Here is a 67889-nt window from a genome sequence, read left to right on the forward strand (position 1 = left end):
AGATATTTTGCCAAAGGTAAGTCTGTACCTAAGACAAAAGACTAGAGTTGATCTTTTTTTTTTTTTGCGACAGATAAGATAAGGGAAGTTGGAGGAAAACTGGGTCTATGTGGGACAGTATAAATATGGGGCATCTATTGCTCTTAAGCTATCTGAGTACCTTCAATATTGAATGTTGACCTGCTATAAGTCTATTCATTGTAAAACAACTGTCTGATACCTCGAGTTTATGGCAGAAATTACCACTACTTAGAGTATTTATGCAGTATAGCAAGTTGATATATGTGCTTCAGTGGTTTAACCCGCTTCGACTGCGGTTGCTAGTCAAGAGATCAAGGTTCTGGTTGACAGTTGGGAAGATGAGGATTATGAAAAGTCCCTTGCAAAATAAGAGGGAAAAGTTTTTCAACTTGATCTTACAGAATCAGACGCACTTTAAAAAGCTGTTGGCCCCTGGAATTGCCAAGAACAGCTCTAGCAGCATTTTAAGCTTAGTCTTCTTCACGCAACGACTCGACATAGACGCTTTTGTCTAGAACCATAAGTGGCGTCAAAACGGACTCTTTATTGTCGAAAAATTCAGCCTTAACCAAAGGTTCGAAAACACGTGGATGGGATTCTAGTTCCGCCGTAAACTAGCCTTTCTTCACCAACTTTACGCGTTGGTGGGATCTGACAGCTAGTATAAGGCGGTCAATGTGTTATGTACATGATGCTATTGGAATAGCGTCAAGACATCTCTGTTGGAAACTGCAGATCTGGGTGAAAGTCTAAACTTTGTTTCAAAAGCTCCGGGCTGCACGAGTAAGGGTCGCCAGGAATGTATTGAAGGCCTGCCCATAAACCGTTGACACCGGCATCCCCATGGTAGGTCCGAATATCTTAAACCTACTATACTTGGACTAGGTAACCAGGAACAAACATCCAGGAACCCGGTCTAGGCGTTGAGGCTTGAAAGTGTTAGCTGAACGACAATAGTGAATGTACGAAAGGCTTATCTTTGGCGTTCTCAGAGTAGATCTGAATATCTTAAACCTACTTAGACTAGACGACTGGGAATAAGCACCTGGGAACCTAATTTGGATGTTATGGCTTGAAATTGTTAGCTGAATGATAATAGTGAATGTATGAAAGACTTACCTTCGGCATTCTCAGAGTAGATCCGAATATCTTAAGTCGAGACTAGACAACCAGGAACAAACATCCAGCAACCTGGTAAGGCGTCGTGGCGTGAAGATGTTAGCTGAACGACAATAGCGAGCTTGGCATTGCTGTATATCCATCTTGGCTACTGTCCAGCCCCAGTCTTAGAGACCAACGTGGTGCTATGTGGCTTGCCTGATCAAGACCAGTCAGTGCATCTGAGCTGATGGTGAAGTCTAGATTCAGTTCTATTCCGACAGATTGGTCTGGTTCCTGCATTTGATCGGCTCAGCTATACTCCAGTTTGGTCGACTTGGCCCATGGCACTGGCATTCGGAGAAAACAACGTCTAAACACATTGTGTATTGTGCTCTCAACTTCTTTGCCAAGCTTCGTCAGGGAAAGGTCGGGCATGGGAAGCATCTATCAATATAATCTTGGCAAAGATTCTTGACTCGTTCGAACAGCAAAGGGGAGCTTCAATGGGGAGAAAATCCATTTAAACCCATGACATCCCCGTCAGTATCTTTCATTATCTTCAAGTGTTTAAACCAAACAGTCCTCGACATGACTTCTAATCATCCCCTCTCTTTACTAGCCACCTTGGCATTGCTACTGACACTTGTCAGTGCCGTCGCTCCTATCGTCGATCTTTCCTACAGCAAGTATATGGGAAAGGATCTCGGGAATGGCGTCACTCAGTGGCTCGGTATGAGGTACGCAGCACCGCCTGTTGGTGCTTTGAGATTCATGCCTCCTCAAGATCCCCCCAGGTCTCGTAAAGTAAAGGACGCAAGCAAAGTGAGTAGATTCTATTCCTGTCATAGAAACCTATAGTTAACAATATCTCAGTTCAGACTCAAGTGTCTTGGTTCAGGGGTATCAGCTCGTTCAATCGATAAGACACAATCGGAAGACTGCCTGTTTGTCAACGTCTGGGCGCCCACAAATGCCGCCAGAAAGGCTAGGCTGCCTGTCTATGTCTTTATCCAGGGAGGCGGCTTCAACATCAACTCAAAGGCCACCACTAATGGCACTGCGCTTATCCAAGCTTCCGGTATGAACATGATCGTTGTAACTCTCAACTATCGAGTATCAATCTTTGGCTTCTTGTCACATGGCGACAAAATGCAGCCCAATAACGGCCTTCTTGACCAGAGAAAGGTATTGCAATGGGTTCAGAAGTACATCTCAAGATTCGGGGGTAACCCTAAGCACGTCGTCCTGGGCGGTAACTCCGCAGGGGCTACGAGTGTGGCCTTCCATCTGACTGCCTATGGAGGCAGAGATGACAAGCTATTCCATGCAGCCTCAGCCGAGTCAATCTCTTCTATGCCTGTGGTGACTCTGGAACAGGCTGCCTACAGGGCCGAAGGCGTCATGTCCCAACTCGGTTGCACTGAGGGGGACGTAATGGCATGTATGCGGAAGAAGACATCCTTCGAGCTATCCTCAGCCCCCAAGAGAGTTCCAGCTCCGGGCAGCACCAAAATGACATCGGCTATGTGGATGCCTGTTGTTGATGGAGATCTGGTCAGAAACCCTCTATGGGACTCTTTCAGTAAAGGCAACTTTGTCAGAGTGCCCACCATCATTGGTGCAACGACGAATGAGACTATCGGTTTATCCATCACCTCGTCTTCTCAAGCACAGACTGATAGCTTCTTGCAAGCCGAGTATCCTATGATGAACTCAGCTCACACGGATAGTATCAGCGCCTTGTATTCCAACGGGACAAACAAGTGCTCGACTGCTGCTTGTTTCAAAGAACAGTTGAGAGATTCCTACGGCCACATGCGATTCATGTGCCCTGGTGTCTCTTTTACTAGCGCAATGTCCTACTGGATGCCCAATAAAACATGGAGTTACTGGTACAACGTACAGGATAGTCCAGGTGGAGGCGTGGGCCATTGTATCGAGCTGCATGCCATATGGGGACCAGGTCAAGCGAGCACTGCAGCACCAAAAAGCTACTTAGCTGGAGGTGCCAACGCGAACGTCACCAACGTCATGCAGGGATATTGGGCGAGTTTCATTCGCTCCTATGATCCCAATAAGTATCGCTATGCAAACACTTCGGTTTGGCAGGCTTACTCAAAGACTCGAAGGCAACGCCTGGTAGTCGACACAGGAGCCAGAACCAGCTTGCAGAACATGACCCAGACTATGCAGAACCGATGTGATTACTTTGATTCAATTGCAAGCTTAGTGCAGCAATAGAGATAGTCTATAGTAGGATTGAAGGGAAAATTATTCAGATATCGTTCACATTCTCATGTGTTCCAAATCCAATCTCACCTAGAAATAGTGTGTGATTTCTTATAGCTCATTCTCGTATTATACAGTATTAAAATAGCTAGTAATCTTCTCGCCTTTTCTCTTTTTGTTATCCTGTTTGCTTTTCTTCTTATTACTTACTGCACTCACCCTGTTCTGTGCTTTCTTTGTGTCATCATTACTGTCGTTCCCTTCTGTATCGAATCCTTCAGGGACTTTGCGCTTTGCTGCAGGTGATTCATGGGACTGGTCTGGCTCCTTCTTGATCTCAAGAACCGGCTTTTCATGGTTCTGTTCTTCTTTTAGAATGCCTCTATATTGCTCCTCTTGTTCCCTTGTCGTAGATGGCTTTTGACCTCCCGCAATGTTGAAGAAGTTCTTGATGTTTGATTTGTTCTCCTTGCTGTCTAAGGGAACGACAAAAGAAGGAGAGTTATTGCCCACCTTTCCCACATCCTTACTAACAGGATATACCTCTAAGGCTCCCTCGAAGGGCCTCAAGAGCGACTGTAGCTGGTCAGACCACTCGTCTTGAGACGGGTTGAGCCAGCTTGTGATGTCAGGTGACTGTGGCTCCAGTATAACGGGCATGCGAGCGTGAAGGAACTTCAACTGCGGGTTCGAGTCCGTAGTGATGATTGTGTACGTGTACAACTTCTCCTCTGAACCTGCCGTTCGTTAGCGTTGGCGTAGTTTTGCAGATTTCTAATCAATGTATTACCTTCGTACTGTACACAGTCCCAAAGGCCAGCAAAGCACATCAGCCGGCCATCCTTCCGCTTCACATAATGCGGGAGTTTTTCTTTGCCACTCTTGAGCCATTCGTAGAACCCCTGCGCGACAACTATACACCTTTTGCGAGCTTTCATGCTGGCCCATAGGCCTCCCGGTGAGCTGAGTGAGTCGTCTCGGCAATTGATCGTCTTGAGCATCGAGCCATAGTCGGGATTTCGCTTGGTCCATGATGGGATAAGGCCCCATTTCATTGACTGCAATTTGTACGCAGTAGAGTCGCCGGATTTTACAGAAGTCATGGTCGAAGTTTCCTGAGATTCACGGTCACCATGTTGAGGCCCAGCACCTCGATCTGGAGTATCGGCACGATAGACCACGCCATGGTAACCAGGGGCAAAATTGTAGCTGCTTCGAGGGGCGCCATCTCCAGCATCTTCCGGAGCATCATCAACCTCCAGGCCGTCGTCCTGGAGCATTTGGCGAATTTCAGACGGCCGCTATACGTTGAATTAGCCAGCATACCGCAGGCACAACAAATGCGCACTCACCAATGCTAGCGCGTATCTTCCACACATACTTCACAAGTAAGAATTATTTTAGTTGGTGTAAGAATTGGCCTTTCGATTTGCGACATCGTTCACCCATTAAAGCATCAACCAAAAACGATGACGTATGACAAAGAACGGAAGAATGATGGACGGGATTGCTTTGCTATAATTAAACACGTGATCATGTCAACTGAGTAAAGGGTAAAGATAAAGACACTTGTGGTATCGCTATTTTGACATTAATTCCGAGTTCTATCTTGATCCATACTCCCAGACAGTTCAGGACTTGTTTTATACCTTCCGACGAGACTTTTGCTTCAGCGCGGTCTCCTTTTTCCAGGCATCCTCAAACAGCGTAGGCTTCTGCTTCACATCGCTGTCCCGAATCCCTAAGCGGCGAACAACCTGGAACGCTCCAGTGCCGACTGACATGGTCTGGCCCATAATGATACACTCACTGACACCCTCGATCTGGTCTGTCTTCATGCCAGCTGCAGCTTCAAAGAGATGATCTGGAGTCTTTTCGAACGAAGCGAGCTGCAGTACGCTGTCGCGCATCTTGGACAAACCGAAACGCGTGATGCCGAGAACTTCGCCCTTGTAGGTCATGACATCGGCAAGAAGTTGCATGTGACGGGGATCAATGTTCATATCCTTCATGACTTCGCCAATCTCGACGGCGATAGTGGTTCTCGCAGCTTCGATACCAAGCACGTCTCGGCATTCCATAACGTTGTTTGTGCTCGCCTTAGTTCCGATGACACCCTCTGTAGTCATACATTCTCGAAGTCCGTAACCCTCAACAAGGACTTCATGCGTTCCGTTCTCTGCAGTCTGGATAATTGCACGAGTAGTTTCGGAATAACCGGATATAGGCACATTAGGCAGCGCCCGACGAAGAAAATTGGCTCTGAGTAGCATGTCTCCGCTTTCAGCAGCTTTGCTTCGGGCAATTGTCTTCTTCACTGCTGGGTCGCTGACGTCGCGAATTCGTACAACAATTCGGTCTCCGTCAATTGACAGATCATCTCTCTGCACCTTGAGCTTCCGCTGTTTGCAAATGGCCTCGGCAATATCATAGGGACCGATGCCGAGATGCATGTCCGAAAGGGCAGTTGGGTCAATTTGTAAAACAACGTTTCCTTCTGTCGTGCGCCATTCGTCCTCAACAAAACGCAAGATATCGGAGATGTACGTTTTCTCGATCCGCCCCTTGACCACTCTCGCGGCTTCAATCTGCTCGTTGTTCTCCAAAGGACATGTAATGACCGGCGTACTAATAGTTTTGGATGCATTGATGATCTCCTTGATTCTGGGAACACCGCCTGTGATACTCATACCAGCAACACCGGCGAAATGGAAAGTCTTAAGCGTCATTTGAGTACCTGGTTCGCCGATAGATTGAGCGCCAACTGCTCCGACAGCGTGTCCGGGTTCAACGTGAGCCTTCTTGTATTTTTCCAAGCACAATTTAATGAATAGTTGAAGAGTTGATAGGGTGACTTTGGCGGTTCGGTCGGCATGATCTTGGGCGGTGGGTTTAATCATTTTATCGCCCTCGAAACCAGCGAGCTTTCTTACTCTTTCCAATTTGGATGCCAGAGCTTCAACGTGACTCTCGATGGCTCTGAGAAATCCTCTCGCGCCCTCATGCTCATCAATGCCATAATCACTGGTATCTTCGTAGTCCAGTACCGTGCCATCAACCAACGCCTTTCGGACATAACGTCGTCGTTCGGGTTCCAGTTTCGAGTCGCAGAAAGATCTGATTTCGTCTGGTGTCATAGAAGTCTCGCTGTTGTCGACCGTTAGGCTTTGTGCATGAGTCCAGGTTCGTTCGAAATGGACTGGTGCCGCTGAGCCTTCCATATCAACAGGGTCGAGTTTATCCGCGCCAAACTGGAACTGGACAATACCGCCTCCCGATGTTCGGACCGTGTCATCGTATTGGGTCGACAAATCTTCTAGTGACTTCATGAGTCGCCGAGACATATAACCGGTTTCAGCCGTCTTGACAGCAGTATCGACTAGACCTTCACGACCTGACATGGCGTGAAATATGAATTCCGTCGGTGAAAGACCACTGTAGAAACTGTTCTTGACGAAACCTTTAGAAGGAGGCTGCCGAGCATTCTTGTGGAAATGAGGAAGCGTTCGATCCTGGAACCCGTCCGCCACACGAGCACCACCGATAATTTGTTGTCCAACAAGCGCTACCATCTGGGCGACGTTGAGCTCTGATCCCTTCGATCCAGACTTAGCCATGACAAGCGGGGCGTTGTTGCGGCTCAAGGTCTCGACACAGTAAGATCCTGCCTGTTGTCTAACTTTACTTAGAATACCAGACATGAAGTTCTCCAGTGACTCCTCTTGATTGCAGCCGGCCGCCTTCTCAAGCTTTCCTGCCTTGAAAGTTTCAATCAAGTCATCACACTGCTTGTAAGCGGCAGCGGCAAGCCTTTCTTTCTCCTGGATGAGCGATTGAGGAGGGAACACATCTCCGATGCCGATAGAGAACCCATGATTTGTGAGTTGTCGCGCACAAAGTTTAGCCAGCCTGTTCATGGCCGTCACAGCCTCATCTGGTCCGAAATCACGTAGAATGATATAGAAGATCGAATCTTTTTTACCATCTCCCACGGTGGACTTATCCATGCGACCACACATTACCTCTGAGTTACGAACCACTAGCCAGCCATCGTTAGGGTCCATATCAGGGCATTGACCAGGCCGGGCCTTGTATGTTCTACATTTGGCATCCAGGTTCACCTTGACTGGTGAGTCCTTATTGGGTCGCATCAACATACTGAACAGCTGTTTTCCTGTCCAAAGCGATTGTGGAGCAATGATAGCAGGGGGTGGTAAGTCTAGGTGCGTCTTGCCATCCATCATGTGCATGCAAAGATAAGTGAATGTCTTTCTGTCAAAGAATCGGTCCTTGCCGCTCAGCAGATATGCTGCAGTGATGAAATCTTGCGTGGCGGCAATGACAGGTTCACCGTTCTTGGGAGTTGCGAGGTTGTGTTTGATGCCCATCAAGTTGATGGCCTCAGCACGAGCTTCCTCGGTTTGTGGAACATGAAGGTTCATTTCGTCTCCGTCAAAATCAGCATTGTAGGGACCACAGACACATTCGTTTAGCCTGAAGGTTCTCCAAGGTCGGACTTTAGCAAGATGGCTCATGATACTCAGTTTGTGCAGGGACGGCTGGCGATTGAAAAGAACGATATCGTTATCCTCGAGATGTCGCTCAACGATATCCCCAAACTTGAGGTCCCTGGCTATATACTCTCTGTTGCCGAACTTCAGAGACTGTAGATAGCCACCTTCGTCTGACTTGATGACACGCTGAGCTCCTGGCCAGACGTCAGGTCCATTTTTGACACATTGACGCAGCTTTTCGATGTTCTGCCGCTGTACCCTTTCAGGGTAGGTCAAATTCTTCGCAACTAACTCCGGCACAGCGACCTGATCGATACCAAGGTTGGGATCTGGTGAGATGACTGTCCTTCCAGAAAAGTCGACACGCTTGCCGGAGAGGTTGCCACGGAAGCGACCCTGCTTGCCTTTCAGACGCTGACAGAAACCCCTTGTAGTTTTGCCAAACCCGGGTTGCTGAAGCCCAGGAACGTCACTGTTGACATACATAGCAATTTGAGTCTGTAGATATTCCCATTGCTCCATGATGGTCTGGACTGGTGAGCCTTTTTGTAAGGCGGATCGAATCATTCCGCTGACCCAAACAATATCAGCTAATTTTGTGGTGATGTCGTCCTCGTTGCTGGCATTATCTTGGGCGACAGATGGTCTGATACAAACAGGGGGGGCAGGAAGGAACTGCCAGATAAACATCTCGGGTCGTCCCTCGGCAGGATCAAGCCCCAAAAGTTCACAATCTGTAGGGCTAATCATCTTAAAGAGATTGAGGACTCTGAGTGGATTCAGATCCTCCATGGCCTTACGAAGATGCTTGTCGAGCTCGGGATTCTCGCGTTTCGCGTCATTGAAAGACTTGTCAAACTTGATCTTACTCTCCGGAGGAGTTTTCTTGGCAGAAGTCGACTTGTTGTAAGCAACAAACTTGTCGTGAGCCAGCTTGAGAACGCCGATCTTTCGAATTTGGCCATTGAGAGATCCACAATAAGGACATGTCTTGATTTTTCGGCATTGTTCGTTTATCCTTTTGCATATTTGCGTTCGTCGCAGATTGTCGAGGAATGGCCGTCTTAGTTCTTTAAGAAACTGCTGTCTTTCTGGTTCCTCGAGCAAAACTCGGCCGCAGTCCTGAGTCGGAGTTAGATATTTGGGGTCTGAGATTGGAAATTTCAGTTATGGCCATACCTTGCAGATTTCTTGAAGAATCGACATGATGAAACGAAGATAACCAACGTGGAACGCAGGCAACGGCAGGCGAACATGGCCAAAATGCCCGTTACAGTCTTTGAGAGATTCTAAACAGGTCGAACATCTTCCCTGTTTACTGGAAGTGCCCTAAGAAGATGTGAGCTTATTGACGAGATATTTGTGCCCAGGGTGAGTCACTCACCAGTCGAGAGTCAAGAGGACCATGGCGGTATGGAGCGCGGTTGTTCTCGATATCATATAGTAGGCGATCGGAAACCTCAAGGACAGCTTGATTGGCAATGTCTTGGTTGGACCTGTACGAAGGCAGTCAGTATTTTTGCGACAATATGACATGATCGAAGGACTGACTGGATACCAAACTTGATGCCTTTGAACCGCTTTGGCAGCTTATCCACAAGCTGCTGCTTGACGGGACTATCCGCAGAACCAGATATGGCCATTATGAAGACTCAAGTGATGATGTTCGATGCGAAATGGTTGCAGGCTTAAGCGCTGGTACGTCGGTAGGAAATAGGAAGTCGGAAGTAGGAAGGCGCAAGCTGGTGGGTGGTAGTTGCTGTAGTAGTCTTGACTTGACGATGGAAGGTGCGGGCGACAAGGATCGTGGAATTCGAAATGACGATCACAACAAGCTTGGTTTAAAAGCTGCTTGCAGTTGTGGAGTTTCGCATGCGACGTACATGACCAGAAGCTCGAGGTCGCGACGCAGACTGCGGATGGTTTATCAAATTGAATGGATGTAGAACGAAGGACGTGGGTTTGGTCGCAAAATTTCCATCGCCTGCGAAGAGGGACTCTGCGCTCTTAGTCTTAGTGTCTCGTGCCCCACCACGCTGCCGACACGCGGGGCCAACTATCGGAAGGTACTACCTAGGTATAGTAGGCACATATAACAAAAAGTTCACGATGATTCATTCGGTGAGATTCACCATTTATACTTTCAAACGGCAGGCTGTATCTTGCGGTTTCGTACCTACCTTATGGAAACAAGCGATGGGCGATTAACATTTAGAATCCTACACTGTCTGTTCAAGTTAAATAATAAATAATAGCTTGGTAACAGTTGTGTTATAAGCCACCAATCGTCAACTATAAAAGATTAGACTATGCGACAGTTTAGATTGATTACTTCGGTGCCAGTTATTAATGACATGCGCATTGAGGCTTTGTTACAAGTTCGTCGACAAAAGTAGTATACGATATTTCAATTGCACAACTTATAGTTTCACTCGATTCAGAAATCGTTGAATTTCTCAATCGGCATTTCTATATCTATTTATATTCTATTTGTGTTGACTCTTTCTTTGATGAGACCTCAGCATTGCTTCTGTTGCTAGATCGGTTCGACAACAGTTGCGACAGAACAAAATGGTTCACGTCTTCATCGGCCCAGTACGCCATATGTGAGGCGATGGTATTAATCGGGTTGAAGTCAAGGACACTTCTGTAATCGCTGTTAGCGCCCGGAATTTTCATTAAAATGAACCTTGAAAGTGTACTCACTCTTGGATACTATAGTCAACTCTGCCGTTACGATTGAGAGCTCGAACTTTGGCCTCCTCGTTGCGCATCTTGCGCGCCTTCTTGTCTTCATCTGCTGTTGTCGTCGATGTCTCTTCGTCCTTCGTCGATCGTGTGCGGTTTTTCTGGAAATTGGAATACAAAGTCTCGATCTCTTCATCGATTAGGGTAGGGTTACGGTCTCCTGCCTCCGGGTCCAGCCCAGCGTTGCCAGTTGCAGAATCTGCGAGCTTTTTCATTCGTGCATCAGTAGCCTCTAGCTTTTCAGCAGCACTGGAAACCTCCCGGTTTGCCGTCCCCTTGGTCCCCGTGGTTTCAGTGCCGGCGACCTCTGCTTGGCTTGCGTTAGCTGTGAGCCGTGCCACCTCCTCATTGCTCAACCCGAGCGAACGATTGAGTAAATTACTGGCGATGCCGGCACTTAGGCTTGACCATAATCCACTGACGCTCTGGCCGACTTTGGCCCCGATTCCTGTTAATCCCTGAGGTGCAACATTGCCAAAGATTCCTCTCTTCGTGTAAGGTAGCAGCTGGGGCTTCAGTGTCGACATGGACGGTGATATCAACGGCTCTAGTCGATAGCTAATCGGGTCTGACGGGTGAAAAATGTTGAAGAGCTGTTGAACTTTCGGCGACGCAACTGACGTAGGATGTCCAGTTATTGAGGATATTTGCTCTGTACCTGAAGGAAGCTGAGCTGTGCGCAGAATGTCGTCTGGAGTAGTGGCTCCTGAGGCGCTCTTGATGTTCCCTGCTGGTTTGCGGTGTCTGGCTGCTATCGTCCTAAGGCATATCAGCATTGTGAGGTCTTTTCTTATACGGAGTTCGGTAAGACATACTGCCCCTTGAGCATCTGAAAGAGGCCAATTGGTGAACCTATGCAGAAGAAGTCCTCGACCTTGAATTCTAGACTGAGATCGGGGTCTTTACCGGGCGTCTCAGAAATATCCTGAGCTGGCCATAACCTTAGTAAGGGTCTTGACTCCGGAGCCTGGTCCCGTTTCTGTTGACAAAGCAGGTCAAAAAGAATAGCAGAACCCAAAGAATGGCCCATCAGGTGCACTTTCCCCTTGAACTCTGGGTTCCGTTTTCTGAACAGTTTGAATATTCTGTTGCATTCATCGAGAACGATCTTCGAGATCTGAGCTCTATATGAACTCTGATATAGCAAAACATCCAGGGCAAGGTCTGAAATCAGAGAACGGGCGAAAGCCACACCTTCAACGGTGATATCCTCCAGGGATGGGTCTGCCAAATCGCACAAGTCAGTGGCATCTTTGCCATAGAGTATAGGAGCATGCACTTACACTCGTCCTCATCACCGTCGAGGTCTCCAAGGTCACGTTCGCCTTTCTTCTCACGCTTCTGAGGGAAATCGAGCAAGTGTCGCCAGCAGACAGGAAGCACCTGTACTCTAGAGTTCCCTGGTCCTGCTCCCAGCTCCGAATTCAACGCCTTCAGGTCTGCTGAGTTGGCATAGACAGATTTGATTGTCTTGCGGAGAACGTTCACATCGTGAACAAAGTTAACACTCTCCATCCTGCATCTGTTAGCGGTGAATGTTGGGCTGCTATGGTCCGAAGCTTACCGCAAGCTGAGGAGCTGGCCTATACCATGCGTGACAAGCACTAAATGCTCGATTTCACGTCCTTGGGTCTCGCCGACTTGCGCGTTGTAGTCATCTTGAATCTCTTGTTCTTCTCGTCGCCGTATTTCTTCTTCCTTTTCAGCCTTGGTCTTAGCTTCACCCTCGAGAAGGGAAGACAGCTGTCGCTGAAGAGTTGATTGTCGAGGGTCTTGGCTAGGGCTACTGTTCGTGGCTTCTTGAACCGGCTCTTCATGTGAAGCTCGGGTCGAAGGCGGGGCGGATCTTCGCTTCAACAACTTTTGTTGTTTCTCGTCTAGCGACAACGCATCTTCACCAACGCCAGACTTGTTTTCGTCATTTTTTTCTTTCTCGACATCTTTCTCTTTGTTTTTGGAAGGCTCTGAGTAACCGCGAACCAGTTTGACTCCGCTCATATAACTCCCACCTGAAAATCTTTGATACATAGAGGAAGCCACCCACGATAGCATACCTTCTGTATTCAGGTAAGCCGTGGTCGTATCGTGGTAAGTTGCCATGCTGTTCATATGTGTCCCAAACAAGCGATACGACTGAGGCTGATTTTGACCGCGAGAAGGTGATTCCGTTGGTAAATTATCGCCAACTTGTGGGGCACTGCTGTTCTCTACTGGCCCCTTAGATGTTGATCCGAGGTTCTCCTGTGAGGCTTTTGGTGTCAAGTTTCGTCTTGTGCCTGATGGACTACGATCCCTTGCTATATGATGATTTAGTTGAATAGTCTTAACGTAAGAGCTCTTTTCACTTACTGGGATATAGCCATGGCTTCATCTTAAGATAACCCTGGTGAATAAGTCAGATCACGTAAGACGTCAAATAGTCGTCTTTCAGTACTGACCTCCTCGAGCTGGGCAGCAAGATTTTCCTCGCAGGGGCGCAGGTTTGAGCCTTCTTGATAGAACCATGTTCCGCGTCGAACTAACATTGGTTAGAGATGAGAAAGAGAATTTTTTGTTGGGACATACCATCGTAAACAGGGCCAAGCCAGTAGACAGGGGCTAGTTCGCGAGATTCAATATCAACGTCAAACAGAAAGTCTTCGTTGACCGCGACTCGGGTACCGATCGGCTGTGAGTCTGTATTTCCAGCAGTGTCCTCTGCAGTATCGTCTGGGTTTCTGCCCGGTGCATCTGCTTTACGCTTTCTTGTCACCGGGTGTGTGCTTCCAGAGACTTGACTTCGGGTGTTTTCCGTTTGCTCAAGGAGTTTTTGGTATTCAGCTTCTAAAGCCTTCGAGTCCGAGGGCGAAAAGGCATTATACTTCTTGGGTGAGGCTGTGATTTGTTCAGGCTTGGCCGAACGGCTCAATTTAGGTTTACGCTTGGGAACATCCACGGCATGAAACCACTGAACCTTTAGAGGAGGGCATCCTGAAGGATATGTTCGGAAACTTTGGCCATATAAATGAGTTGTGCTGTGGTCATCAGGGTTTGCAGGAGCAGCGGCCAAAAGGCTGTCTGGCTCTGGCTTGAGTTTCTGGGTTGGAGTTGTACTGCGACTGGCGGCCCAAGGATTGATAGAATCAACGGCGGAGCTTAAATACGACTTCTCAGTCTTTTTGTCGGTCGTCCCTGGCGCCATCGTTCTACTAAACGTTCGCGACCAAGTACTTCGGCTGGTTCTGCCAAAGATAGTAACCCTAGCTTTCCGTTTTGCTATATGTAACGACGCCAGCTCTAGTCTCACCGATGTCGCGATAGGATCAGAACTCAGTACAGTACTTGGCGTTTTGGTTCCTGGCAAAGGATGAGATTTCCTTCAGGCAGAGGTGTTGAGAGCGAAAGCACAACGGAGAGTCAAAGCTTAGTACAAAATAATATAGAAGAAGTACCAAACTTCCACGGGCATCGAGAAGTTGATAGGGATGGTTGTTGCACACGTTTCATGTGAAAGTCCAGATGACGTCCCAGCGTAGGTACCTTTAGTTAGCGCATTCACAGCATTTATCCCATGGCCTGCCTAACATCCATACTGTGCTACTAGTGACGCTACTTACCTGTTGTAGCGAGGCAGGTACCCACCCACACGGATAAAGGATTATCTACGGATACTGCGCTAGATACTGTATGCACTTTAGCTACATCCATTAACTCGACTGCAAAATCCCGTTACCATACAAATGCAGGATTGTTCATGAAAGAGACTCAATACAGTAGACGGATGTCTAGGAGTTATACTGCAGCATAGCTTCTATTCTCACAAGTTTCCTCTCTTGCTCCATTTTTGTTCCACAAACGCCATACAATTGCCATGCGCCCCTTTAACAACCTTTCTGCCCTAGTGGTCATCATCCTAACCTGACAAGCTACCGAAGTAAGAAATGTCATCATTGGAACTTACTGCGATAGTATGCCTGTCTGGAGGATTCGGTCCCAGTGCCCCTGCTGCTGTTGAGCGATGTCTGCAGCTGTCTTGCCGTGACTGTCTCGCAAACCGCGGATATCCTGTTCGCTATTTACTGACAATCGACCAACGCCTAGAGCTTCAGCTACAGAGCGAGCGTTTTCAGGGAAGGAAGATTCCGGAATTGTTGAACACAGCCAAAGGAGAAGCCAGAGCGACTCCTCTTGCTTATTTTCAATGGCCAGGTGAAGCCCACTCTTCATGTCTGCGAGAGGATCCTGGTATGTAACAAAGGATGCCATATCTTCAATGTCATCGCTAGCATCGCGAAGGAGCTCAACAATTCCACCGACGTCGCCCTCTGCACACATGACATGCAGGGCACGAGCCGGGCGTGCTTCGGGGTGGCTCTCAAGATATGCTTCTTCTGTAATCGAAGGCAAAATGTCAAGATTTTCTTGGACGCCGCCCTCATTTGTATAGGTTGTGAGGATTGCTGCGCCTGCTGGTGTAGACAGAAATGGGTTGGTCACAGAAGGTCCAGCATTGTTGACAGGGAGGTGGTCGTTGCAGCTGGGACACTTGAGAGACAGGGCCATTTCAGAAGATTGGTCCAACAAACATTGCCTAACAGCATTTAGTTCAAAGTCCGGCAGGTCAAGTAACACCAAATGGACTTACCAATGGAAATGACAGCCGCAGGACAATTCAAGATCATCGGGAACTGTTGAATTTGAGGCGGAACTGGAACCGGCAGCACCAGCCGCCTCAATCTCATCGTCGTCTGCATCCAGGCGCAACACCAGCGCTTCCTCGCAAACCTTGCAAACTGACATGTTGGGAGTAAGTAGAAATGGTAATTATCAGGATTTGAGCCTTGCAAGATGCGTAATAAGGTGGCTGAGGCAGATATAAATGAACGTAATTGTGTATTAGGGACTTCGACAACTTTTTGCTGTGTTCTTTTTTTGCCTCCCCACCATTCTTCAGTACTAGAGAGTGAGGTAGTGACAAAAACCCCTGACGCAACCAAGTGGGGCGCAATTCACCTCTGTAAAAAAGAAGTCATCACGTTCGTCGAGCATATTTCCATTAGTACCTAGGTAGGTAGGTAACGGCCGGGGAGAAATGGAATTGAGTTCATTACACAAGCATAAGGCTAAGCATGGAATCTGATCAACAAAGATAAACACATGGTAACGGCAAGATAGGTACTCATGAAAGAGCAGAGGAATACCAAGCTCCTGGAACTCAATCTTAGGAACCAAGCATTGAAACAGTATGCGGTATCTGTTGCGGAAGAATACTAGCGCAATCCCTCCATTTTAAGACAATTAGAGCATAAGGGCCTAGCGATACATACATACAGCATGAAGGGTCTGTGTCGTACCTAGGAGAGGAACTATTACGGATGCCTAAAGGAACTTGGTAGGATTGATAAAAAGAGCTACTACACTGCCATGCTCATTACATCACCGCTTCTACAGACATGCATCAGGCTCTTGGCTGGGAAGCTCCCCGCAGTGACGTGGCAAGCAAGTACTGTGGCGCAAGCGAATAGGTACACCCGCCACGGTAAGCCTCGCCTGAAGTACATGAGTCGCTGCTAGAGGGTACTTGATCGACAGCATTGTTCAGGTACTCCTCAATCTGGAAAAGGTGCTAGGCTTCCCCCACTCATACTCATGCTACCGGTGCCGCCTGAAGACCGACTGTTCGTCTCCTTTCAGGTGCCCAATTCTCGCATCATCATCCCCTTCAACTCGCAACGTTCCTCTCTTTCTTTTGTTGATTTGCGGTCACAAAGAATCGCTAAAGCTTCTCTCTGCTCGGCACCCTCCTTCTGTGAAAGCGCCCTATTCGAGCGCCCCTCATTCCCCCGCCATGAACGTTTTGAAGCTTCAGAGGTCGGTTGCGCCGGATCTCGCGGACTACAATGTTCAACTGACGATGAGAGTATAGGAAATTTCCTCAATTCCAGCAAAACGAGATCTTCGGCTTGTCTGATGCCTTCCAACGGCTTGATGTTGACGACAAGGGGTACCTTGACGAAGCTACAGCTATTAAGGCCACGCAACAGAGCGAAAACCAGCCCTACGATGTTGTGCGCCAGGCTTTAAAGGAAGTCGAGCTTGACTCTTCACGACGTGTCGAGTTGGAAGATTATGTCAGCGTACGTATTGGCATCTCCATATCCAAATTCCGGTGGACAGCACTAACTGTTATTTAACCAGCTCGTCGCCAAGCTTCGCGATTCCTCACCCGCTCAAAAGCGCATGTCCACAGGACCTACTGCTTCCCCTGGAGGTGGAGGAGGTGTTGTTGCACAGCGCACTGGTGGTCATTCTTCCAAAGGCAGTGTCAGCGGCAAGATCCAAGTTCAAGGCTCCAATGCCAATATCACTCACACCATTAACGAGGATGAACGTACTGAATTCACCCGTCACATCAATGCTGTGCTGGCTGGTGACGCCGATATCGACAGCCGTCTGCCCTTCCCCACAGATACCTTCGAGATGTTCGACGAATGCAAGGACGGTCTGGTCCTGGCAAAGCTCATCAACGACAGCGTTCCCGACACTATCGACGAACGTGTTCTCAATATCCCTGGGAGAAAGATCAAGAACCTCAATGCCTTCCACATGAGCGAGAACAACAACATCGTTATCGAGTCTGCCAAGGGTATCGGCTGCTCCGTTGTCAACATTGGTGCTGGCGACATCATTGAGGTTAGAGAGCATCTCATCTTGGGTCTGATTTGGCAGATTATTCGACGAGGACTTTTGGGTAAGATCGATATCAAGCTCCACCCTGAGCTCTATCGATTGCTCGAAGAAGACGAGACCCTCGAGCAGTTCCTCCGACTGCCCCCAGAGCAGATTCTCCTCCGATGGTTCAATTACCATTTGAAGGCTGCTAACTGGTCTCGCACGTAAGTCCATATCATCTCTTGTGTTTTCCAAGCTAACCATCCCAGTGTCAACAACTTCTCCTCTGACGTCAAGGACGGCGAGAACTATGCGGTTCTGCTTGCCCAGATCGGTCCTGAATATGGCGTCACCCGCGCGCCTCTGCAACAGCAAGACTTACATGACCGGGCTGAGGCAGTCCTTCAAGAAGCTGACAAGCTTGGCTGCCGCAAGTTCCTGACACCCAAGTCTCTCGTTGCAGGAAACCCAAAGCTTAACTTGGCTTTCGTGGCTAACCTCTTCAACAACCACCCTGCTCTTGACCCTATTACTGAGGAGGAGAAACTTGAAGTCGAAGACTTTGATGCAGAGGGAGAGCGTGAAGCCCGAGTCTTTACCTTGTGGCTCAACAGTCTGGACGTCCAGCCTGCCGTTGTTTCTTTCTTCGATGATCTCCGCGATGGTAGCGTGCTGCTTCAGGCTTATGAGAAGGTCATTCCTAACTCCGTCAACCCTCGCCACGTGAACAAGCGTCCAGCTCACGGAGGAGAGATCTCGAGATTCAAGGCTGTCGAGAATACCAACTATGCGATTGAGCTAGGCAAACAGAACGGCTTCTCGCTTGTGGGTATTCAGGGAGCTGACATTACTGATGGACAAAGAACCCTGACTCTGGGTCTCGTCTGGCAGCTTATGCGCAAGAACATCACAGTTACTCTTTCTTCGCTGGCTCAGAAGCTGGGTAAGCGAGAAATCACCGACTCCGAGATGGTGCGATGGGCGAACGACATGTCACAGAAGGGTGGCAGGAACTCTGCCATTCGCTCTTTCAAGGACCCTTCAATCGCCTCAGGTATTTTCCTTCTGGATGTTTTGAACGGAATGAAGAGCAGCTATGTCGATTACGACCTTGTGACGTCTGGTCAAACCGACGAGGACGCCTACTTGAATGCCAAGCTGAGCATCAGCATTGCTCGAAAGCTCGGTGCAACCATCTGGCTGGTTCCCGAGGATATCTGCCAAGTACGCAGCCGCCTCATCACCACGTTTATCGGTAAGTACTTCCTTCCTTTCTGTTTACTAAAGCCTTGCTGACTTAACGTACAGGTTCTCTTATGGCTACTCACGAGCGAATGTAGATCTAGTTTGGGACTTGTTTGGCGATGGCGCGTTCCGGAGATGCTGTCATTCATATGCTGGAATGCTTGATATGTTTAAAAAAAAGATTCTATTCCACCGATCCAATTGTTATCGTTCTGAGCCAACCTGATTGTTTCAAAATCTAGAAGAACTTCAGCTGCGGTGTTGTCTTATCGATCAGTCATGAACCCCGGTCCGTCTTTGGGTATATAGTCACAAGGGGTGCGTCGTTGACCTGATACTTTCTGTTTAGTGACCTGTAGAGAACATCCTGACTCTAGTCAGTTCATGAATGACTCTGGCAAGATCCTAACAACCTGCTCAGCTCAAGAAAAATACCATTTCAGCCCAACCCGCCGAAAATAGGATTACAGGATCAAATAAAGACTGCATAAAAGGCTTGGCCCTGTGAAGATTCCCAACCAGAAGATGAGATTTCCCAATGTTTTGCGCCCTCGTAGCCATTTAGTGCGACTCAGCCTGACCAACTTCAAAGCGAATCATGAGTCAATATTTATCAAATTAAGAGCATGATTTGAGAACATACCGGTAGTTGACACATTTGAAGGAATAGCAGATAGCCTCTCAATTTCTTGAATAGGCACCACATAACTAACTCGTGAACACAGGCCGAGAGAAAGAATGTGATGAGGGTGGCTGTATGTTTGTTGACCTTCAGAGACGAGATAGAGCTGTGGTAGACATGTCGCAATAAGAAGACATGGACTGGTCGATTCCAGTCACGGGCGAATTGGTCCCACGAGACTAAGAATTAGATATATCTCAGTTTATACATCTTTTTCATGGGTGCTCTCTGACTTACCACTGTTCCACCATGCATCATAAAAGCTCCGGTCGGCAAAGTACGTCAGCTCGGCCAAGATATTTAGGATCGTTTCCCATATCAGATACCAGACAAGCTGAACGTTTAGTATGTGTCCTTAGGTAGAGTGGAACCTTGATCTCACTTACCAGGTATTCCATCATGAATGGAAAGATGAGATCAAGAAGCAATCCCGGGAACTCCTGAAGTCTCTGGATAAGAGTGTCGCCATTGTTCTTCATTTCAACGGTCTTCATAACTACGGGATCTATAGTGATGTTAGCTTGTACAGGATGACAGCTTTCTACTGCCAAACACTCACATATGGAATACTGCGAGACTTGTACCATGACAAATAAGATCCCGATCATTGCGATAAATTTCTCCAATACGTATGACCAATCGATAGAGTCTGATCGTGGATACTCAATCTCATAAACCAATGTTGGCAGAGGGATCCATTTGTAATGTTCCATGAGGGACAAATTGTTCGGGTATGCCTTGTCTTCGCTGAGAGCGGTACCCTTGAGTTCGTCTGACATGGCATCAATCTCCCATTTCATGATGCGCTCGAAGAGACCAATCTGTTGGTCGTCCAAAGGCTCATGCGAAGCAATCGCACGTGAAATCTTTTCTATGTCGCTCTCCTCCTGTTCTGGCTGGGCCGAGATGGACTTTCGACGCTCTTCAGCTGAGGGAGCAATGCTGAGGTGATGCGTTGAGATGGCGGATGCAGGGGGCTCAGTCCGTGAAGGGGTGTTGGTCGGGTCAACAAGGTCTAGCTGCTTGAGCTTCTTGGTAATGGCAGCACGATGCTTGTAGACCGAAGAGAGATAGCCATTATAGAAAGCATAAGAGTGCTGTTTCATTAGCATGACGATGCCATGTAATACGAAAAAGACTGTATGAGTCCAGGGCCAGTCACGCAATAGAGTCAGGCCTATGACTCCTGCCAGGAAGGTGGTTTGCCAAATCTAAAAGACAGTTGCTTAGCTCAGAGCCTGACAGTTTAGAAGTCTTGAGTGACCTACATTCTGGATGACCCATCCTGCCCCGTCCCAGTTGAGATAGTTGGCAGATACCAACCGTTGAATCAGCCATGTCACTGCTGTAAAAGCACACATGATGCCATCTGAGACCAGCAGAACAATTACTTTGACTCTGTTAGTCTCGTTGGCTTCAACACTCAGTAATAGCAGGTACATACCATCTCGATGAAACATTGTTCTCATGATATCGCTGGTGCCTAAAGGATTTCCATAAACTTGCCAGTTCCGAACAGAAATCTTTAGGACAAAGAGAGCCACAGCGAGCCAAAAGAGCGTATAGAAGCCATGGAATGGGCTGTTAGATGCCAATGGGTTATGGCGGTCAAAGGCAGAGAATTGACGAGTGAAGACGAGATCAGCAAACTTGCGTCGCCGTACATTCGGACTAGACGGTTCTTGAGGCCACTGAGGACTAGTTTTGAGTATTTGCTGAAGGCTCTTGTCCTCGTCCGATACTATATGAACACCAGAGTCACGACGCTTGAGTCGTGACTCGGATTCCACAAAGGATGGAGAGTGTGTTTCTTTCTGTGAACGACCACGACGGGCATATCGATAACGATGCCGGACGGTGGATGGCTCTGTCAAAGTTGGTCGGATATTCTCCTCGTAATCCTCTTCGCTTGGAGTTTCAGAGCCAGGTCTATCGAGTGTCATGCCGACAGCACGTAGAGCTTCACCAAGTGACTTCGGCATTGGCCGTTGAGTTTCCGGCGCCGCATGTCCGGAGCTCCGTCCGGAAGGTGGAGAGTCCTCCTCGACAACTGAGGAAGCCATGATTCAGTGACAGTCGCTGAAATGGTTGAAAGGGGTAAAGGAATGGATAGATTTCTTCGAGGAAGTATAGTAAGAATGGTAGTCTGTTAATCGTAACCAATGCTCAAAGGTCTGGAGGCATAGGAAAAGTCGCTACAGTAAGCGGCAAGACCTTGTTTAAAAACAATCAGTAAAGAAAGTTGACATGAATATCAACTCGAGGTCCGAACGGATGCAACGGCTGACGATCAGACAAACAATACCTGACAGCTGCACGTACTCTGTACCGTAATGTACTATAATGTATGTGCTTACAAGTCCGAGACTGCCGTGCGATAAGAGACATTGGATGAGATTTATGCTTATTTCATTCTTGACAATTTTGTATGGATCTTTGAATCAAACGTCATTTCTATGAGAAAAAGAAAGCCTCGGTCTTTGGACAGACCCTCCACTCTCTGGTACAAAAATGCAACATAGATGGATGTAAAAGACTTACAGCACATGGGACACAGTCGGGAGGCTCGGAGCGGACTGTGCACTCATCAAGGGCATTTGACATGTTTCCGAAATAGACAAATTGTATGTTGGTAGGCACTTGAAGAATTTACTCTCAATGCATTGTATATAGACAGAGGCGACACTGGGTAGTCTAACGGTCAGAAGCCCATCATATTACTGTAAGCTTATTGTAGTACATTATCAAGAGAGCCGTTTTAACAACATTGATACTACTATCAGTTATGACCTCATATGCTCTTTGCACTAGGCATATGCTTAAGTACCTAAGTATAAGCGCATGGGTTCTTCATGAAACGGATTCTGCGGTCGCCGGTCGGCCTTGTTCAATTCCGCGCGGCCGATTTCAAGGTCCGAAAAGACATAGAAAGTCCGACATGTGCTGGAACTTTCAAGTTGAACAGGATTCATGATATCCAAGTAGAGGAATGTACCGTACAGTACAGTACCTTGCAGCGGGTGGGCCGTTGACCTGACAAAACAAGGCTGTATAGTACGTCAGGTACCCCCATGCAAAAAAAAAAGAGAGCTGGAGCACCTTCTTCACTGCAATGCTCTTTTAATTGGCTGCGCAAGCACTCTGTATTAGGTCAGCAATGCCGCTAAATTTTCCGTACCTACCAAACACTCGTGACCGTATCGTGCAACCTCGAAAGGCAGTCCAGGTTACACCATCATCAACTATTTTCCATCAATTCCTCCCCTGACCAACACACTCTTGGAACTGCTGCATCAGTTTCCCTTACTTTGATCACTTCTAGAAGCACGTTTTTCGCAACACGACAATGTCTCGCGGCGGCACCACTCTCTACGTGACCGGCTTCAGCCACGGCACCCGCGCTCGCGACCTCGCCTACGAGTTCGAACGGTATGTCAACCTCGCTCACGCTCACGCCCACGCCCTCGTCCGCGTCCGCGTCCTTCCGTTTTCGCGCGCGCCTTCGTCCATGTCTATGCCATGAGCTCGAGATCTTGCTTTGCCAATCAAATCCAATGCCAAGTAAAGATCTCTAGTCTGGCCATGATTCCTCGCCGTCCATCGTCGTCCTTACGTCCTCGTCCTCCCGTCTCGTTTTCGCTCGCGCCCACGCCCCAGCACTCCTTCCTCCCCTGTCTTCCCAATTTCGTCGATGGGACTGCTCGTCTATTGCGCAGTCGCTCTACAATCGAGCCGGCGCGTGAATGTCATGCGCATTCATATCCAAAAGGGGGCTTCTGTCGGCGTTTTGCTGCGTTACAATATGCTCCGTAGTATACTGACCATTTCTTCGATAGCTATGGCCGATTGGTTCGCTGCGACATTCCTGCACCCAGGTCTACGTCCAGCCGTCTGTAAGTGTGACCAGCTCTGGTTGTATGCGATTGAGCTGACATGAATAATAGCTTCGCCTTTGTTGAGTATGAGGACCGACGTGATGCTGATGATGCTTATCACGAGATGCACAACAAGCGTATTGGCCGTGATGATATTCTAAAAATCGAGGTATGTCTTTTTGGTTCTGTCCAAGGATAGCGCTTGACAGCCAGTGACACTTTGCTGATTTATCTTCCAGTGGGCTCGCACACCTCCCTCTGCCTCTTGGCGATTTGAGTCTGGCCGTGATCGTGATCGACGTGGTGGTGCTGCTCGCTCTCCCAGACGGGGACGTTCTCCTTCTCCTCGTCGCAGCACTCGCGATTATTCTCCTCGTAAGGACGAGCGCAGAGATCGTGACCGAGACTATGACCGCGAGGGTCGACGTGACAGGGACCGTTCCCGTAGCCCTGACCATCGGTAGGTTCATTTTGAACACTTCTTGGTTACTTATACTGACATGGTCACTACAGTGATCGCGAGCGTGATTCTAAGGATGATCGTGAGGACCGTGACCGCCGGGAGAACGGCACTAATGGTGATGACCGAAAGCGTATGTGTTCTGACTCTACTTGGACTGTTCTTTGCTAACAATAGCTATAGCTCTCGACAGTCCTCCTCCCGCTCATGAGGACCTCGATGTCGCCGAGTAGGCGTCCCTTCTGCTATGCTTTTAGCACTCGCAAGACTTCATGGGCTTGTCAAGCTCAAGCAAAAGTTTCTACTTTCTGGCTGAGGCTAGCTTCATTCCCTGGTACTTGACAGGTGCAATGTGTAATATTGTTTGAATGGCCTGATTAAAATGGCAACGTTGGGAACGACTGAAGCCATGTTGAGCTGGGTGGGTAATCTCGTTTTCAGAGACTGAAGGCTTTTAGCCATGGCGCGTTTTGTTTGGTGGCTTCTCATTTCGTAGTTAGTTTAGACTGTCTAGTATCATGATTCGGCGCAACGGGTCAATGATCTGTTTTCCTGGCTTCTCAATTTGTCGTTGTCAGCTGAATATATATATGTATAGCCACAATGATGTTGTGTAACTTGAAGCTGTGACTGGTTCCATTCATGCGGTTGCGCTACAGCGAGTTATCAAGCCCAGCGGCTAAGCTTAGCCAAAAGGAGTCTAATGATCGCCGTACAGCAATGCTACAGCTGAAGCGCATCAGTGTTCCTTCAGGGACACACATGGATCCATTGAATTTAACACTTGAGTACCCAGGCTTAAATACAAATGAAAAATGAAACAACTTATGAGCGACTTTGCATGTTTAGGAGTCCCTTTATTTGTTTCTTCCTTTCTCTTCTCTCCGTCGCAGTTGGCTATGTATTTCAATAACTCGCATCTCGATTGATTTCCCATGAGTTTCATGTACGCATTCGATATCTGATTGATGCTGTTTTTAGCCGCAATACGAAACGGAGCTATCATAAAGCCATATAATCCTTCATAAGACCAAATATTGTATATAGGGCACATGTGGTCGAAGCATTTGCTCAATGTCATATGCCTCCAGTTTACCCTGTAGCTGGAAGTATTCCCATTAGACCCCACAATTTTAACCTTCCAGATCCTGCTATTGCTTCTCCCGAACGGCTACCGGGGACACCACGCGCGCGCCCCCGAAGTCATCCGCATCGCCGGCTCACGCGCCCCCATCCGCTCCTTGACGGCACCGATACCGTATCCCATCTCTTCACCATCACTCAACCTATTCTATATAAATAAACAAACAGCCAAGGCAGACACCAAAAGTCGAGCTGTCGATCTTTGTCCAACTCGCCAGCAACTCGACCGCACGCCTTGTCGTGTGTTGGTCTCGGCGCATACATTTCGTCCTTCTTCTCCGATGGTTACCGACAGTCTATCCTTGATTCGACCTCCCAGCATGCCATTGCTACCCCTAAAGCGACAGTAACAATTGGAGATATCATACCCGTTAGATATTCGACCGGTCCTGTTCTCGCTGCCCACCCCTGTCGCAATTGCCTGCCAAAGCATAGCGATCACCACGACACAGCATCCTGGACAAAGACAACGCCCTGACTTGGGGCCAATTGCCTTATTATCCCACACGGCGCAATAATTACACATACTACGATGTCTACTGTACGTGCAATAAGTGCCATTGGTTCCCTCAAGGGGATTCTGCACATTGTTTCTGCTCCGTAAAGGCGTTGCTAATCAGGTAGTTTAGTCACAGCCTGACTTGGTCAATTCGACAACTGCCGTGGCCTCTAATCGGTCCATACAGTTTCGAGAATCAATTTCCCAGCCGGTTGTCGCTGCATTCTGCGCTGGAGGCGTCGCCGGCGCAGTGTCCCGAACCGTTGTGTCCCCCTTAGAACGACTCAAGATTCTCATGCAGGTCCAAAGCGTTGGACGAGATGCATATAAGTTATCCGTTGGAAGGGCTCTGGTAAAGATGTGGAAGGAAGAAGGCTGGAGAGGATTCATGCGAGGCAACGGCACCAACTGCATCCGCATCGTTCCCTACTCTGCTGTCCAATTCAGTAGTTACAACTTCTACAAACGGGTGCGTACTACTAGAGCAGGCTTAAGACCGTGTGCCAGAGACTGACAAAGCACCAGAACATCTTCGAGAGCCATCCAGGCGCTGATTTATCGCCCTTCACTCGTCTTATCTGTGGCGGTATAGCTGGCATAACATCTGTGTTTCTCACATACCCCCTCGATATTGTTCGCACACGGCTATCTATCCAGTCCGCAAGTTTTGCAGAGCTAGGAGACAGACCGGACAAATTGCCCGGTATGTGGACTACTTTGACACAAATGTACAAGACCGAGGGCGGCATGTCTGCATTATATCGAGGTATCATCCCTACTGTTGCTGGAGTAGCACCATATGTAAGTCATATATCATCAGCGCGCACTCTTTGTATGATTACTGACAAAAAACCCAACAGGTCGGCCTGAACTTTATGGTTTATGAATCTGTCCGGAAATACTTGACGCCGGAGGGAGAGCAGAACCCCAGCGCGTCTCGCAAGCTACTTGCTGGTGCCATCTCAGGGGCCGTAGCACAAACTTGCACATACCCCTTGTAAGTGGACTCGATTCTCGTCATGTTTCATGATCGTGACTGACCCAGTGCATAGCGACGTTTTGCGGCGACGATTCCAGATCAACACCATGTCAGGTATGGGCTACCAGTACAAGGGCATCACAGATGCTATTCGGGTTATCGTGATGCAAGAGGGAATCAAGGGTCTCTACAAGGGCATTGTGCCCAACCTCCTGAAGGTCGCTCCCAGTATGGCGTCAAGCTGGCTGAGCTTCGAGATGACTCGTGATTTCCTTGTTGAACTCAGACCTAACCCCGAGCCTCAACAATTGTGATTTCATACAAGGTTGTTGTCAAGATAGTTTGTGTACGGCATACGGTTTTCTGAAGCATAGTTTGCGTGGTAGCAGGAAAGAGGATAAAGGAACATGGAAATGGAAATGGAAATGGAAATGGCGCGATTATGGGAGACATGATAGATTTGTACATTCATGAGATAACTGGAACGACGGCAAAACGTAGAAAGAGAATGGTGGGTAACAGAAGAATCGTCATCTAAGGCTTAGGCTTCCATAATAAAATAGCCTAACTGCTAGTCTAAGCTAGCATAAAGTGACCAAATTATTTCGTCTCTTATGCCTTCAGGGGCTACTACCAGCTACCACTAAGGATGTTTCTTCCCAAGATATAATCACATAACCTTCAAGAAGCATATGGATTTGGGAGAGAGAGAGATTCATAAAGAATAATAAGACTTAAACAAAATTTTCCCAAATTATGACTCAGGTAGTTATAGAAGTATCTCTTACCTACCTGATATGATCCGTCGGGGATCCCACAGAAGCGTTACCTACCTAAGCACCTATGGACCGTTCCTGATGCTTTCAGTGGGTAGTTGGCAGTGGCACTTGAAGGCACTCGCGACGATGAGCGCGTCGTGGTGAGGCAGGCAGTAGCACCTCAGGCAGCATCCCCGACCCCAGCTACTTCCGTTTTCCCCCTCCCCTCCTCCTTTCCTCTTTTCTTTCTCTCTAGTCCACTTTCAAATCGCGATCAAGCACTACCATTCCCTACTATCTTGCTCGCCCTTGCCCCTGGATACGAACATCAGCGCATCGGCTATCCTCTGTTGATTTTTCTCGGGACAACTGAAAGTGCAGCACAGAAAGGTTAGCCCCTGAGACTCCAGTTTCCTTCATTGTGAATCACAGACTAAGGTTTATACAGATGAGCCAAACATTCAATGTGACGGGAGGGACATGGTATGTCTCGGAGGGGTGCCGGCGGTGGTGATGACGGTGGACGTCGGGGTGGGCGGGGACGTGGCCGTGGCCGTGGCCATGGCAAGCCACTTGTAAGTTGAAGATATATCTTTACAATACTCTTTATTGATCTAACAACATAGTCTCGACGCCAGGCCAAGAAGGCCGTTCGTTCGGCCCAGTGGAGGCTTCGGCGGGCAGAGGCCGCGGCCGCTGGTAACAGCGGCGAGACCAACACCAACTCCGGTGGGCGGCGGCGGCGACACCAACTTGACTGGCGGCGACGATAACACTAACCCGGCCGGCGACGGCGGCGACGATACCAACCTGGTGGGCGGCGATATCGCTGGGTCTTAGTACAAAAAGAGAAGAAGAAAAAGGAGAAGAAGAAATTAGTTATATTACCATGAGCACCAGGTGCCACGGGTGCCTGGGGACACAGAATGAAAGTTGTTGTCTCTCCTCAGGATGTCAGAAGAACTGGCCTGAATATTCTATCTACTACACTGGTAGATAAGGGACAGAGATGTGTCTATGAAGAGAAAGGAGCCGGTAGAATTTATATCACCTTGGCTACTAACTACATCCGCTTATCTTAGATGATTGTCTGAAAGAATAAAGACACTTGGAATCAAAAATATGAACAACTGCCTAACTCTGACATTGATTATGACACACTGTTCTGGACGATAACACTCTCGATCTTTCCAATCGTAAACACGATTCCGTAACTGCCTCTCTTCTCTTCTAGACTTTCCCTTTCGTTTGAAGGTGACAAAGTTCGCTGGAAGTGCGAACTCAGTGGTTAACAAAACTTGCGTCGAAATGGAGATAGGTACTGTGAAGGTGGTGAACTAGAAATGTATATTCTTGATGATAACCACAAAGTCCAGTTGAAGTCAATTTGATAATGTTTCGCCCGTTGTCAAACGTTGATATCTCTGGATTTCTTGCTGATGTTTTGATCCCTTTGTATCTTTCTTAGAATCTGTAGCCACCATAATCTGAGTGTTGTATGCTTTCAGAATGCGCGCTTCGTCCTTAAGCACCCGGTGCTTAGCTCGTAGGAAAGGAGAAGCGTTTACAATAGCGTGGCTTGTCTTGTAGTTGAGTGTTGTGTTTCGCGGGGAGTTGGGTTGTCTAACCTGGATCGAAGGGAGAGCCTGTCCCCAGCATCAGGGAACTTGATATCTTCAATCCATGCACTTACATTGCTGTCTGAAACCACCGGCATGCCAAACCCTATCTCGTCATGTAACCGCACTCTGATTCTTGTGATATGTGGCGGGAAGAGTTTTGAGAAGCGCGCCTTTGCTCTTGTGAAAGACTTGATTGCGATGCATATCTAGGTCTTCGTAAAGGGTATTGACTTAACATAGTTATGATACTGGTTTGTGATGTTGACGACGTTGCAGGAAGTGCTACGTTTAGTTACGGGGAGATAGATATAAGGCGTCTTGAATGTTGGGGCGGAGCTTGGAGGAAAGCTTCGGAGTATGGCGAAAGATAGAAGAATTCATTTTCGGGCTGTACTAAATCACGGAGCCTGAGATATGACATACGATATGTGGCATGAGGGAAGATAGCCCCTTTTAGATCGTGACCTTGAGATTGCAGATTGGTCGCTGACGAGTTGAAGAGAGGGCTCTCCTATTTTGGGCCGACATCAAGCCTCTTGATCTATGAGTGGTTTGCTTCTCATTCTCCTTTCCCATTTGCCGACTCGGCCAGTGCCAGTAAGGAATGTGGACGAGCTGCGGAAAAATGAATGTTGTGCAGGTCATGGTCGTCCTTGTATTAGGGCGCCTCTCTAAGACATCGACCTCCAAAAATTCGACCTCGAACTCTGTTACTTCACAGTCAAGTAGTATTGGAACTGCAATAAGGATGAAACAGAGCCTTGGGTGATGTCGAATTTTCGTGCCATCAAGTATACCTACAGAACCGCAATAATGCAATACCGGATTTCATGAGCATGTACGCTGGTGAGTTAAAAAATATGGCTTTGCAATACATTAATTAATCTGACAATATATAGACCAGGAGGCAGGCCAAGAAGCGCCTCCGGTCCCGTTTATCGGGTGGGCTCTGGCTCGGCCGGCAGCGACACCAACACCAACACCGACGACGGCGGCATTAAACAGCGGCGACGGCACCAACCCCGAGTCCCCCACTACGGTGGGGAACATCCAGGAAGACAATAACCCACCCGTCCAGCCGGTAGTTTCGGAGCCTCTTGGACATTTCTTAATTATACATATTAACACAAGCACTAAGGACGGCACATGGAAGACAAGTTGCTCTCGCCTATTGTCACTCTATGTCAAGGTGTAAGAAGAATTCAGAGGACAATTCCTCTGTTACCTACCTGTCTCCTTAAAATCAGTGCAGCTACATAAATGTCTTCCAAATTGAACCTGGTTTAGATTTAGAAGACTTTGGTGATTCGCTTTAATTCTATCCGTACAATTGTTTCGTATAACAGGATGAGATTATTGCTGTCCGCAATGACAATTCCTAGTGCTGCCAATAGCATTTTCCTTAAAAGCGGGCACCTGCTCAGTTGAGCACCCTCACGAAGTTCGTTAGCGCTCGAAAAGGTCACGTGGGGTAGGGTTTGTTCTTTTCGTTGTTGTGGAGCTGCCACTTCTGATACTCACAGCTTTGTGAAATTCTTTTCTCGATAACCTCCATAACAACGCCAAATTTCACAGCGACAACCGCCGCCATGGGTACGTGAAGATATTGAAGTTCAGCCTCTGTATGCGAGTAGAGAAGGGGTGTGCTTCTGTGCCTCCTTCTCTGCGACCATGGCACCATCTTGTTCGCGAAAGCGCAAGACAGAGTTGCTATTTTTTGAGCATGCTTGAACAAAAAGGCTGACGAAGGCTTCAACTCACAGGTATCGATCTCGACCGCCACCATGTCAAGGGCACTCACCGCACTGCCCCCAAGAGCGACAATGTCTACCTCAAGCTCTTGGTGAAGCTTTACCGCTTCCTGGCTCGTACGTCCAACCCTCCGCCAACGATTTCCTACAGTCGAACGAGCGCAGCCAACTAACCCGAATCCCAACTTTACAGGCCGAACCGATTCCTCTTTCAACAAGGTTGTTCTCCGACGTCTGTTTACGTCCAAGATCAACCGACCTCCCGTCTCCTTGTCCCGAATTGTCGCCAACATCAACAAGGAGGGTGAGAAGCGAACCGTCGTTGTTGTCGGTACCATCACCGATGACAACCGTCTGCTCGAGTGCCCCAAGGTGACCGTCGCTGCTCTGCGATTCACCGCTACCGCCCGTGCCCGCATCGTCGCTGCCGGCGGTGAGGCCATCACTCTGGACCAGCTTGCTCTCCGTGCTCCCACCGGAAGCAACACCCTGATCCTCCGTGGCCCCAAGAACGCCCGTGAGGCTGTCAAGCACTTCGGCTTCGGTCCCCACAGCCACAAGGTACGATTAACTGCTAGTCTTACTGAAGTAACAGTGTCTAACCCCCATTACAGAAGCCTTACGTCGAGTCCAAGGGCCGCAAGTTCGAGCGTGCCCGTGGCCGAAGACGCTCTCGCGGTTTCAAGGTCTAAGCGGTTTGTTGGTGAAAATTATTGGCCTTGGGTGGAGTTTGGGCCAGTTTATGGGGCAATTGATGCCGAACTTCGGCTTGCAAATGGGTCTTGCATGGAATTGGCGTGCCTAGGTATCACAAAATTCTACAATGAACTTCTCGCGCATTGCTGCCGTCAAGATGGTACTATTTCCCAAGTGACTGAAAACGGCTATTCCAAAACATCATGTATCCTACAAAGACCAATGCAAATCCCCAATGCTCTGGTGCCTATTGATGCAACTGCTATATTCCTGCTCTCATACACCTAGTCTTGTACATCTGTTGGTGGTTCTATCGTACTATTGGACTTCCTCCGCAAACCGATAAAGTATGCCTCTCGGCTCTCCTGCATGAAAATTTAGCAAGCTGCGCATTTTAGAGCCATTATACCCAGTTGGAAAGACGGACCTTTCTCGAAGAATCGGGCTTTTCTCTGAACACTTTGCTGAATAGGGTCTTCAACTTCTTTTCAAAGTCCTTGTCCTCAGACCCCTGGTAAAACTTGCAGACAAAGTGCCCCCCAGTTTTGAGAGTATCACTAGCAAACTGTAGGGCAGCGGCACATAGGTCCTGGTTCATGAGTTACGCATGTTTCCATAATCGTAAAGCAAGCCGTATCTCACCATGCTTCCAGCGTGGTCGCGAAAGGCGTTCCCACTCGTGTTCATCAACCTATGATATGGATTACTCAACGTGTTCACGTTAAAGCCGGTGGTTTGCTCCCAGGGTGCTGACATATCACTTAGAACAACCTGGATGGGCATTAGCGTAGGAAGCACATTGATGGATAGCTTAACAAACATCTACAAGACGCTTCTCTGACGTTTCTGATTCGGGGGGCGCTGCCTCGTCTTGGCTCGTATGGAATTCCATGTCGAGATAGCTCGGCCGATCAATCGCAGCGATCTCATCTGGATCAGAACCAACGCTCTCTTCGCCATTTTGTAATGGAGGTGGACGCCGATGACTCTCGAGAATAAAGTTCTTGACCATTTCTTGCACATCTGGCGAAAGAAAGTCACCTTGAAAAGTTGCTACACCCCGTGGCGGCTGGGCTGGGATGAGGTCAATGCCTATAACCCTGCCGTTGGGTCTGGTTCTCTCTACGGCAACCTGATAATGTTAATCAAATCAAGATATAGAGATATATAGAGGTTTTACCTGTGACCAGCTACCTGGTGCGTATCCCTGTTGATGGAGTGAGTGAAGGAATTCTTGCATGGTCTTGCCTAAGAATTAGCATGCTCCAGCACTCACAAGGTCAACCACGGTCTGTCCATTTCCTTTGAATAGCCTGTATTTGGAGTCCATCTACTGGAAGAATTAGCCTTCTTATGAAGAAAAGTATCTTCGTTTGAAGAATGTTGAATTACGGACCTCGAGGAGCTTAAAGGCTGCCCGGCTTTTGAGCCCTTGAACTTTTGCACCGCGTGCGTAGAAATCACGACCTTGTCGCTGTTTCCAGCGAGAGCCCGATGACGACCATCGAATGGAAGATGCTACCGGCCGTTGTATCGAGAAAACTGAGCAGACCTCACGGCCTGTAAGATGTAATGCGAGTCGAGTACTCATTGTGAAGTTGAATGTGTAGAGTGACGTTTCGGGTACCGTCAAAACTTTTCACCAACTTAGCCAAGTCATCGAGAAGCACGAAAGTGGCATCAGCTATTCAAGATAAGTAGAGAATCCGACTGATGAGCCAGAAATGTATCTGGTTAGATGAATTTTCAGAGATTTTAGGCCAGGGAGTACAAAAGTTGTTCAAGGTTAAAGGCGAGTTGAAGGTGTTGGACCTTCTCGCAACAATTGTGCTAACCTATACCTGGACTGGCTGATAAGAGGCAGCGCAATCTCAAAACACATTGGATGTATCAAACATGCTCTGGATGTAGACTATGTTTTGAGGTCTGTAAAGACAAGATGTCATCGTAATTCCAATTTAAACAAAAATCCTTGCGCCAATGCCTAACTCCTATCCCAATAGTACCGCTATGAAATCGATTATGTCAATGCCGTATACCACGCCATCCAATGCTATGTCCGTCCATCCAGACTAATGTTACATGTGCATAGTCTCTCTCAATGCAAGAAACTGGCACCGACTCCTCGTCTATCCTTCTTCAACGGAGAGAAGGTAGAGCCGCCAAATGCATTGCGAGCACCGCCCAGTTGGGTTTTCATCCTACGGCCACCACCCATCTGCACCTTCAAAGGTTTTGGCGCTGGTTCTTCTTCATCATCGTCGAATAGAGTCTTGTTCCCGCCACCGAGCACCTTGCGCTTCTTCTTTCGCCCATCCGCGTCATCAGCATTATGCTTCAACAACGCGGGAACAGGGTTAGACTTCAATAGCCCGGGCATCTTCTTAGGCTTCTCAGAAGGCTCCTCCACTGTCTCACCAGCGTCAGCTTCCTCGCTAACCATAGCAAGCTTGCCAGAAGCCTTTGTTGCCTTGGTCTTCCTCTTCGCCTGCACAGGCATGTTCTTCTTTGTCGTGGGCGCATCGTCCAGAACCTTTCTTGGTCTACCTCGTGCCTTTTGAGCCTTTGGTTCTTCCACCTCTTCAGCGCTGACATGATCATCGGCCTGTCCATCTGATGCCGAAGCTTCCTCTACTGGTTCAATGGACAGTGAGTCTCTAGCCTCTGCGACTTCCTCCTCTTCAAGTGGCGCAGGCTCCGGTGATTTGGTGGATTTGCCGGTTGGTGAATGAAGCTCACTCGGCTCGTCCGAAAGGTTGTCTGATAAATTCTTGGAACGGTTCAAGAATGGCGTGATGGAGAACGTGGACTTCTCCATCAAGGCTCGTTCGGCGCCTCGTTTCTTCAATGGGCGCCGAAGAGTGGCTTCGTCTGGGCCAGGAGTTCCGATGCTAATATCCTCCAGGCTAATATCCTGAGCTCGTCTTTTTCCTATCGGCTGTTCCTTGGAGAGGGCGTGCTTCTTATTCGACTTGTTGTTCGCCACGATCTTGTGGGCTTCCTCCAATTCGGCACGGCAAGACTCAAGCTCGGCTCGTGTGTCCTTCAGGTCGGTTTGTGTCTTCTTCAACTTGCTTCTGGTATCTTCAACGCGCTCCTCTGCCTGTTCCTTTTCCCCACGGACTTCCCGTAGCTCTCTGTTGTGTTCTTTCTTGAGCTTCTCCAATTCTCTCTTGGCTTCTTCGAACTTTTCCTTCCACTCGTCGTTGTCTTGGCTCTTTGATTGAATGCGCTGTTTTGATTTCTTCTCGTTCTCTAGCTCGACTTCGACTGAGCTGAGTTGGCGTTCTAGATCCTGCTTCTGGGCGATAACGGCGCGATGGTTTTCGAGCTGCGATTGAAGATGCTCAAGCTCGGGTTGAATCTGATCAAGTTTACGGCTGAGAGCGAGTTTCTCTTGCAAGACTTTGCTTGAGTCTTGTCTGAATTCGTTTAATGAGTCGATTTCGGTCTGGTATCCGGTTAGATCAGTGTTTGTCAAACATCTGAGAACACTTTCACTTACTTTGAGGTCCCCTAGTGCATTGCCTTGTTTTTTAAGTTGTGTATCCTGAGCCTTGAGTTTCGACTTGGCTGTCTTGAGCTCAGATTGAGTGTCGTTACTCTGTTTGGAGAGCTGCTTGACAAGAGCATCCCTCTGGACTAGTCTGTCTTTGAGCGAAGCGTTCTCATCGCGCAGCGACAACAATCGAAGTTTCAGTAAACGAGCTTCCTCGTCGCGGCCTGTCAGATCCATCTGATGCACATCGCTTTGGTGCTTCATTTCAAGCTCGCTAATTCGAGCTGCGCGCTGTGAGGTTACAGTCAGTATCGTGCTAATGTCAACCATGTCATAACGCGCATAGCTACCTCGCTGGACCTGGCCTTCTTCATCGTGGATGTAAAAGTGCTTGATCGAATCAAAATTAAGGGGACAAAGAACAGAACTGAAGTTTTGATATATACAAAACGTCCCTCATATGAACGGGTTGATAACAAAGTGGGATGAATTAACGGATATTGGGAAACCAGCCAAAGTCTGTGTTTTGCTACCGCCGGGGACTCCCAGGCAGTAGCAGTAAACAATATGCTGTATTGGGACTAGCGTCAGAACTGCCGTTAGCTCTTCCACGTGATAAGATAGCGATAGGTCTCACCCAATGACGCTGCCACCCCCCACCAGGATGCTGCAGTCGATTAGCTGACTAAGGCTCTTTGCATCAGAGGCCACCTCAGCTTCAGTTCAATAGCTCCAGCTTCCTGTGTAAAGTAAAAGGTGTAGGTAGTAAGTAAAGGTAGCTTCGACAGCCACCTTGCACTTCTTTTGCAACCGGATTTCTTGGCCAATTGGCCTCTTTTTTCTATCTCTCTGATCGACAATCCCCGAATTGTTCTTCTGTCACAATGCGCTTCCTCCATTCGCTCCTCTCCTTCGCCTTGCTTGCGACAGGTGTCGTGGCCGCTAAGAAGTCCTCGGCCGAGCGATTCAACGATTTCCACGCCAAACAAATCTCGACGCCTATCAAGCTCAAGGACTCCACGTACAAGTCTTTGACATCCACCCCTCGAGATTACAGTGTCGCTGTTCTCCTCACTGCTGCCGATGCACGATTTTCCTGTCAATTATGCCGCGAGTTTCAGCCCGAATGGGACCTGCTGGGCAAGAGTTGGAACAAAGGCGACAAGGCTGCTGAGTCCCGATTGATTTTTGGCACGCTTGATTTCGTTGACGGCAGAGATACCTTCATGTCGGTATGTTGATACGAGATATCCCGAAATGTAGCTTGATCGCTGACTTATAGTAACAGCTTGGTCTCTCCACTGCTCCTGTTCTGCTCCTGTTCCATCCTACCGTCGGTCCTCATGCTTCGACCAAGAAGGAGCCCGATCGCTATGACTTTAACACTGGGTGAGTGGCATGTGAACGTGTTAGGAACAGCAATGGACTGACAAACCCAGGCCCGCATCCGCCGAACGAGTTCAGTCCTGGCTCGCTCGCTCCCTTCCTGACCGACCTCATCCCAGCGTCAAGCGGCCTGTCAACTACGTAGGCTGGATAGTCTCCATCACCGCTGTGCTTGGAGTCCTTACCGCGGCTGTCGTTGCGTGGCCCTACGTGTCTCCCATTCTTCAGAGCCGCAACCTCTGGGCTGCAATCTCCCTTATGGTCATCCTGTTGTTCATCAGTGGTCACATGTTTAACCACATCCGCAAGGTCCCCTATGTTACTGGCGATGGACGAGGTGGAATCAACTATATCGTTCCTGGCTTCCAGCAGCAACTCGGCCTGGAGACTCAGATTGTGGCAGCCCTTTGTATGTGTTCCCATTCTCTCAAATTGCGTACTATGCTAACCAGCCTTTCCAGACGGCACATTGTCATTCTGTGTCATCACTCTCGCTATCAAGGTCCCGCGAATTGCTGATGCTAAGACCCAACAAGTCGCTGTTATCGCTTTCGGTGGCGTTCTGTTCCTTGTCTACAGCTTCTTGTTGAGCGTATTCCGTGTCAAGAACGGCGGATATCCATTTTCCCTGCCACCTTTCATGTAAAGGGCTCAAAACTCAGGGAGCAGCGACTATTATGGGCGCGGATATGGCTCGCCGTGCCGTAATGAATGTCGCCATCCATCTTTAGGTGAAACTTTCACAATTGAGCCAGCAGGAAAAACAAAAGCATTTCAGGTTATGTAGAGGCGATTGGGGAAATAGAATAACCAGTTGTCCATTGCCAGTCAGGGGCTTAAGTATCGGCACCAAATGATCGCCCTCATAATGATATCCCAAATGCCATGCATGAAATAGGACCCTGGCCGAGTCATATACAATACTAGACCTATAGTGAAGTGTGTTTGATATCCCGAATTGTGAAAGTATTGTCCAACTTGCTGTTGGGTCATGATCTTATATTGCAGAATAGCCATTTTCACCCTCGCAAATCACGATAGCCTATGTTATATCATATCTTTCAGATGCTTATGCTACTGAACTCATGTTCATCACAAGCACATTGGTAACAGGGGACAGCGACATTACATCAAGCAAACGTTGAGACATCACTGGAAGCTATAACATAATTTGAAAACTCGAGTTCTTTATTGGAGAACAAAAGGATGAATCCCGGTAATTTCAGGGGCTGCCTATTTCCAGCAAATGCGTTATGCCCTCGTCAGATTTGTAGTCGCCCCCCTTCCTTTGCATCAATAAAGACCAAACGAGGAAGCCAACCTATTGACGCCCCACCAATGATCTACCTTCTTCCGCTCGCCTTCGTCACCACGCCTCTTTTTTAAGGATGGGCAAACTATGCCCTCGACATGACACCCCAGGCACGGATGATGTTGTCAGTGTAACCAGCGAACAGAGTCTGGCCATCAGCAGACCAAGCCAAGCTGACACACTCGGGCTCTCGGCTCTTCTTGCCGGCAGCGGGGAACTCAGGCTTGAGCTCATCAACCTTGCTCTTCTTCTCGAGATCGAAGATGATGATGCTGCTGGCAGTAGCAGCGCACAGCCAGTATCGGTTAGGGGAGAAGACAAGAGCGTGGATCTCGTCGTTGGCGTTGAGGGAGTAGAGGTGCTTGGACTCGTTAAGATCCCAGAGCATGGTGGTACCGTCCTTACCACCGGAGGCGCAGAGGGAGCCGTCGGGGGAGATGGTGACGGTGTTGATGTAGCCGGTGTGACCAATGTGGTCAGTCTGGAGCTTGCAGGTGGAGAGCTCCCAAACCTAAACAGGGTGTTAGAGTCTTGTCTAATACATTCTTTTGTAGGCATAAAAGGCTGTGGTAAACTGAAAAATCAGGGCAATGGTGAATAGTGGTCTCATGGCCTGCGAAAACAGGCTCTGAAGTAGCAAATACTTGGGTTGCAAACATCATGTGAAAAATTGGCTAGGAGAGTATGGTAGTCTGTACTGACCTTGACAAGCTTGTCCCAGCCAGCGGAGACGATGACGGGGTTCTGGGGGTTAGGGCTGAAGCGGACGCAAGAAGCCCACTCGGTGTGGCCCTTGTCGGTGATGGTGTACTTGCAATCACCGAGGGTGTTCCAGAGCTTGATGGTTCGGTCACGAGAACCGGAAACGATCTGGCGGTTGTCGGCGGAGAAGCTGACGGAGAGGACGTCGTTGGTGTGGCCGACAAATCGTCGAGTGGTGGTACCGGTAGCAAGCTCCCAGAGACGCAGAGTCTTGTCCCAAGAGGCAGACAGAGCGTAGGCACCGTCGGAGGAGATAACCTGTTTCCAACAATCAGCCGAATTCTTGATTCCTTCTGCCCGCCGGGGCGTTGTCGTTTTAAGGCGGGGCACTGGGTGAACGTACACAGTCCGAGACGATGTGGGAGTGGCCGTGAAGAGATCGCTTGGGGTAACCGTACTGGGTCTCATCGCGGGTGAGGTTCCAGATGATCAGGGTCTTGTCTCGGGAAGCAGACAGGAGCATGTTGGGGCTGTTGAACTGTTAGTTGCATGGCCTTGAGGAGCTGCGGTTTTGCGATCTTTGACATACTTCTCCATGGAGGTAGCCAGGCTGGTGACCCAGCCATTCTGTTAACAGTCAGCCTTCAATCCTATATCTCCAAGATCCCATTTCCTTCAATGATGCCGACTCAGCATCTCGTTATGAAGCGGCTCAACCGACGACACAGTCGCGACACAACAGTCGGCATCGATGAAAACAGGGTTGATGGGGTTCGACGTACGTGGCCCTCGAGGGTTCCCTTCAAGATCAGTTGTTCGGCCATGCTTGCGGTGACGAGGCGATGCAGAGGATCAAGGTGCGTGAAGGGGAAGAAAGAGAGAAATCAAAGGCTGTTCTGCAAAACCTAGGCCGAGTCGGATGGGAAGGCAGTTGCGTCGGTCGTTCCTGCCTTTGATTTTTAAAAAGTGTGGGATTAGGGCCTTAAGCTCCACTTTGGGATTAGCGGGGTGCGAGCGACAGGCGAGGTATGTATCAATTCTCAGGTTCGGGTGTGGTTTTTCAGCTGCGTTTGATCGATCGTGGCGCAGAGGTGTGGCTGGTGAGTTTCGTGTTGAATCTTGACTGTATTTTTCAACATTGCAAATGTGATGAGCCAATCAATGTCTGCCGGGAGTTGTCAGTACATTACAACTCTTTCGAGTCAATTTTGTCGATGTTTCAGTACAATTATAAGATGCATGGAACTGGATTGATCGTCATGGATAGAACGGTGACTGTAGGTTGATATGATCAGCATGCACATGCAAGATCAGTCTGCCAATCAACTCGAACTGTTAAACATTCAAGTCAGTAATCTTCTCAAGACATCATAGGGGTATACGCACGTTCAGTCGCATTGCATGCATTCTTCTCTCAACTCAGAACAAAGCCGTACACGCATGTGGGTGTGGGATGATATCCTCATTGGGCTCGATTCGCTCTCGTTCGCTTATTCTACATCAGTATTTGTTCTATCCTCATTCCAAATCTCAGGAAGAAGACCAATCAGAAAGAAAAACAAGACAAGTTCAGTAACGCCTTACGCCATCCGACCAGTACCATTATGGGAGTATTGGGGTATCATGATGCCATCTTCTCCTTCCTCATGCCGCCTTTTTGCTTGCTAAAGCAGCTGAGCGCTTGCCAGCTCTTGGGACTTCCTTTCGTGAGAAGAGCGCTTCTCCGTTGACGATCATGCTATGGTCCGCGATCTCCATCTGATCAGTGTTCTCCCCTCTGCCTTCCGTTGCCATGAACCGTTTCATCGTGGATTCCCAAAGCCGAAATCTCTCTTTTCCATGTGTATCACGTTCCACCAAATTTTTCACTTCTTTCTGTTTTCGCATCTTGGATGCTCGTACTAGCCGTCTGAGAGCGTCCTCACCCTGCTGAGCTGTTCTGGCTGCCTCTTCGCGTATCTTCTTAGAATCCCGGATGCTGGTATCCTCTTGGGGAGTGAATTTGTACGTATGTTTGCTGGGGAACTCGGGGAAAGAAGACGGGACGTAATCTTTCTCGTCTTTGTCAGGCTGTCCACTAAGTTCCTCGCCCAGTAGCGGTAATGTCGTGTATGCGTCGAGGTCTTCGGGCAACACATCAACGTAACCGGGAAACGCTTGTGCTTTGGGAACAGGTGGGTTCAAGTGTGGTTTCAGTGATGAGACACTGACGTTGTGCCGTCGTAACGCATGTTCGAAGTCGGTAGGTATGGGGTGCTCACGGCGAGCGGCCAAAGCGAGAGTTTTCGCAGCTTCAATCATACCCTCCAAATCTGATATGGGTCAGTAATCATGCGCTGCTTATGTAGAATCGAGGCGTAACTCACACGTCTCGACCATCCCTGTGAAGCTTTCCATTGCTTCAGGGCTTGCTCCCTGAAACCCATCGTGATTGAGGACCATCGCGATCGAACGTTGAAGACCTGTTCTGGCTTGATAGTGCGGATTCGGTACCAGAGCAGCGACCGAACTGATCTCATCGTCCTCCAGTCGTATCACCTCATTTTCAGATTCTTCTAGCCGAGGGCGCTTCAGATCGGGCTGTTGCTCATCGACGGGTGATAAGCTTCGCTTGGGCGTCATTGTGAAGAGGTTCGCAAGCGTGTGCTTCGCGACGCGATGCAGGCGAAAGAATCAGGATTAAATCCGCTGGTTTCCCATCGATAACTGTGACTTTGCGACGCCTAGCAATTGTATCGTAGTGGCAATCGGTAATGCATGCGAAAGGTACAGGAGACCAGGGAAAGGTAGCTGAATTTGTTATGGATGAATTAGTGAGGCTGAAGGCACGTTCGCGCATGGATGTTATCGGATGGAGCTGTTGCAAGGAGGTGCTAAGCTTTGTTGGTAGCGCCTGGAGAAACCCCGGGTTATTCGTCAATATTCAAGGAGGTCCACCCGCCGCTAAGAGCATAAAAGATGAAATAATTTGGTCATCTTATGTGAGTTTAACAATGCACTTAGACTACTTTATTTTGACGACCTAAGTCTTGGAGGATAATTCTGATGGCGCCTTAGAAGATAACATTTTTTGTCTTGAATTGATTGTACAATTTCTATGTTTCATAGTCTTACTATCTTGGGCTTATACTCACGCCATGGAAATCATCTAGGTTGGCATATCACTTTGACATCTTGTGATCAAGGGTCTAAAGGCATTCCTAGTATCGACGTAGAACACAGCGACGTAGGAAAGATTAATATTGATGGCTACTGGCAGTAAACGAATAGGATGGGTGAGCCAACGGTTGTGTTCAGAGTTACAATCAACAATCTGACACATCATCTTGCCATGTTGCTTTTATCTTATTTTAAGAGGAATTACTTACGATATATTAATGTACTGAAGGTGTCAAATTGCGTCACCCAACTTCTGCTATATTATGTGCCGTGTGCGACATTATTGCCAGTGCAGGTAATCAGTAAGGTTCTAGACCGATAGATCGGCAAAGGCCTGGTCTCTGGGCATGCTAGCCCAAGTACTGTACTTGCTTATACCGCTAAGTTCCTCGATACTCGCAGCATAGCCCACCTGACAGACAAAGTCATGATGGGCCATCACGTACTGTTGTACTTTTCTTATGCATGTCGCTGCATGTGTAGTCTAGGCACTAGGTTTACGTACATATCAGAACGACCACTTTGACCGACAGTTTGAAGCAAGTCGGTAAAATACGGGTTCAATATTACGAATACTGTTGGTGATTACCTAGGTACCTTCAGTTACTGTATCGTCTGGTTGCAGGGTTTCCAGCTCTAGGTTACTTACTGTAGGCACTTAGTCAATATCACTCGAGCATCCATGTCCAAGCGTAGGTTCTGCTGCCTGATGATCCTGATCTGTTCTGTCATGTTGCCCTAACTCACTCGGCGTGTGGTTAGTGTCAGATACTGTAGGCACCTTAAGTTGTAAACTGTATTATCACAGGCAGTAAAACAGGTTATTTAAACCAGTTAGTCTAGGAGGCAACGGACATTTCTTTCACGCTTATCCATCGACATACAATTATTCTAAACTCTGGCCTACCCTGCAGATCGGAATTCAACTCCAGCGACATCAGAATAGGATTGACGTATCCGTATAGTACCGGACTTAGACAACCTTGAGACAAGACCCTGATCGTCTTACCCCCCTGCCCTAACTAAGGTACCTAAAACCCTCAATATCAAAGTTAGTCCCACCCGTCACAAGGAAGGGCGGGTTGTTTGAAGCTTTGCTTTGCTTTGATCTGATCTGCTCTGCTCTGCTATACATAACTTAGTTGATTGAAAGCTGGACTTTCACGGTTCATCTTGTCAAACCACCCACTTCCCTGTCTGCCTACCTGTCTATTCATTTATATGTTTACCTTTCTATATCTATCCTATATTACTCGACTTTCACATTCTACCTTCACGCATCGTTATTCATCATGTTCACTTTCGATCAAGCTGCATTGCCGCAGATCACAACACGCAAAGCACTCATTGCAGTGGATTTCCAACACGATTTTATCTCTCAAGACGGTGCCCTGCATGTCAATGAACCGGAAGGATTTGTTGAGCGAACTGTCAAACTATCAGATGCATTCCGAAGTGTAGGTGACGTTGTTTGGGTTCAGTCTCAATTCAGCGAAACTCGACATGCACCAGAGGAAGATATTGTTCTCAGCGACAAAGCGCCCAAATCATCACAAAGTTCTTCACGAGGCCGGTCAACTGTTCCAGAGAAGGTCGTTGAAACTGTTGGCCCGCCAGACAAGGAAGCTTTCCTCAGCCATCAAGAGGCTGTATGCGTCAAAGCTGACACCCCGGGCTGTCAGATAGCATCTGCTGTTCAAGACTCAATGCAAAAGACAGACGCAAAGCTGTTCAAGTCTCATTACTCGGCCTTTCAGTCAACCCATCTACTGCGTGTCTTGAGAGCCAAAATGGTCATGGAGCTTTTCATCTGTGGATCCTTGACCAATGTTGGCGTATATGCTACAGCTCTGGACGCTGCAGGACATGGCATGGCTATAACCATCGTCGACGACTGCTGCGGCTATCGTACCGAGTCTAGGAAGAGTGCGGCCATAGCATCCATAATAGAACTCACTGGGTGTGAAATTGCTTCATACGATGAGGTTATGGAGGTCATCCAACCGAAACCAAAATCGAAACCAACAAAGTCTCGAGGTGCCAAACCGTCCGCCTCATCGTCAAGTTTGGAAAAGCCACGAGCTGCCAAGCCAGATTCCAACAAAGCGAATGATCGCAAGAAGAGCACCACGCCTGATTTTGTTAAAGATATGACAGGTCTGCGGCTGGCTTCAGATTCACCAAGTCCCGCGGACTCATCAACCAAATCCGAGGCAAAGGGGCTGCCGAAAAGCACAACTGAAGATCGTGACACAAAAGACAACAAAAAAACAGAGATTACAAAGACTGATGGAATAAATCAGGCCACAACTGGCGAGACATCCAATGGAACACTAGCCAAAGATTCATCTACTGCTGAAGTCAAGACCAAGAATGTAGCCGAAGGCAAACCAGACAAAGCGATACAGCAGAGTACCGAAGAAGCATCTACCAGCAACCCGCAGCCTCCAAAGAATTCTAGCAAAGACAACGTTCAAGCTGTTGACGCAAAAGCTCCAGCAGATAAAAGACCAAGCGAGTCGAAGCCCGATTCAACGACGGCCCAGAAGGATACCAAGCAAGAAGAACACACCGATGAGACCGCAGCGCCAACAGATGAGTTGCAAGAAACCCAAAAGGTCAAGAAGCCAATGGCGAGCCATGACAATAGCTTCCAACAGAAAGGCCTTTGTGAAGGAGATACTGATATCATCGAGAATGTTCTGCCTGATTCTTTACTCGACGGCATCTTTAACAAGCTGCGTGACGAGGTTCAATGGCAGCGTATGTCCCACCAAGGAGGGCAGGTTCCACGACTCGTCGCCGTGCAGGGCGAGATTGGTCCAGACGATAGCATCCCAGTCTACCGTCATCCATCCGATGAATCCCCACCACTACTGCCATTTTCCCCGACCGTTCAAGCCATCAGGGCTGAGACGGAGAAACACTTAGGTCATCCCTTGAACCATGTGCTGATCCAGTATTACCGGGATGGCAACGACTACATTTCCGAGCATAGTGACAAGACCCTGGATATAGTCAAGGGATCTTATATCGCCAACGTGAGCCTAGGCGCCGAGCGAACCTTTACTTTCAGGACGAAGAGGAAGGACAAAGATCCGGCTCAAGAAGGAGCTGCATCGCCAGCAGACTCAAAGAGAACGACCCAGCGCGCCAAACTCCCGCACAATTCTTTATGTCGACTAGGCTTACGCAGCAACATGAAGTGGTTGCATGCTATTCGCCAAGATAAACGATTAAAGAAAGAAAAATCCGAGGCTGAACTGGCCTATGAGGGAGGCCGCATATCTCTGACGTTCCGTCATATTGGAACATTCCTGAACCGCGAGGAGACTCTTATCTGGGGCCAAGGAGCGAAAGCCAAGACCCGAGAAGATGCTCACCCAGTCATTAACGGCGAATCTTCCGAAGCTATCGAGATGCTGAAAGCTTTCGGAACAGAAAATCATGCTACAGAGTTCGACTGGGATGCGTACTATGGCAAAGGCTTCGATGTGCTGCATATGAGCAATGCACCTCGTTTCTTTGCCTGCCGCGACCCAATCGTCAATATGCGCATAGTTTTAATGTTGGCCGAATTTGGCGTAAATTACGCAAAGGGCAGTATAACGACAGGATCTGAATCGCCGAACTCTGACAACCTCGTGGTCAAGTTTTCAGACAAGGATAAATCTATCGTTCAAGGTGATTTTGCTCTCATGATGTATTTGGATGCCCGCTATGGTATGGGAAGACCAGGCAGTACTCCACAAGCTTCTAGCGATCTCGCCGTCCGACTCACTCGCTTCCAGCGTGCCATGACCTTATTAGATACCTGGCACAACCTGCCCAAGATCGATGACAATGGCAAGCGGGATCTCAAGTCTCTTAGACAGGAACTTGAAGCTTGGGATGGTTTCGTGGGAGAGGATGAACACCCTTTTATTGCCAGTATGGAGATGACGCTGCCTGATTTTGCAATTTGGCCAGTCCTCCACAGCATGGTTGGAGAAACAGGCCTTGATGCTTTGGATGGATTAAAGAATCTCCAAGAGTATTACAAAATGGTAGGGGAAAGGCCAAGCACAAAGAAAGTGCTTGGCAAGGAGTAGAAGACAATTTTCGATAGCTCATAATAGATATTCGGACGTGTTAGAGTATGAGATATAATTTGTTTATTTCCAGCGATGTAGTTGCATTGTGGAAATTGCTATGCTGGCGAACCAATATCTATTTCGTGTCAATTATTCAATCTCCATGAACTGAGAGCTTCCACAGTCACAAATATCACATTAGAAAACAGTAGAATACAAATGAGCCATGGCGAGGGATGCGATGAAGTCAGGAATAAGATGGGTATGTACAGTGATATGTGCTATACGCAACTCTCCCCGAGCGGCGTATCATAGGTAGATCCAGCTAAAGAATTGTTTGTGCTGACCCCCCGCCATGGGTCAGATGGTTCGATTCGGTGTATTATCCAAACGCCTTTGAACTAACTGATTGCCAGTTGAGCGTTATTGCGACGTGCTCCATGGCAGAGGGTATGTGCCTACCCAATCCTCAACCTCACTTCGCAGCTGGACGATTTCGGATTGTGTCTCCCCATCGCCGAGGTGCTCTAGGAATACCTTGATTTTACCGGGGCTCTTGTCGCCCTTCTCCTCAGCCACCTTTCGGGCAGCCTTATCAATACGGGCAGCGATAGTGACGGCACGATCAACAACATCGGCGACGCGAACAAAGTCGTCCTCATTAAAGCCGCGAGTGGTCATGGCCGGTGTACCCATACGAAGGCCACCAGGAACCAGTGCTGAACGGTCTCCAGGGACTGTATTCTTATTGGCCGCAACACCAACCAATTCCAGTACACGCTCTACTCGGCCCCCGTCAATGCCTTGAGGTTTCAGGTCGGCTAGGACCAAGTGGTTGTCTGTTCCTCCACTAACAAGCTTATAACCCAACCCCCCCTTTCCTTTGGGCTCACTCAAGCGTTTCGCAAACGCTTTAGCATTCTTCAGTACTTGAGTCTGATATGCTTGGAATTCAGGAGTTTGGGCTTGCTTGAGAGCCACGGCGAGAGCTGTGATGGTATGGTTGTGGGGACCGCCTTGGTGGCCAGGGAAGACAGAGTTGTTGATTGGGCCTTCAAGGTCGTATAGGATATCCTCCTTTGTTTTAGGATGCTGTTTTCGAACGCCTTTCCTGTAGAAGATCATGGCACCTCGAGGTCCTCGTAAACTCTTGTGGCTAGTCGTGGTTACAATATCTGCATGTGCAAAAGGTCCAGGTATAACCTTAGCTGCAACTAAACCCGAGATATGGGCAATATCAGCAAGAAGGTAGGCGTTAACCTTGTCACAGATCTCTCGCATACGCTGATAGTCGATAAGACGGCTATATGCACTTGCGCCAGCAACGATAATTTTAGGTCTGTATATGCTTGCCATCTCCTCCAGTTTATCATAATCGATGTATCCAGTAGTTTCGTTCAATCGGTATGGTAGAGTTTCGAAGTATTTTGAGATGGCTGAAATCTTCTTGGTCGGTGTTTGGTAACCATGTGATAGATGACCACCATGCGGTAGGTCCAGGCCCATCAAACGATCATGTGTGTTGAGTAAAGCGGAATAAACGTAGAGGTTGGCGGGTGCACCGGACAGAGCTGACGAAGATAATCAGCATCACTGGAAGACCTAGAAAGTACGAATTCTGTTCCTATTTACCAACCTTGAACATTGACCCCCCATTGCTTTGGGTCAAGGCCGAACGATTCCAAAGCGCGATGTTGGCAAAGTCTTTCGGATTGATCAATGAATTCGTTTCCACCGTAGTACCGAGCGCCTGGGTATCCTTCCGAGTATTTGTCTGTGAAGCTTGTTAGCCTTCCGAGTTGCTGTAGATGCATCTGCCTTGGTCGTCAAAGCTCACTTTGCATCACACTACCGAGTGCATCGAGCACAGCCTGGGAGGTAAAGTTCTCGGAAGGAATTAGGTTTATGAAGTGTTTCTGTCGGTTTTTCTCCTGCCCAGTTGATCAATAAAGGAGTCCTGCGACGAAATCCCGTTATCAAGATAACTAACCTTCTCGATAATGTCGAAGACGGCGGGGTCAGCTTTGTTCAGGTGGGCTGAGAGAGCCTGTGAGAGAACACGCAATTCGTTAGACCGTAGGCTTATTGTATAAATGCAATTGAACAAAACGCACTTGTTGTTGATCCTCCAAGGTCAAAGATGAAGCCGGACGAGTACATGTTGCGGATACGACGACTGGTTTCGCAATGCGTCGCAAGACACGCGAGGTGCCTCTCACGCCTGTGAGAGACATGGCGGAGTGTAGCTGTCGGATGGAAGGCAAATCGACAATAACAGCGGAGGAGGAGAAGAAGAGTGGCTGTTGAAGTATTCACCAAAGACCAAACACGAATTGACGATGTGGTTGTGACTATTCAACGGCGCGTTCGCTCAGGACGTCATCGACTGATACGATGCGATGGTATGGGCTTATTTAGTGCCGACGAGGTAGCGGAGATGGAGGTGGAGGAAGTCCGGGCAGGGCCGAGACTCGAATGATACCCAGGCATAGGCTCAATGCCTTTCATTCAGGCCAACAGCCAGTACCTGCGTAGGATGTACCTACCTGCTAAGCTCCCCTGTTTATGCTGTGCTCAGCGCTTGACATGTCCAGAGCACCTGCTGTTTACGCAACCGCTCCAGTGGGGCTGGGATACGCATGGAAATCCAGTACCATCAAACCAAGTACTGTACTGTGCATCTCGATAACATCCATCCATCAGATGGACCCAACCTCAATCCAACCCTTGTGGTTACCATCAAGTCCTAGCCACAAGTATTGCTGTGGCGGTGATCGAGGTATATAATGAATGAAATGACCCTCCTCTTATTCCCTTTCCTTTTCCCTTCTTTATCAACTAAATTGGGCGTGATGTGACCGCTAAGACAGCAAATTGGTTCATCCGCTTCGGCGGGAGCATGCTGAGATGCCCTGGCACAAACTCACCACTCATGAGGGGCCAATATGAAGGAATCTGATCCAACTTTAGTTGATCTTAACCTTGTCTTCTATCACTATCTTTTTCACCCTCATTCTAGTTAGGTAGTTAGCATTCGCTTACGTAGTTGATTTGTCTCCTGCCGGCAACCCCAGCCTATCGGGGAACAGATGCTGTCCTCAATTCGTGATTGCTTCTATGCCTTATGACATTCGAGACGTGATTTTATGCTACTGAAACCGCCATCTGTGAAATGAGGGGAAGATGTTTCGCGATGTTGCGAGCAAAAATCGAGGCTTACAAAGGTGTGGCCCGCGAGGTGGGCCTTGATCACATTCGCTAATCGATTCGACAATGCAAACCAAACGTGACATATGGGACTTCAGATGCAAGTCCAACGCACACATTATTTTCAAGACTGGCAGTACTGTTGCGGTGATGAGCAAAACAATTGCTCTCATGACAAGGTCGTAAATGGGAAAACATCCAAGCATCCGAGCATCATCGATTCCATTTTTAAATGCTACGTGCCTGAACCCCGCCGGTACAAGTGTAGAAACCAGAAGGGCATAAAAAAAGACCCAACCCGCAGACTCCGTATACAGCCTCCTCTCAAGACCGAAATGTTGTCGTTGTCCACTAGGCTTACATTTACTCCTCGGCAAGGAGAGCATTTCGCTTCGCCGCCGCACGCTCCTGCTTGCGCTCGCGGGCAGCCTTGTTCTTCGCACGCTTGGCATCCATCTCCTCCTGAAGGGCAGTCTCGCGGGCCTTCTCAGCCTTGGCACGGTGAATCTGTAAATCTCCATGTCAGCAGGCATCCCTCGTCGTGACCCCGGTGATGGGGTATCTTGATGGATAGGACTAAGACGTACGTGCTCAACGAGGGCACGCTTGTGCTTGAAGGCGTTACCCTTGCTGCTGTGGTACAGCTCGTGGTAGAGGTGCTTGTCGATCTTTCCGCTGGCACGGTACTTGACCAAAAGACGGCGGAGGACTCGGAGGCGGCGCATCCAGAGGACCTGGCTGGGCATACGGGCATCGGCGGTACCCTTACGCTTACCGTAACCACGGTGTCGGCCCTCTCGTCGGGCGAGGTTCAGCTCGCGGGCGCGCGATCGAGAGTGCTGGGTGACGGGCTTTCGGATGATGAGGCCATCGGAGATGAGCTTTCGGATGGTCTGGCGAGAGTTGGCGTTGGAGATCTCGCTCTGCTCGTTGGGGTCGAGCCAGATCTTGCGCTTGCCACAGCCGATGACCGATGAGGCCAGGCGCTTCTGAGTTCGCAGGTTGACCCTGTAGTCGTAAAGAAAATTATCGATTAGCCACCAGTCTCCTCTGATATAATATGATGATGATAATTGGTGTTGAAGATTTTCCCAAGCACCGAGCCCGTGAACGAAGCCATCAAAAGCATTTGTTCCCAGCTCGTGTACTATTCCCAAAACTCCTTCTGCATCACATTCTCGCTCTTCTCATCGTTCGGTGACACTTACATCTTGATTGTCGTTAGTGGTGACGGCTGGCCCTCGATGAAAGTTGGATGAAGACAGAGGCGAGGGGTTGCAAAGAATGTTCAGATTTCGCTGTCTGTTCCGAACGGTGGGTGCGCTAACGAGGCGAGGCCCTAATCTCTGTGCACGTGACCGCGCCACAGAACGCTATTTTCTTGTCTACTTTACGTATTGTCTTTTTCGTTCCAATTGGCAAAAAATGTTTAGATCATTCATTTAATTTGGTCTTAACGTCTATTCGGAGTGTCTCCTCCCATGTGATGACGGTTACATATTGAACTGGTGTGCAGTTCCTGCCGTATTCACTAATCTTATGTTCAGGTAGTTAGACCATCGTGAATTTGGCTTGCGAGTGATGCATCATCAAGATGAGTAGCTACCTATCTGGTGGAACAGTTCGACAACGACTATGCTTTTCAAAAAGTAGCCCGGTATGGGTCACATTGGGAAATTTATGACTAGAGCTTGACTCGACGAATGTGTTTGGAACGGTTCTTGCAATTAGTTTCTTTGCTGAACCATTTATGACCCCACACGAATCGTGCTGATCCCATCAATCGATCTATCAACACGACATCGTTTTACTTTATTTGAGGTTTCAAGGGTAAAAAGTAATATTGTTGGGCGAGAAGTGCTTCATAATATATCGATCATTCACACTAACTACCTGTGGAACTATGTATATGTGATAGTCCAGCTACAAGCACTATTCACTTTTGTATGTCGCCAGACAACATGATTAAATCTTATATATTTGTCTGATTCATGCAATACGACAGACAACAACTCTTTATGGAGTATAAATTTACGAGAATGCTTCGCTGCCCACATCGACCTTGCCCACACTCCAGATTTCCTTCTCATCCTCTGCTTCATCGTTCGATAAGCCGAGCCCTCCTTGTCCACCCTCGGCTTCGCGCCTCTCGCGGGCTTGGGAACCAAGCCTCATCGCAACACGTTTGAAGTAGTCACCCATGCTTCTCTTGGTGTTAGGAGCAAGGTCTGCACCGGGACCAGCCATAAACTTATCAAAGATGCGGCTCTCCTCATCTGCCACATTGAACAGCTCCACAAATGCCGCTTCTGCAGCAAGTTTGACAGGAATAACGGGGTCTCGAACGCTGGCAAATATGGGTTGTGCGAGCAGAGCAACGTGAGGTCGGACCATTTCCATGTCTTTCCGGCTGACAGTACGAACCACGACAAGGGCAAGTCGACGGGAGTCGGTTGCATTGCCAGGCTGAATAACGGAAGCCAGAGCCTCAAAAATACCCTTTGTTGTCTCAAAGGTCTTAGCGGAATCCGAGAGCAGATACTTTCCAGTAGCAAGAATGCAGTTATCGGCGACAAAGACCTATTGGAAAGAATTAGTTTACTGGAACAAACAAACAAGAGTTCAGCTTGCTACTCACATTCTTGTTGGTGATACCCTGGCACAGCAGGTCGGGCAAGTCGGCCAAGGAGCTTTGAAGCAGAGCATCCGGGGACTCGGCCAGAACCGAGTTCAACGCGAGCACAGAGGAATGTGTAAAGTGTGTAGTGGCCACACGGTTCTTCAACAAGCCCAGAGCGGCTTCTTCAGGAACGTTCTTGATGAGTGCGCCCAGCAGCTTAGCGTTAGTGATAGTCATTGTCTCATCTCTCTCGTCTGTGTCCATATCGATGAGTGACAAAACAGAAGCTCGAGAGGCCTCGCCCATATTGGCACCTGCTTTGCTGATGACCTCGTACAGTGCCTTGAGCATAGCAGTTTTGACGCCGGCATCTGCTGTCTTGGATCCAGTGACAAGTTCAGCAATGAGGGGATCAATACGCGGTGTATACTTGATCAAGGTTCCGAGCGCCTTGGCAGCTCGTGTTCTCAATGTCTCACTGGATGGATCCGCAAGGGATTTGGCGAATGTGCGCTGGAGCTGAGGAAGGAAAGGCTTCAAGGCGGCAGGCATCTTGTCCAGTAGGTTGTTGAGGGTCAGGAGAATTGCCGACTTGACCTCAGTAGCACGCTCTGAAACGACTCGGATCAGGGGACCAGTAATCTGGGTCACGAATGGCTTGAGAGAGGCCTCACTTGTCCTGTCAATGATATCGGAAATACCCAAAGCAGCCTGGACTCGCTGATCGGCGGTACCGTTCATGAGACCCTGCAAGAAGATGGGCAGAATGGCATTGATGCCCTTTGGTAGCTCGAAACCGCGCAGGTTCGCCCCTGCGACACCAACGCGCTGGAGGGTTTGACGTGTTGAGATAACAAGTGACTCCATCTCCTCCTTCCGAAGCTTCTTAGTGAAGGCACTGAGAGCTGTCCAGGAAGCCTTGACAACATCGGTGTCTCTATCGTCAAACGAATTGAGGAGGGAACGGATGATATCCTGGTTGTATCGTGAATAATCAACGCTGGCAGCCGCGAAGAAGTTACCCATGTGGTGTGCAGTAGCTGCTCGGCGACGGTGATCCTCGTGTTTGAGAAGCTGCAATAGAACGTTCATGACAGTATTGAGGCCGTCATATTCGTCAATGGACTGAATGACAGTGTCGAAAGACGTGGCCAGCTCTTCGCGGAGGCCATCCTCCTTGCAATTGATCTCGTTATCCATAAGAGAATTGATAATATTCGGCAGACGACGGTTCATTGCAGGACCAGCCACCTTGGATAAGGAGGCAAGAGCCTTGGCATCGAATGACGAGATGGGAGGAGTCGTGAGTGTTGGTATAAGGTTCGGCAAGATAATGTTTGATCGGGTTGTTTCAGTAAGCAGCGTAAGAAGAGCTTGCAGAGCGTTGTCCGCTTCGCCCTCGGAACGCAAGAGGTTGAGAAGGAAGGGAAGAACCTGATCGACTGCTCGCTTGCCAAAGATTTGTTGAAGCGAATCGAAGGCCTCTGCTGCGGCTTCTCGAACATCTTCATCCGAGTCGGTAAGTGCTGTACGGACGACTGAAATAAGGGTCTTCTCGTGGTCTTCGAGAGCCTCAGGGGAAGCGGAAGAAATAAGTTCTCTCAACGCGAGACAGATACCCTGCTTGGCATCGACGTCGACAGACGTCTGCAGACCTTCCTCCAAAGTGGGAAGAAGACTTGATAGAACACCATCTCCAGCTTTTCGGATAAGCTCTCCGAGGGCATTGCTGGCGATGACCTTGTGCTCCATGTTGGAGCTTCCCAAACGTCGGATGAGAAGTTGGGTGAGGGTTGGCACAAGCTCCTTGAGGGTCCTGGGGCTGTGAACAAGGACCTTCCAGACAGCGATAGCGGCTGATCGAACCGCGCCAGCTGTATCGCATCGGCATACGTAAAGGGCTGATAGGATCTTGTTGCGCTTTTCTTCACCGAGGGTTTCCTTGAGAGATGCACCAGCCTCCTTAATGTTCTCGTCGTCTTCGATATCTTCAGCATCGGTACCGGCCTTGATACCGGTGAGGTTGAACAAAAGATCTCCAACGAGTTCGACAGAGCTGAGTCTGATTCTGTAGCTGTCATCGGCGAGACCGCGCTCGAGCTCTGGCAGCAGGAGATCGACAGCTCGAGCAGCGAAGTTCTTTACTAACAAACGGCCTGCTCGTAGTGCAGTTTCACGAATAGATTCAATGTCGTCAGCCAGACCAGCAAGAATAGGTGGTACAATGCGGCCCAGGTAGTTGGAAAAGCTGTTGCCGAAGCATACAGGAAGGAAGATGAAAAGGGACATGAAGCCCTCGCGGACTGCAGGTTTGGAGGACTCGACATTCTGGAGAATGGTTGGGAGGGTCTCCTCCAGTCTCGTCGTTCCCAGTCCAGCAAGAACCTCGCTGAGAGCCTGGGCAGATCCCAACCGGTCGCCAGCACCAGTGTCTGACTTGAGGGTCTGCATGAGACCGGGAATAAGATCGGGAAGCGTGTCTTCTCCAAGTTTCTCCACCAAAGAACCGAGAGCCCTGGAGGCTGTAGCTCGAGTGGTTGGTACCGGGTCAACAACGGCGACCTTGAGGCCAGCCACAAGCACAGGCAAGTGCATGATAACGTCCTTCTTCTCCGTCAAGTGAGCCAAGCTGCCAATGACTTGCGCTGCCTTGCGCTTGGTATTGGAACGATCCGCCAAACCGCGTTGCAAAATACGAGTGACCAGTGCCAGGGAGGGGGCATCGAGATAATGGACGAATTGAACCTTGATGAGTGAGTCCAAAGCCTCGTCTGTGTACTTCGTGGGATCGCTGAGAGCCTTGAGAATGATATCAACCAGGGACTTGATCTCGGGGTTGTTGATGACTTCACCAAATCTCTTCAAGCTTCGATTAGCTGCGGCTCTGACTTCCTTGTGACTGTCGTTGAGCACGCCGGTGAGAGGAGGAATGATGTCGGGCAAACTGTTGGCAAGCTGTTGAGGGTCTAGATATGCCATAGCACCGAGAAGGTCACATGCACCCTTCTTACTTCTCCATTGCTGTTCCTCTAGACCGTAAAGAAGCGTTGGCATGATCTTCTTGACACCGTAAGAGCTCAGTTTGGCAAAACATGCCTTGGCTGACGCCAGACAGGCATCTCGCACATTGGCATTGGCATCACCAAAGCCTGTCAGCAACTGAGGCACGATTTGGATCACATAAGGCTCAAAGACACGTCCGAGCATAGTGGAAAGAAGCTCGTACGCAAGCAAAGCAGCCTCACGTTGGTTTGCCTCCTTCTTGTTCTCCATAGCATCAGTGAGAGTTGAGATAATTCGGTATTCTCGTAGTGATGCAATGCCACGACCCATAACAAGTCCAGCCAGACCATACGCCGAACCTCGCTGGACGGCGTACTTCTTTGAGCTAAGAAGCTGCTCCATGATCTGACCGAAATACTTGGAGGATTGGTCTGGGCAGGCTTGAATGAGGGGAGGCAAGCATTCGGCAATAGCGTATTGCACTGTTTCAGAAGGCGTACTCAGAGTTGCCACTAGGCGATCAATGACAATAGGGATCTTGGGGTCACCAGGGCTCAGGTGACGAGCTAAAGCACCATACATGATGATGACAGCTTCGTTTACACGATCAGCTGCATCGCTGTTCGTGTCTGGCTGCTCCAAAGTCTGCTCAAACTTTGACATGAGTTGGTCAAGGATAGTCTTGCCGTGGATCTCGATTGCCTTGATTGAGGCATCCAGCATCTCACTGCGTACGGCTCCGTTCTTATCACCAAGAGGACCGGCGCTAATAAGGAAGCCAAACAATGGATCCAGCTGATTGGCATCAATAACTGAAGCGAGCTCTTTGAAAGCCGTTGCGATACCCTGCCGGCCCTCCCAAGGATCAGATAGATCCATCTTCTTTGGCATCCCGAATTCATCTAATTGTTGAACGCGGGGTTTCGCTAGCTCGGCATACGTAGACTTAAGTTGCTCGAGCACAGCTTCCAAAGTCCCCTGGTGAAGACTGACTGCTTCAGCAAGGGCGCGAGCAGTGCTGCGACGCAGCTGGCCATCCTTGCTCTCAAGAAAAGGTAGCAATCTCAATGGCACTGCCTCTGTAATTTCGAAGCCACTTTCCTCCAAGATTTCCCTACCCAAATCCTGATTCTCTTCCTCGTCGTCGTGAGCAGCAATCCATATCTCGTCGGAATGACCTAGTTCGCTCATATCGACTTCGGCACTGATCGATTGCAACACCGTAGATCTGACCCGTGTTTCGGGCACCAACGTACCCTTTGCCAAAACCATCATCTCCTCGGTATCCATGTTCGGAGCGATGCAGCGGCACATATCAGCAAAACAGTCTTTGAGGAGCTTGTAATGTTGAGCATATGCTTGCATCGAACTGATGAGGACCGAGAGAAGCTCCGCTCGGGGTACAGCCTCATCTGCACAAACATCTGTATGGTACGAAAGGAACTCGATAGCCAAAACTAATTGAGCATCGGCGTCGTCTGCCGAACTGCCAACTCCGCCCTTGCGTAGAAGATCCAATACGAGCGGCAGGGCATAAATAAGCGAGACAGAATCGAAAGGTCGCTGCTCGCCCGCAAAACGCAATCGGTAGAGGACTCTTGTAATCAAATCCTCTACAGCTTCCTCTTGATAGTTTTCCGACAAAGACACGTCACGCAGTCTTAGAGCTGCAATTCCCACGAAAGGCCTCATCGATCCCAGACGCTCTGTCACCTTTTCGGCGCAAGTGATATAAGCCAAAGGTGCCGCGTCGCCTGTAATCAGCGTGGCACCAGCGTCCATGATACCGACTAGGAGGGACACTGCAGTGCCGAGCCATTGCGTGGCATCGGTTGGCGGACCAGTGGCCAAGCTGCGGATGATACCAATGCCTCGCAAAAGCCTTGCCACAGTCTGAGTTATTGACTGTCTAATTTGACTTTCTTTCTTGAGTTGGGCGTTGACTTTCGCGTTCTCTTCAGGGGTAAGCTTCTTTTGTTGACCTTTCTTCTTCTCAAGCTGTCCCCTGAGCTCTTCCTCCCATTTAAGAATATCGTAGTCCTTGTTATTCTTATCCAGAACTTGCTGAGACTTCTTTGCGAGCACGTCAATGAACGCAGTGCCCTCAGCGGTTCTATAGATAGCGGCTTCGACAGGACCGACGTCTTGTAATTGTTCCACATTGAGGTCTCGGCGCAGTGTATCCAGCAGGCGTGGGATAACAGTCTCAGGAGCAACGAAAGCCAGATCGGCGGCTGCATTGTACGCGGCCTTCTTGACGACCTCATTCTAGCACTTTGTTAGCAAAACTGTCCAGTTTCTGAACACGGGTGGTAGTGGGCCTGCAAACCTTCTGATCAAAAGATGTTCTGACTTCGATCTCGTTCATAAGCTCGTCTTGGTATTTTGTTACAAGATTACCAGGATCCAATTCCATCCTAAGACACAAATCAATCCAGCTCGCTCTTGGTATCAGCTCTGGTCGTGCTAGAACAAGAAGGCTGTTTGCCTGAGATTCAAGGTCTTCCTTGGCAACAGACTGGCCAGACTTTTCTATGTCAGTGGGAGTTAAACAAATGGACTTTACGACCTGGATCAAGTTTTGCGCGTTTGATGACTGTTCATTCTCGCTGGATCCGACACGCTCGAGATGATCCCACAGGCCATTGACGATGCAGGTGGACACCGATCGCGGGTTATGGACATAGAGATCAGAGAGCAGTTTGGATGTTTCCTGCTGGATCGTAGCGGGCACGCTGTGGGCAATGATCAGATGGATGAATGCTTCAGACCAAGCAAGAGCCACCTGTTTGTCCCCATTCTGTTCGAGGCTCTGGGAAACAGAACTCAAAGCACGCGCAAACCATCCAAGATCTTCGTTGGCTGTCACTTTAGAGTAGATTCGATGGCTGAGGAGGAAGGATGACTTGGGATCCAGGGACAATGATTGCTTTGTTACCGATGCTTTCGTTAAACAAGATTCTGCTGTAGAACCGGGAAGTAGTCGATGTATGTGCAGGCTCACAGCTGTCAAGATGTAGGCACCAACAACAAGACCGCTCTGGGCAGCAGAGGCGGCATTAGCTGTCACTTCCGTGAAGGTTGTGACGAGCTTTGGTACAACGGCCTCCACAAAAGCAACCATACCAGGGGATACTGATTGTGCTTCGGCAAGGGATTGTAGAATGGAACCCACGCGGAGCAACCAACACTTGCGAGAAGGTATCTTCTTTTCAGCAAGCCCCTTGGTAATTGACTCCAGGACAGATTTGGGCACCTCACTGTCTTGAGCCAGCAGAAAAGCTACGGCATTTGCCAGGGCTGATGTCTCTGAAGCTAAAGCGCCCTCGTTACCTTCCTTGGCAGATATAGTGGCCGCCGCAGTGGCAATCTGTTCGGCACTTGAGGTCGAAAGAGGGGTGGATTCAAGCATCTGTGCGTGCAGAATTCGATGATCTGGAGATGCGAGCTTTCCTGCTTTGAGAGGGCTTGCGATCTCATTTACGACCTTCTCCAACGAGGCGGTATCATTCGATCTTTGCACTAAAGCACGGAAAGCATCCAAAGCACCCGCACGAATCGCTGCATTGGTAGACTTGGCATTTGACAACAATGGTTTGAGAAGATTTTGCTCAAGAACCTTTGAAAGATCAAAACTGTCAGGTAGAGCCCGGACAAGAGGCGTGACAACACCACCGAGAATAACCTCGGGCGCACGAAGAAGACCTTTCTCGAGAGCAGGGACCAGCTCCTTGGAGAATTCTTCAGGAGTTGCGAATGAAGCAAAGAAATCACCAAGCCCTAGCACTGCATGCTCCGGAACAGCGACACGGGAGCCAATTATCTCTCTCGTAAAGAAGTCATAGTACTTGGGTTTGAGGGTATCAAGAATAGGTCGTAAGTGATCCTTCCTAGAAGATACACCAGCGATAACTCCAAGAAGAACAGCATTTCTGGGGGTGGATTGGGCGCCCTTTGTAGCTAGGATATCGACGGAAGAGGAGAGTCTCTTCTCGCTAGATTCTGGTGACGAGAGAAGCTTTCGAAAGCCTCTCCTTGTAACAATGATAGCAGAGTGGGCGACAGATTTCCTCGAGGTGGGCTGGTGGCATTTGTCCAACGCATCGGCGTCTGTCAAGATAATATCAGAAGCAAATTGGTCCCACAATGAGGCATCGAGATGTTGCATGAACAAGCTACACCATTCGACGAGTACAAAGGCGTTGGTAGGAGCAATGCCATGTTTCTGGCTTTCCTTGCGCAGGGCGGTGATGAGCGGGGCAATGGTCTTGGAGTCGACGCCAGCTGAGATCAAGGCAACCAGACACTTCTGAACGGATAGTCGGGACTGTCTATCAGCATAGAAAGCGTATGTACCGAAAAGCAGTTGAGTGAGGCGTGCAATTGAGGCGTTGTCGAGGGCTGCGGGACAAAGGTTAGTTGGCTGATAGGCCTTGGTGAGCTGCAGGGACTTGCGCACATTTTTGGGTAAGCTTTTCCTCGATGGAGCGTAGCTGGGTGATTCGAACATTGGTCGAAGAGGAGGCCAGAGCCTGTTTCACGGCCGTGATGTCGAGGTTGGCCTGGTCGCCAGTTTGGGATGAGTCGCCGTTAGACATTCTGGAGTTCGGATATATAGGTTTGTGTTTGGCTTGATGAACTCATCTGGGGCTACCAGAGCTCGCAAACGCCGGATCTGAGGCGTATCCGCGGTCGGGGCGGAGAGAAAGGTAAATCCAGAGAGTTTGGTGATGAGTGGTTGGTGGTGTTTTGGATTTTTCGGGCACCAAATCCGTTAAGTGAGAATGGAAATATCTATCAAGAGGTAGGTATGGACTTTGACCCCACGTCGAAGCAATAGGTAACCTAACTTACATAACACTGTTTTTTCCCGTGGAGCTGTTTGAGGCTGCCCTGCCCGCCCACCTGAACGAGCACTTACAGCTTGATGGTGCCAATTTGGTGGGGTTAAGAGCCCTGAAAGCCGCGACTCTGCCATCCATTGGAACTGGGCTTCCGTCCGTCGCATTGAATGGGTCCATCCCGGTATGACGCATCCGGGACGGGCCCCTTATGTTGACAAGGCCTGGGGGGTTTGTACAGGCGCCCAAACGGCTTGTCTACCTAAGGCTTAGATTGACTCGGGTAGGTAGAATTGGTTGCATCTATTGGATCCAATAAAGTCAAATATGCCACGAGCCGAGAGCATGGCTGGAAACGTTCAACAATGCACCTGTAACTTAGTACTGTAAGTCCCTTGCAGATCCCAGGCAACAGAGAACAAGATTTCGATAAAATTGCTACTGGATTGTGCAGCCAGTATTTCTAGATTCTTTCCATGAATCCTAACAGCCCCATACCTGAACCATTGGCACTGAACTGCCACTTACATGGCCGTTTTATCATCTCTAATAAGTAGTACCTGGGTATAATCTATGATCCACAAATGGGCCAAAAGCCTTAGGTTTGCGTCACAACCTCCACCCGCTTTCACTTCACTCCTGCAATCTTCTTGTCGATTAGGACTTTCATCGATTTGGATCCAGATCCCGCTATCTCATATTTCCACAGAGGACAGACATCTCCAGGCCTACTAATTGCTGCCTCATGATTCCCTTGACCTAAATCGCATTCTCCCGGGCGTTCTTCCTCTTTCCTAGACTTACCGCTGCCACATCTTTTTCGTTCTCTGGTCGCTGACCATCATGGCTGGCGGCGCGAAGAAGAAAAAGAAGCCTGCTGCTAACCCAGCCCGAGGCTTTGCTACTACTTCGGTCGCTTCTAAACCTAGGCCAGAAGTTGCTGAGCCCGAGTCGAAACCTGCTGTCGCCAAAGGCCAAAATGCCCCTCCATCGACACAGAAAGATGCCCCTCCATCTTCGTCTACGAATGGCGATGCGACTACCAACACCAACACCCAAGGGGCGACTTTGAGCCCCGAGGAGTTTGAAAAACATTTGGAGGAATCTGAGCTACAGCTTCTGGTCGAAAAATATGCCGCAAAAACGAAAAAGGATGCCGTGCGTCAACGAACTCGGCTCGATACCGACCGTCGTCTGTTCCGTGGTCAAGCCGACTCTGTCAATAGTTTCAAATGGCTACCACAGGACTTGATGAACCATATTCTTGATCTGATACAAGCAGAAAATCGTTTCGCAGCTTCGAGTTTGTCGTCGTCGGACAATGCTGGCGCTGGCAAGATGCCCCCAGAAGAAGACATGATCCTTCGTCTCTGGACGCTACAGCAAACATTAACTGCAGCCGAGTTTCCCACCGAGCGTGTTGCTGCCGTGATACGCTACATTCTGGACATAGCCCCAAATGTCTCGACGACAAGCAGAGAATCTATCTGGGGACTTGAAGAAGCCCTCGACTGGCTGGCCCGTGAATGCAAAATCGAAGAATTACCCTCCTATGAACCAAAGTTCAAGCCCATGCCTAAAAGCACAAATGGTTCGTATGTTCCTTACCCTCTCAAGGTATCCTTCACGCTGACCAAGTTTTCACTTCAGATACTCCCCAGGATAGTCCAGTACCAAGCCGCTCAAGTACCCCTCGCCATGCTGATTCGCGAAATGGTCGCAAGAACAAATCTTCTGGGGCCAAGGGTCGACCAGCAAAAAACCTTTCACCCACCAAAAAGCTGGTTGTAGCTTGTGACAGCGATATAGAACCCGATGAACTTGTTGCAAAGTATCTGGATAGTAAAGCGAAGCTATTAGAGTACGAGCGTGGCCATGGTGATGCTGAGAACTCGCCAGCTATCCAACAAGATGAGGAGCTCGCTGTTGCGAAGCTTGAGGCCAAGATCAGGAAGATCGAGTCGGATGTGCTTTTTGACAGATACGAGGCCGAACAGCAATGGAAGGTCCAAAGAGTTGACCTGGAGAGGCAACTAGCTGCCGCAAAACAGGAGAGGCAAGACCAGGCTGTGGAGAAACCGGCCACGGAGGAGGAACCCGTATCTGAAAAGACGGACGACGGTGATGTTAACAATGAAGCTGAACGTATCGCTGCTGAGATATTGGCTGAAGCGAACGATGATGACGAGGACGATATTGGAGGGTTATTCGCATCTCTGCCTCAGAATGAGGTCGACGCAAGCACAGGCGAAAGTCGTACTGTTGTCAACTCAACCGATGGCAGTCAAATTGTGATTCGCGATTTTGGTAAAACAACAGGTATCAGCCCTCGGAGAGCTCTCGAAGAAGCCTGTCGCTCAAGGTAAATTAAGATGTTGTCACCGCTGCAGGATAACTTTACTGACCGGAGACTTCAGGGATTCATCGGCCAAAATCTCATATACCATTGTGTCAGATGCCACGTTTGCCAACCGCCATTCTTTGGATATTGTTTGGACTAAACCCCAAGATTTGCCACCACCAGCAGCTTCATCAGACGTTGAGGTTGTAGCAGATCATTTTCGATTCACGTTTACCATGACTGGCATCGCCGCACCAGATTCGAAGCAATCAGAATCTTACATTTCTACAGCCGCTTTGTTTTACACATTTAGTGGCAATACCAAGGACGAAAAGGTTGCTATAAGACTTCCCCACGTTTGGAAAGATGTTTGGGCAGAGCTCGCGGAAGCTCGGAAAGCTCACGTCGACGAACAAGACAGAGAAGTGGTGAGGGGGCTGAGGGCCTTGGTTCGCGAACGTCATGACCAAGAGCTTGAAGATGGTGTCATCATTCAAGGGGCATTCCGAGGACGAGGCAACAAGCATGCCATAGACTCAGGCGATGATGGAAATCACGGTTCGAGGCAAAACACCACGAATGGCGAGTACTACCAGAAGATTTGGGCAGACAAATCTAGCACCCGCAAATTTCAAATGATGCTGGTAAGAAATACTTATCTTAACATCCCAGTGGACGTGGAAACTGACACAAGGCAGCAATCTCGAATGCAGCTCCCGATGTGGAACTTTAGAGAGCAAGTGTTGAATGCTGTCGATGAGAATCAGGTTGTGATTGTCTGTGGTGAAACTGGATGGTACAGTGTCTAGCGCCTTTAGGCTTCGAATCGTTAACTAACTATCGCGCAGTGGCAAGAGCACGCAAGTCCCATCCTTCCTACTCGAGCATCAGCTCTCTCAGGGGAAGCCCTGCAAGGTGTACTGCACAGAGCCCCGGCGAATCTCCGCCATCTCTCTTGCTCGTCGTGTGAGCGAAGAGCTGGGCGAGAACAGAAATGACTTGGGGACCAGTAGATCTTTGGTCGGTTACTCTATCCGACTAGAAGCCAACACTTCACGCGAGACGAGGCTAGTGTATGCAACCACGGGTATTGTCATGCGAATGCTCGAAGGCTCCAACGACCTACAGGAGGTAACACATTTGGTACTTGATGAAGTACACGAACGGACAATTGACAGCGACTTTCTTTTAATCGTTCTAAAAAAGCTACTCGTCAGACGCAAAGACTTGAAAGTCGTTCTTATGTCTGCTACAGTCGATGCAGATCGTTTCTCAGCTTACCTTGGCGGTGCACCAGTCCTCAACGTTCCTGGGCGAACATTTCCTGTCCAAGTCAAATACATCGAGGATGCCATTGAACTTACTAGATATACGCCTGCGGATTCTGAACCTGATAAAATGGTGGATCTGGATGATGACCCCGCTGAGAACGAGGGGGAGAACATCAAGAGTGATATCTCCAAGAGCCTGGTGGACTATTCATCAAGGACTAGGTCCACACTGGCTCAAATTGATGAGTACCGGATCGAGTTCGACCTGATTCTTCAACTGATTGCCCAGATCGCTGTCAATGACCAACTTCAGGACTACAGCAAGGCCATTCTGGTCTTCCTGCCAGGTATTGCCGAAATCCGCACACTGAATGATATGCTGCTCGGTGATCCGAGGTTCGCCAAGGACTGGCTTGTCTATCCTTTGCATTCTACCATCGCAACAGAGGATCAAGAGTCGGCTTTTCTTGTTCCACCACCTGGCATCCGCAAGATCGTTCTTGCTACCAACATCGCCGAGACGGGTATCACCATCCCTGACGTTACTTGTGTTATTGACACAGGCAAGCACCGCGAGATGCGATTCGATGAGAGGCGTCAGCTTTCGAGACTAATTGACACATTCATCTCTCGAGCGAATGCGAAGCAAAGGCGAGGTCGCGCTGGTCGTGTGCAAGAAGGCCTATGCTTTCATATGTTCACCAAGTTCCGCCACGATCAGCTAATGAGCGATCAACAGACGCCTGAGATGCTCCGTCTTTCACTGCAAGATTTGGCTATTCGAGTCAAAATCTGCAAAATTGGAGGTATCGAAGAGACTCTGGGCGACGCCCTCGATCCGCCCTCAGCAAAGAATATTCGCCGAGCGGTTGACGCGCTCGTCGATGTTCGTGCCCTTACCCAGGCCGAGGAATTGACACCACTTGGAAATCAGTTGGCTAGGCTACCTTTGGACGTTTTTCTGGGTAAGCTGATTTTGTATGGCGTTATTTTCAAATGTTTGGATATGGCCATTACCGTGGCCGCCATTCTATCTTCCAAGTCGCCATTTTCTGCACCCTTCGGTCAGCGCACACAAGCAGACAACGCCCGCATGGCTTTTCGTCGAGGTGACTCTGACCTTCTTACGATATATAACGCCTATCTGGCTTGGAAGAGGGTGTGCCAGTCGACGGGCGGGGGTGGAAAAGAGTTCCAATTTTGCCGCAAGAATTTCTTGAGTCAGCAAACTCTAGCCAATATCGAAGACCTCAAGGGGCAACTCCTGACTTCTTTGGCTGATTCTGGGTTCCTTTCTCTGACCGAAGAGGAGAGGCGAGCGCTATCCCGTGCCCGATTTGCTGGTGGACGAGGAAGAAGACAGCAGCAATTTTACGACATGCCTCGTAGAGTTAACCTCAACAGTGATAACGACGTTGTTTCCGCGTCGGTCATAGCTTGGAGTTTCTACCCCAAGATCCTGGTGAGAGATGCGCCAGGGTCCAAGGGCTTAAGAAATATTGGTACAAACCAATCAATCAGCCTCCATCCATCTTCCGTCAATCGAGGTCGTCTTGATCTTCGATGGCTATCTTACTATCATATCATGCAATCCAGAGCGTGAGTTCTTCAACGGCAGGGGGTCTCTTCAATCAACATCAACTAACATATAGTTCAGGGTATACCACGCCCACGAGGCTACAGCTGTGGAAGCATTTGCCATCGCTCTTTTGTGCGGCGATGTACGATGTGATGTAAGATTATTTTTCGTGTCGGTGGACAAAGTGCTGACCCAGAAACTGCAGATGTATTCCGGAGTAATTATTCTCGATGGAAATCGAGGACGTTTTTCTGTTCCAGATTGGAAGACTATGTTGGTCATCAAGGTCCTCCGGACGCGTCTTCGTGAACTTTTGACGCGGTCATTCAAACAGCCAGGCAAGTTGCCTACTGCTCAGCAAGAGAAATGGCTCGATGTTTGGCAGAGAATCTTCACCCAAGATTTTGGACAGGATAGATCTGCTACAGGAATGGCAATCAAGGCGTGAATATGGACGTATTCAAATGAGATCTGCCATTTATGACTGCAGCCAGAGGTGGCATTTGATCACTAAACTTCAAAAACACACCACTTGATATGTATATATAGTTGGTCATGCTCACATGGGGGCATTCAATATTAAAGCCGTTGTGAGACAGGCCACTGGACAATACTGAATAGACGAGCTTTTTGCTTCTTTTTGGTGACATGATTGTTTGCAGTTGATAGCTATACTCTACAGTTACTTCTATCATTCCCTTCCCTTCCCCTTCCTTTCCTTAGAATTCTGGATATCATCAATACTGTATAAAATTACATTATGCTACACCACGTAGCTAGCACTCAAAATCAGCGTTGAACTCCTTACTCATGATTCAGTCTTTTTGGCCTCTCCTTCGCCTTCCTTTTTCTCTCCAGTCTTTCCACTGGCAAGGAACATAGCCTTGAAGTCAGCATTGCTCTTCTTCACTGATGTGTCCGAATCGCCGTTTTGGGCAGGTTTGGCACTACTGGGCTTGAAGCCAAGGCCACGTCGTGGGCCAGGCTTCCCCAGCACTGGGCGACGGACAGCGGTTGTAGAGGGGATGAACATTGTAGACGAACCCCCAGGCCCCTTGGCCTTCTGCTCCTGATCCTTGTTTTTCTTGCCAGTGATGATACGGTCGGGAGCGTGTTCAGCCTTTGCTCTTCGAAGTTCGTCCGGTGTGCCAGTCCGAATCTTGTGTCCATCAAACTCCATGCTATCCAGTTGTAGGCTAGCCTTGCCCGCGGTGGCTGCATCGGCAAACTCGATCTCAGCCCCGCCATTGCCTGGCTTCACAGTCATTTGAATGATGGAGCCCAAAGGCTCGACAAGTGCTCGGATTCGCGCATCGTTCACGGTGTCAGGAAGACCCATCAATGCAATCGTCCTCGCCGAGATCTCAGCCGCAGTTGGTTTGTGCTGTGCTTCATTGGGCGCATCCTGCATGGCTTGATCGCCTTCGGCATCATGAGATGAAGGTGCTGGGGAGCCTCTTGCATTATCAGCAACAACAGTTCTGGCTGCCGGCTTGATCTTAGACTCTTTGGAGAGAGCGACTGCAAGTACGTGACCCTTAAGATTGGTGTTGTTCATCTCTGCCACAGCTTTCGCGGCCTCCTCCTTGGTTTCAAAATCCATAAAGGCAAAGCCCTTGTTCTTTCCAGCCAAAGTTAAAGGTATGTTGACTCGTGTGATCTTACCATACTTGGAGAAAACATCTTTCAACTCTTTCTCGTTTGTCGATCGATCTAAATTGTTGATGTGAATCTCACGACCTTCCGCAAGAGCACCCTCTCGAGCTTTCTTGTGTCCAGGGTCGGAATACTTGACTACGAGTTTAAAGGTCTTTTCAAGCACTATTCCATCAAGTTTGACGGCCTTTGCTGATGCCTCCTGATCTTGGAAAGAAACGTAGCAGAATCGTCGGTGAGTGTTGACCTTCAGACTTGGCCAGCGTATGCTGAGGATCTCACCGCAATCTTTGAAGAGATCACGAATGTAGTTTTGGTCCGCAGCAGGAGGGTAATTCGTGACATAAACGGTCAAATCATGTCCTGATTTGACAGACAGCTGCGACTGGTTCATATACCTGCCATCTTTCAGTAAGGCGGACTGAGCCTCTTCGACGGAGCTGAATTCGATAAGTGCTGTTGAAGAACCAGTTTTTTCGTCACGCACCAACGCTGTGACATTGTTGATGTGACCGTAATCTTTGAAGTATTGTCGAACCTTGGTCTGTGTAACGTCTCCAGGGAGATTGGAAACAATTATCGTGGCGTTCTCTCTATCCCTCTTTAGAGGCTGTACTGGAGTGGTTTCTTTAGGTCCTGCTCCATTGGGTTCATTCTTTTGACGTTTGCTGTTGCCTTCAGGCTCGTCCGTGGGATCGGCTTCAGCGCCCCTTTTCCGCTTTGAGCCACCTGGTGACTTGACTTCCGGCTCATCGGGCTCTGGAGCAGTGTAGTAAGCAGCATAGGCCGCTGCCTTCTCTTGATCCTCGCGCTCCCTGCGCTTTTTTACTTCTTTCCCGGTCTTGTGTATCCGGTCAGCAGCCTTTCGTAAAGGCAGTGGCATCTCGTAATCGTTGCAGTGTTGCATATAGACTTCTAGGACCTTCTCAGGCCAATCGATGGTTCTGCGAGCAACAGCACGAGCCAGAACTGCAGTTGCAAGAGTCGGTATCCGATAAGTGCCACCGCCAGATGAAGGCGTGGGACTTCTGTTGTCCTGTCCACCGGCGGAAGAGAAAATGAGCATTTCCCACATGTAATACCGGAACCAAAAGTCATGATTGTCGGCGTGGATCTGCAGGGAAGCCAACTTGTTCCACTGTGCTCGTGCCTCATCTACGGCGCCCTTCTTCTCCGTAAGGTACTGGATATAAATGCGCTCGAGTCGAAATTTAGGATCACCTTGAAAATCTTTGCCGTAAAGTCGCTGTCCGACGACCGACACATCCTCAAGGGCCGCACCCAGGCCGACATCAGCGACATCGACGGCTTCGTCAGATGCGGTAGCGTCCATAGCGTTGCGTTTCAAGAAACCACACCACGCTACGTACATTTCGATCATGCCCTCCATGCCATCCTTGAGCAGTTGATCTTCACTTGTTGCGGCATGTTTGATAGATTCGACCTCACTGAAAGGACGTTTGGCCTCCTCAGCGCACATAATGTATCGATTCCAAAGAAGACCAGACCAGGGGCAATGTTGAACGGCTCTTTGCAGCACGTCGTGGAGGCTGCTTGGCGCTTGCAGCTCGGTGTTCGACGAAGAAAGAAAGACGACATACTCGTACCAAGTGTTTTGGTCTGTAGCGAGAGCACCGGTGAGAGCACGAGCATATAGTCCACGGCATAGATCAATTCCAATTTCGGGGTTGTCGTTGCTGCGCTTGCTCTGAAGCATTTCCCATTCGAGATAAGTGTTGAAAGCAGCTTTTTGAGCTTCGATGTCACCGGCGTCTACAGCTTTCTTCAAGGCAGTCTCGTATGGGTCACGCGCGGCGATCAGTCGTTTCGTCTCCTGGGCGTTAGTGGTAACATCCTTCATGGAATCCTCGTACGCAGCATAGTTGTATTCTGTGAGGAAATGCGAAAAGTTCTGTGAAGTCTCCTCCCAGGTGAGGTGAGGAGTTAGCAATCGATCACGGTACAGATGAGTGATGCGCTTGATGCCCTCGGGTGTTTTGGTCTTGGCCAGTAACTCCATCTCAAGTGATATCCAACGATCCCAGAGCAAGTGGCTATCGCCGAGACGGTAGCGAATAGCTACATATCCTTGCTGCCACAGATCGAGAGCAGCGTTGAATGTGAAGAGCTCACGACCGAGCATGCGTTCCTCATCAGACCAGCCATCTCCTGTAGAGATCTGGGTAGCTTCCCACAAGGACCAAAAGTAGTTGCAGTAGGCCAGCCAAATGCGCAGGCTGCCGGGCTCAGAGCTGATAGCGTGCTT

General features: G+C 48.9%; 18 protein-coding genes across 18 annotated transcripts in view; 9 read left to right on the forward strand and 9 right to left on the reverse strand.

The window, feature by feature from the left end:
- Positions 1 to 1710: 1710 nt before the first annotated feature.
- Positions 1711 to 3363, forward strand: FIESC28_09862 (uncharacterized protein; the record flags this gene model as incomplete). Its single annotated transcript, XM_031163997.1, has 2 exons — positions 1711 to 1944; positions 1996 to 3363. The coding sequence occupies 2 exons, from the start codon at positions 1711 to 1713 to the stop codon at positions 3361 to 3363; spliced, it is 1602 nt and encodes a 533-aa protein (XP_031011893.1).
- Positions 3364 to 3408: 45 nt separating this feature from the next.
- On the reverse strand, positions 3409 to 15392 carry FIESC28_09863 (uncharacterized protein; the record flags this gene model as incomplete). The annotated part of the gene is made up of 18 exons (XM_031163998.1): positions 3409 to 3441; positions 3571 to 4088; positions 4142 to 4652; positions 5001 to 8987; positions 9045 to 9194; positions 9250 to 9361; positions 9417 to 9482; positions 9749 to 9778; positions 10366 to 10512; positions 10572 to 11372; positions 11429 to 11837; positions 11897 to 12129; positions 12178 to 12910; positions 12963 to 12996; positions 13052 to 13131; positions 13179 to 13798; positions 14554 to 15183; positions 15238 to 15392. 18 exons carry the CDS (start codon positions 15390 to 15392, stop codon positions 3409 to 3411), a joined length of 9249 nt encoding a protein of 3082 aa, XP_031011894.1.
- Positions 15393 to 16440: 1048 nt separating this feature from the next.
- On the forward strand, positions 16441 to 18604 carry FIESC28_09864 (uncharacterized protein; the record flags this gene model as incomplete). The annotated part of the gene is made up of 5 exons (XM_031163999.1): positions 16441 to 16463; positions 16519 to 16729; positions 16791 to 17488; positions 17534 to 18519; positions 18573 to 18604. 5 exons carry the CDS (start codon positions 16441 to 16443, stop codon positions 18602 to 18604), a joined length of 1950 nt encoding a protein of 649 aa, XP_031011895.1.
- A 466-nt stretch (positions 18605 to 19070) lies between these two features.
- FIESC28_09865 (uncharacterized protein) lies at positions 19071 to 21254 on the reverse strand (the record flags this gene model as incomplete). The annotated part of the gene is made up of 7 exons (XM_031164000.1): positions 19071 to 19093; positions 19233 to 19370; positions 19429 to 19525; positions 19578 to 19696; positions 19751 to 20402; positions 20460 to 20581; positions 20636 to 21254. 7 exons carry the CDS (start codon positions 21252 to 21254, stop codon positions 19071 to 19073), a joined length of 1770 nt encoding a protein of 589 aa, XP_031011896.1.
- A 1283-nt stretch (positions 21255 to 22537) lies between these two features.
- FIESC28_09866 (uncharacterized protein) lies at positions 22538 to 23759 on the forward strand (the record flags this gene model as incomplete). The annotated part of the gene is made up of 6 exons (XM_031164001.1): positions 22538 to 22620; positions 23028 to 23084; positions 23136 to 23235; positions 23306 to 23526; positions 23580 to 23659; positions 23710 to 23759. 6 exons carry the CDS (start codon positions 22538 to 22540, stop codon positions 23757 to 23759), a joined length of 591 nt encoding a protein of 196 aa, XP_031011897.1.
- A 1442-nt stretch (positions 23760 to 25201) lies between these two features.
- FIESC28_09867 (uncharacterized protein) lies at positions 25202 to 26461 on the forward strand (the record flags this gene model as incomplete). Its single annotated transcript, XM_031164002.1, has 5 exons — positions 25202 to 25210; positions 25299 to 25637; positions 25694 to 25969; positions 26029 to 26165; positions 26221 to 26461. 5 exons carry the CDS (start codon positions 25202 to 25204, stop codon positions 26459 to 26461), a joined length of 1002 nt encoding a protein of 333 aa, XP_031011898.1.
- A 442-nt stretch (positions 26462 to 26903) lies between these two features.
- Positions 26904 to 27745, forward strand: FIESC28_09868 (uncharacterized protein; the record flags this gene model as incomplete). The annotated part of the gene is made up of 4 exons (XM_031164003.1): positions 26904 to 26912; positions 27022 to 27295; positions 27354 to 27480; positions 27532 to 27745. The coding sequence occupies 4 exons, from the start codon at positions 26904 to 26906 to the stop codon at positions 27743 to 27745; spliced, it is 624 nt and encodes a 207-aa protein (XP_031011899.1).
- Positions 27746 to 29363: 1618 nt separating this feature from the next.
- Positions 29364 to 30970, forward strand: FIESC28_09869 (uncharacterized protein; the record flags this gene model as incomplete). Its single annotated transcript, XM_031164004.1, has 6 exons — positions 29364 to 29373; positions 29427 to 29566; positions 30051 to 30120; positions 30291 to 30395; positions 30472 to 30839; positions 30893 to 30970. The coding sequence occupies 6 exons, from the start codon at positions 29364 to 29366 to the stop codon at positions 30968 to 30970; spliced, it is 771 nt and encodes a 256-aa protein (XP_031011900.1).
- Positions 30971 to 31258: 288 nt separating this feature from the next.
- On the reverse strand, positions 31259 to 32565 carry FIESC28_09870 (uncharacterized protein; the record flags this gene model as incomplete). Its single annotated transcript, XM_031164005.1, has 7 exons — positions 31259 to 31339; positions 31402 to 31563; positions 31617 to 31745; positions 31795 to 32106; positions 32155 to 32181; positions 32251 to 32304; positions 32371 to 32565. The coding sequence occupies 7 exons, from the start codon at positions 32563 to 32565 to the stop codon at positions 31259 to 31261; spliced, it is 960 nt and encodes a 319-aa protein (XP_031011901.1).
- Positions 32566 to 33072: 507 nt separating this feature from the next.
- On the reverse strand, positions 33073 to 34847 carry FIESC28_09871 (uncharacterized protein; the record flags this gene model as incomplete). Its single annotated transcript, XM_031164006.1, has 3 exons — positions 33073 to 34425; positions 34480 to 34764; positions 34824 to 34847. The coding sequence occupies 3 exons, from the start codon at positions 34845 to 34847 to the stop codon at positions 33073 to 33075; spliced, it is 1662 nt and encodes a 553-aa protein (XP_031011902.1).
- A 510-nt stretch (positions 34848 to 35357) lies between these two features.
- FIESC28_09872 (uncharacterized protein) lies at positions 35358 to 36505 on the forward strand (the record flags this gene model as incomplete). Its single annotated transcript, XM_031164007.1, has 4 exons — positions 35358 to 35705; positions 35762 to 35862; positions 35913 to 36268; positions 36321 to 36505. The coding sequence occupies 4 exons, from the start codon at positions 35358 to 35360 to the stop codon at positions 36503 to 36505; spliced, it is 990 nt and encodes a 329-aa protein (XP_031011903.1).
- A 751-nt stretch (positions 36506 to 37256) lies between these two features.
- FIESC28_09873 (uncharacterized protein) lies at positions 37257 to 38697 on the reverse strand (the record flags this gene model as incomplete). Its single annotated transcript, XM_031164008.1, has 5 exons — positions 37257 to 37682; positions 37874 to 38191; positions 38277 to 38403; positions 38463 to 38500; positions 38656 to 38697. 5 exons carry the CDS (start codon positions 38695 to 38697, stop codon positions 37257 to 37259), a joined length of 951 nt encoding a protein of 316 aa, XP_031011904.1.
- An 820-nt stretch (positions 38698 to 39517) lies between these two features.
- FIESC28_09874 (uncharacterized protein) lies at positions 39518 to 40495 on the reverse strand (the record flags this gene model as incomplete). The annotated part of the gene is made up of 2 exons (XM_031164009.1): positions 39518 to 40185; positions 40240 to 40495. The coding sequence occupies 2 exons, from the start codon at positions 40493 to 40495 to the stop codon at positions 39518 to 39520; spliced, it is 924 nt and encodes a 307-aa protein (XP_031011905.1).
- A 1829-nt stretch (positions 40496 to 42324) lies between these two features.
- On the forward strand, positions 42325 to 45123 carry FIESC28_09875 (uncharacterized protein; the record flags this gene model as incomplete). The annotated part of the gene is made up of 1 exon (XM_031164010.1): positions 42325 to 45123. One exon carries the CDS (start codon positions 42325 to 42327, stop codon positions 45121 to 45123), a length of 2799 nt encoding a protein of 932 aa, XP_031011906.1.
- Positions 45124 to 45528: 405 nt separating this feature from the next.
- Positions 45529 to 47339, reverse strand: FIESC28_09876 (uncharacterized protein; the record flags this gene model as incomplete). Its single annotated transcript, XM_031164011.1, has 5 exons — positions 45529 to 46676; positions 46742 to 46879; positions 46943 to 47036; positions 47096 to 47152; positions 47220 to 47339. The coding sequence occupies 5 exons, from the start codon at positions 47337 to 47339 to the stop codon at positions 45529 to 45531; spliced, it is 1557 nt and encodes a 518-aa protein (XP_031011907.1).
- Positions 47340 to 48675: 1336 nt separating this feature from the next.
- FIESC28_09877 (uncharacterized protein) lies at positions 48676 to 58533 on the reverse strand (the record flags this gene model as incomplete). The annotated part of the gene is made up of 6 exons (XM_031164012.1): positions 48676 to 48819; positions 48900 to 49320; positions 50348 to 50892; positions 50951 to 56203; positions 56265 to 58336; positions 58395 to 58533. The coding sequence occupies 6 exons, from the start codon at positions 58531 to 58533 to the stop codon at positions 48676 to 48678; spliced, it is 8574 nt and encodes a 2857-aa protein (XP_031011908.1).
- A 1086-nt stretch (positions 58534 to 59619) lies between these two features.
- Positions 59620 to 64415, forward strand: FIESC28_09878 (uncharacterized protein; the record flags this gene model as incomplete). The annotated part of the gene is made up of 7 exons (XM_031164013.1): positions 59620 to 60367; positions 60427 to 61138; positions 61194 to 61761; positions 61816 to 61913; positions 61966 to 63987; positions 64046 to 64121; positions 64173 to 64415. The coding sequence occupies 7 exons, from the start codon at positions 59620 to 59622 to the stop codon at positions 64413 to 64415; spliced, it is 4467 nt and encodes a 1488-aa protein (XP_031011909.1).
- Positions 64416 to 64775: 360 nt separating this feature from the next.
- Positions 64776 to 67889, reverse strand: part of FIESC28_09879 (uncharacterized protein) — a gene marked incomplete at both ends in the record, with an annotated part of 3216 nt that continues 102 nt past the window's right edge. Inside the window, one exon of the mRNA XM_031164014.1 lies at positions 64776 to 67889. This exon is cut by the window's right edge and continues 102 nt beyond it. Coding sequence (XP_031011910.1) covers positions 64776 to 67889 — 3114 coding nt within the window.

Source organism: Fusarium coffeatum (genome assembly GCF_003316985.1).
Source record: "Fusarium coffeatum strain FIESC_28 chromosome Unknown BRIP53273_contig_273, whole genome shotgun sequence".
In the NCBI taxonomy this organism is placed as follows: domain Eukaryota; kingdom Fungi; phylum Ascomycota; class Sordariomycetes; order Hypocreales; family Nectriaceae; genus Fusarium; species Fusarium coffeatum.